The sequence below is a fragment of the Quercus suber genome, unplaced genomic scaffold (genome assembly GCF_002906115.3).
Source record: "Quercus suber isolate HL8 unplaced genomic scaffold, Cork oak 2.0 scaffold_867, whole genome shotgun sequence".
Taxonomy (NCBI): domain Eukaryota; kingdom Viridiplantae; phylum Streptophyta; class Magnoliopsida; order Fagales; family Fagaceae; genus Quercus; species Quercus suber.
In genome coordinates this window covers 125558-187354 of record NW_027070297.1, presented here as the reverse complement: position 1 = coordinate 187354, position 61797 = coordinate 125558, and the positions used below count along the sequence as shown (strand labels likewise).

The 61797-nt window shown below is 34.4% G+C and overlaps 2 protein-coding genes across 3 annotated transcripts; both read left to right on the top strand.

The window, feature by feature from the left end:
* The first annotated feature begins 3496 nt into the window (after positions 1-3496).
* Positions 3497-15052, top strand: LOC111983935 (uncharacterized). Of its 2 annotated transcripts, XM_065767938.1 has the most exons (11): positions 3669-3781; positions 4777-5055; positions 5457-5583; positions 5988-6074; positions 9333-9418; positions 9498-9713; positions 12118-12302; positions 13599-13757; positions 13867-13947; positions 14041-14095; positions 14485-15052. In XM_065767938.1, exons 4-11 carry the CDS (start codon positions 5990-5992, stop codon positions 14692-14694), a joined length of 1077 nt encoding a protein of 358 aa, XP_065624010.1. In that variant the 5' UTR covers positions 3669-3781; positions 4777-5055; positions 5457-5583; positions 5988-5989; the 3' UTR covers positions 14695-15052. The 2 variants fall into 2 exon arrangements, with proteins under 2 accessions (XP_065624009.1, XP_065624010.1); XM_065767937.1 differs by lacking the exon at positions 4777-5055 and having other exon boundaries at positions 3497-3781.
* Positions 15053-41586: 26534 nt separating this feature from the next.
* Positions 41587-44015, top strand: LOC111983113 (uncharacterized). Its single transcript, XM_024014773.2, has 4 exons — positions 41587-41674; positions 42462-42849; positions 43446-43541; positions 43719-44015. The coding sequence occupies exons 2-3, from the start codon at positions 42467-42469 to the stop codon at positions 43519-43521; spliced, it is 459 nt and encodes a 152-aa protein (XP_023870541.1). The 5' UTR covers positions 41587-41674; positions 42462-42466; the 3' UTR covers positions 43522-43541; positions 43719-44015.
* Positions 44016-61797: the final 17782 nt, after the last annotated feature.

Sequence of the window (61797 nt, the reverse complement as noted above, 5' to 3'; positions counted from 1 at the left end):
GGTTTTTTTTTTTTTTTTTTTTTTTTTTTTTTTTTTTTTTTTTTTTTTTTTTTTTTTTTTCTGTTGTTACATATAGCGGCGTTTTTAGAAACGCCGCTATAGGTCATGTCACTAAAGGGTAACTAAGCCGCGTTTGGAAACGCAGCTTCAGGTTATCCTATAGCCGCGTTTTCGAAAAACGCAGCTATAGGTAACGTCACAAAAGGGTTTCTAAGGTCATTGAAGTATTTATTACGTTGGACCTATAGCCGCGTTTTCAGAAAACGCGGCTATAGGTAACGTCACCAAAGGTATGAGTAAGCCGCGTTTTTTATAAAACGCAGCGTTTTTAACAAACGCAGCTCAAAGTCTAGTTGGGAGCCACGTTTTGCAAAAACGCAGCTTAAAGTCTATCCTGGAGCTGCGTTTTATGAAAACGCAGCTAAAAAACGCGGCTTAAAGCCGCGTTTTTTGTAGTGACCTCTCTCTCTCTCTCTCTCTCTCACACACACACACACACACACACACACACATATATATATATATATATTCATACATCCTTGCTTGATTTGATTAGTTTCTCTCACCCACAGCCAAAAACATCAGCAACCCATTACTGATGGCAGTCCGCTGGAGGTTAACCGGATCGGGTTTAGCCCTCAATGCATGCCATCTATAAAAGTTGAAACATAGGCTTTACATCAATTTTTACTAATTCTCATTTTTTTAGTTTTAACCTTTTTTTTCAATAATTGAGATTGAGAGATTTTTTTTATTTTTTTTAAATTTTTAATTTCAACCATTGATTTCTATTGCCCCAAATCTCAGTTCGACTTTACACACACTTGGCTGAAGTGAGAAAATTATTGAAAGTAGGGACATACCGCTACTGAGAGGTGAGAACTCATGAGAACTCTTTTGCAAGTATCCTTCTCTTCATTTGGATCTGGGCTGAGCCGATAATCTAGTCCGTTGGCCCATGGTCTTTGGAAGAAGAATCTGGTTCTTCAGTATCTTCTTCAATTTTCAGTACCACCAAGCCCCACAGGCCCTAGCCATTGCTGCCTCATTCCATTCATCCCTTCACAACAAACTTTAACTCACATCTGGGTGGGTCCCACTAGAGGCTATGTGGACCACAACTCTTCAAGCTTTTCTTAATCTTTCATCAACCACATATTAGTGTGCGCAAATGGCGTCGTCTCACTAATAGCGAGAAGAACAAGAATCCAATATCAAACGTTGTCGTCACTGCATTAAATGGCGCGTGTAGCGATGCCGTAGACCGTAGCAATAGCTGCAATATTGGTGTGCCCTTGATCTGCACGTGTCGATTAACTATTGTAATTGTTTTAGGCACGTGCTCTGATTTGATTGGTTGCAAAGATGGTCAATTGTTTTCAAGATGGTTATTGAGAAATACATTCCGCTTTTTGTATTTTACATCATATTTTGTTTTGTATTCATTTCACATATATTTATCTGACATTTTTTTTTATAAAATAACCAAAATTAAAAATAAGAAAAAAAAAATCAAACACATATCATGCTATGATTGGTAGAATATAAAGAATTTAAATTTTTTAAGCTTTGTTTAGCTGGAGAGATTTTAGAAGGGTGAAAAATAGAGGAGAGAAAAGTAAAAAGAAATTACTTTTGTGAGTATTTGATTGGAGAGAAGAGGCAAGAGAAAACTGGAGAGATATAGGTGTTATTTCTCGTACTCATCAAAATTCTATCTCCCCAATTGAGGGATAAAATAGAAGGAGATGAATAATAGCTTCAGTCAAATGACTGAACTACCCCATTTTCCTCTTACATGATGCTTGCTTCTTCTACCTTTTTTTTTTTAATTTTTTAATTTTTTATTTTTTTGGCTGTGATACATCATACATGCACAACTCTTCTTTCTCTTTTATGGGTACTTTCTTTTGTTTTGCTCTTTTTCATTTATTTATTTATTTATTGGTTTAATTGGAAGTGATTTTTTAAAAAACTTTTTTGGCGTGATTTTTCTTTTTTAATAAATTTGGTTGATTCCTTTTCTTTTCTTTCTTTGGTTGGTTATTTTGTTTGCCATTTGATTTTTTTTTTTTTTTAANTGATATTAGTTTACACATTTTTTAAAATCATACATTTCTAAAATATGTAATGGTTTCTCATTATATATATATATATATATAATTTAGAATTTAATTGGATTTAGATTTTTTGATTTTTGCACCCAACAATTTACTTGTCACAAAAATCAAAAAAATTAGATGGACGAGCAAAATTGGACTCCAATTAAAATCCAATATAGAATCTAATTGGATTTGGGCTCTTCAATTTTTACACTCAATAATTCACTTGGTACAAAAATTAAAATTTTGATAAGACACATGGCACAAAATTGAGATTTCAAATTAAAATCTAATTGGAAATTTAATTAGATTTAGACTCCTTAATTTTTGCATTTAACTAGTGTTGAGGTCCAATAACAATATATATTTTAAATTTATTATGAAAATATCATGACATGACATTCCTCCTATTATTATTATCGTAATAACAAGCTATGATTGGAGTGATGTTCCTATTATTGTCAGTGACATTATTAACATTTATATAATATTTCCACAATTATGAATAAAGTATTTTGTGCATATGCACGGATACAATTAAAAACAATCATAATTACACGGTTCAAATTATACTTTTTTTTAAAAGAAATTTAAATTATACATGTTATTAGCTTACACATTTGTTTTAAATTATACATTTCTAAAATATGTAATGGTTTCTTTATATATATATATATATATATATATATATATTGTGGGTGGGGGGGGAAGTCCAACTTTACGTAGTAGTATATAATTTAAATTTCTTAAAAAAAATATAATTTAAACTGTATAATTATGATTATTTTTGATTGTATCTGTGTATATACAAAAAATACTTTATTCATAATTGTGTAAATATTATATATATATATATATATATTTTTTGATTGAGGTGGAAATTTTATATTAATGTTGATAATGTCACTGTCAATGATAGGAACATCACTCCAATCATAACTTTCTTTTTTTGGGAGACTCCAATCATAACTTGTTATTACGATAATAACAATGTGAGGAATGTTACGTCATGATATTTTCACAACAAATTTTAAATTATATATTGTTATTGGTTATTATAAATAGACAAAAAAATAATTTAAATTATAAATTCAAATTAGAACTAATAATAACTTAACGCATATAATTTGTTGTAAAAATATTATAAAAATGTTATAAATATAACACTTGTCTAACAAATATTGCGAAAGTTTGTTTTTTTTTTTTTTAGAAACAAATATTGTGAAATGCAAACAAAGTACAAACAGTTCCATCTACACAGAAGTCAACGGTTGTGATCTACTAAACTACTGAACTTGTTCACAAAGTTAAAAATCGTACGGACTAAATTAAAGGAGGTACCATAACATAGTACAAGTAGTTGTATTATAGCACAACCTCAAAGCTTAGTGCTCCAAATCCGATTGTCCTTTGTCCCCAAAGCATCTTGAAGTACGAGGCGTGCTTCGAAACAAAATACCTCGTAGGTCTTTTTTTTTGGTTTAGGATTCTCAACGATCTCTTCCTTCTCTGTCTGTCTGTCTGTCTGTCTTCCTCCAAAATTTTCTTTCTTTTTGGAGAGAGAGAAAATGTCTTTAACATGTGTGAAAATGTCAGAAGAAGTGTGGTTAACATGTCTGACTCATGCATTGTCCACAGAGACCGAAGAGATCATGGGCCTTCTGCTTGGTGATATTGAGGTTCGTTCTTTCTTGCCCATTTTTCAAATTTTCAATTTTTTTGGGGTTGTGTATGTGTTTTTGTGTGTGTGTGCTGTGCTCAGAGTTTAAATTGCTTGGTGGGTTTGGAATTTGTGTGACTTGGGTTGTTTTCTGAAATGGGTTTTTGGAATTCTAGTCATGTTTTGGATTCTATGTGGAATAATGTTGAATTGGACTGTTGGGCGTTTGCGGAATTTGTGAATGAGAACTGTACCTTTTGTTGTTTGGCAGGAAAAAACTGCATTAAAAAAAAAAGGATAACTATTTTTGATATTTTTGAGAACATGACTGTAAATGAAGTGGAGAGAGATTTGGGTTACTGGGTTCTTCAAATTCTAGTTCAGTCTTGATTCCAATAAATGCTTGTATGGAGTTTTACGCTCACATGAAAAATGTGGTTTTCAAATTTCGGGGTGTAACTAGAAATTGTATGTGTAGATAAAAATTCAGACTTGGGACTTGCTTAAAGTTAATTTCATAACTCTATTTTATTTGTTCTTTTTTTTTTTTGATGGGATATTTTATATGTTCTTGATTGGCTATGTGAATGATTATTTTTGTCTCACATACTCATTTGGTTATTTTCTAATCTTTATATGGTTAAAATCTTGGCTAACACCTTTAATGAAAGGATGGGAATCTTTGCTCCATTAATATTTATACGAAGAAGTTTCTCCATTGGAGGAAAAAAATCATGTATAAAAGTAGGTGACTGCAGCTTTCATGCTAAATTTTGCTAACCAATCAGGGTATTGGCTTGCTTTTCTATATTTTAGCAATATACATAATGTGCTTGCTCCACTCTGATAGCATTTGGGGTTAGTCGAGTTTGAATCCAATACACTTTTCTATCCCACTGGATTCCCGTGCCTCATTGACAATGGTCTGTTTAAGGACATTCATGATTCATGTTTCGTTCTATCAAGACAATGGGGTAGAATTTCTTATACACTTGCAAATCCGTTCCATTGTAGGGCCTTCTTTAGTGCCATCCTGTCCTGCCAACGACAGTCTTGGCCCTCCACTTTGATCTCGAACTTCTAGATGTCAAGCTCTAGTGATTGTGTGCCTCTGTGTTGGGTTTGTTATTACATGATGTGACCCAAGTTTGGTGAAAATTATAGGTGGAACTTCTTCAGTGATTTGGCCTGAGGATTTAAAGGGATCTCCAAATATATGATTTCTGGATCTTCAAATATCATTGACTTGATCCTCCAGTTCCATCAGCATGTTGATTTCTGCATCTGGCAGAGGTCTATGTTAAAATATGAGATTTTCTCTGTTGAAGAATTTACAACTCTTATTTAATCAATATTTAATGATTCTTAATCATTTTCAGCTTTCTTTAATCAATAATATTGTTTCTGACTATATTACCAAAAAAATGTTTCTGATTATAATTTTGGGCATTTATTTTCCGTAGACAAATGGTGCATGTAATTGTATGATCCACAGTTGATGGATCCGGATCTTTGAATTTTTGAATTGGCAGGATTCAAAGTGTTGTGAGTTAAAGATGCAATACTTTAATATGGGTTTGTTAATTGATGTTTTATTTTTTGTTTCTGTTTCCTACTTTCCTTTCTAGTTTTTCAATTTTTGTCCTTTGTTTTTATGTTTATGATAACTTTAATTCTGATGTTGGGAATTTCAGTACTCTAAGAATGGAAGTGTAACTGCACTAATTTGGGGAGCGTCACCTCAAACAAGATCTGATCGGCGAAAGGACCGTGTGGAGACTAATCCTGAACAGTTGGCTGCTGCATCAGCTAAGGCTGAGATATCCTTAATTCTTCTTTATGTGCTTAATCAATCTGCTTCAAATTATTTGTTTCATAGCGTTCATATATATACCCCTTCTGGTTTTCAAACTTGGTATTGTTGATCAGTAAAACTAGCTGTGGCTTTTTTCCCATGAGTACCATATAATGACATTATCTAATGATATGTAATTTTGAAAAATGTTTTATCCAAAAGGAAAAATGGCTTTGTAATTCATCAGATGAGTTCTGCCTTTATTATCTGGTCAATACCCCCACCCCCCCAAAATAAAATTTTCCTGGTCAATCATGCAAACACGATTTGCTAAAAAATGGAAGAGCCATTTTGGAATATTGGCTCCATGCATGCTAAGGGAATGACCTTCACATTTTATATGACATTGTGCACTTAACCCTAGAGCACAGAATGAGCACATTGACTGGAAGAACAACAAGAGTAATTGGGTGGTATCATTCACATCCTCATATTACAGTTCTTCCTTCTCACGTTGGTAAGTGTTGACTATCTACAACATGTTCTTGATTTTATTTCTTTCAATCTTGTAATCCATTATGTTTGATGTAATTAAGAAGTTTTGATATTTGAGTTTTGTTTTGCTGATTGACATAGATAATTTCTGTTATTGCATTATTTTTAGATGTCCTTTTTAATATGTGGATTGCTGAAACAGAGATGTTAACTAAGGTCCATCTACAATTACCATCAACATCTAAGCAAAAAACAACAAAAAGATGATATTATAACAAAATATCCTAGCATAGGAAAACTTTTGTATATGTTTTCCTATTATGTCCTTTATGCAACACGAGAGTTGTGCTTTCCTCTAAATGAAAAGGAAGTTGATACTTATCCTATAATTACTTTCTACCATAGTATTTCAAATCAGTAGCCAAGCTTTTTAAATTAGCTATTTCTCTCATTCCATCAAAACCTGTGCAACTAACAGACTTCTTAACATAATCAACACACCCACTCAAAATCAAACATCCAACAATTGAATTTTTGATTATGGGTGGAGTTGCAGTTGTTTTAGGTTTAGCTTACTAGCAGTAGAACAGAACAGAGTTAAGGAATATTTTAAGGGTAAAAGGTTTTGGGGACCATGGGAATCATGGAACACTAGATGGAGGAAGGAAACTACTGTATCTTTTGGAGCATTTTCTCACTCTAATAATACAAGGCTGTTACAATATGTAGTTTCTGGCTGACTTACATGAGTACTGATGCCCATTATAGGTTTAATTATATTTCTTAATGTACTTATCTATAATAACAAAAAAGTACATTAAGGAAAAGTTTTGAAACAATGCATCGCATTCTTAGAATAGCAAAAGACATTAAAAATCAAGAATATGATAGGGTGTCAGCAAAGCAGGAAAAGCCCTAAGAAATTAAAGATATGCAGTGTGATAAACTAAGAAAAGGGGAAGGGGGGGGGGGGGGGGGGGGGGGGGGGGTGGGGGGGGAGGAGGGGAGGGAATTGCAAGTAGGGGGAGTTGTTGCGCTTTATATGGGATTGTTGGGACCCAACCAAAAGACATCTTAGGTGGGAGGTGAGGGAAAACAAAATCCTGACTGAGTCCCACATGGCCTAGGTAGAGGGAGTTGTTGTGCTTTATATGGAGGCCTTAAACTCTAATTGGTAAGAGGCCTTTTAAGACCTTGAGGGATGAAACTGTGTGTCACTCCCAAAGAGGAAAATATCTTGCTAGTGATGAGTTAGGGTGTGACAGCAAGCCTCTTTCTCTAGTTAGCGGCCAATGAGAGGTAGTGGTGCAATATCACTTTAGAAACTAGATGCTCCAACATTAGTTGGTTGTCCAAGTTTATAGAGAAGAGTTGTAAATAGTCTTGAAACAAAGGATAATCTGAGCTTTTAACTAGGCTTTGTTTGGCAAATGGCTCTACCAGTTTGGGCAGAAGGTAACCATTAATGGCAACTGGTTATTGCTGTAAAATACGAGGAAGACTGGGATAGTGGACTATGAGGTAGTCAGAAGTACTCATAGATGCAGCCTCTGGCTGAGCATTACGGCAGACTGGGATAGATTTGCGGGTTACATTTAATATGTGGTTGGGGATGGGTTTAGACTAAAGTTCTGGCATGATATATAGTCTGGGATTCAACTGTTGAGGTAGTTGTATCCAAAAATGTATTCTATTGCTCTAGACAAGGATGGTTCTGTTCATTCATATTTGGAGATAGTAAATGCTGATACAATCATGGAAAATTCGTTTTGTATGAGCTTTCAATGATTTGTTGTTTGATGCTTTGTACCCTAATATACCAAGTGGTGAGGGTTAAAACTTAAAAAATGTTTTAGATGGAAGTTGATGAGTAATGGTAAGTTTGATGTTTGATCTTACCATAAGGCCCTAATAGTTTTCAATGGGGTAAACATTCCTTGGAAGAGCGTCTGATGTTGCTCCTAAGAAGGCAACATTCTTAGTTTGGACAGCAAAATGTGGAAAGAATCTTACTGGTGAGAATCTTATTAGGAGAGGTATAATATTAGTGGACTGGTGTTGCATGTGTAAGCAATGTGGAGACCATGGATCACTTGTTATTGCATTGTGTGGCTGCCTCCCATGACCTCTCCCAGACTTTGCAAAAAGAGCGACCTTTGTGCATTGGGTATGACTTTTTAGTATTTCCTATGTTTGAAGTTCATTGGGTAATGCCTAAGAGAGTTGCAGAAGTACTTTTTGGTTAGAAGAATTGGTCTGACAAACATGGTAGCTCCTTTGCTTGGAATATAGTTTCCCTATTCTGACGTAGGCAATATGGAGGGAAAAGAATAATTGCATTGTTAATGGTGTGGAGGTCTTAGTTATTGAGTGAAAATCTTTGTTCGAGTGGTCTTGTATCCTTGGCACTAGCAACATGAATTCGCTTGTAGATTTTTTAGATTCAATACCTTTTAGATTATACTCCCTCGTCCCAACTTTTTTGTCCTATTTGAAAAGTCAAACTTTTTAAGGGAATATCATTTATTGTCTTGTCCACTTTTTAAAAATGTATAAGTTTCCAAAACTACCCTTAAAAAAATTTATCAAAAAATTGAATTAGTAAATTAATAGGGGTATAATAGGAATGTTAGTAAATTAATGACTTTTATTTTTAAAATCAGGACAATATTTTGGGACATCTCAAAATGGAATAGAGGACAAAAAAAGTGGGATGGAGGGAGTAATTCTTTGTCTTTGTAATTCTTTACGAGAGTTTTATGCATACACCATGAGTACATTAAGCTATTCCCTTATCAATTACGGTTATTAAAATAAAAAGGATAATCTGAAAGATTAGAATTCTCAATATCCAATACCCTTGTATTAATGTAGAGCAAATGCACTGGTAGTTCTTTCCCTTGAAACTCTAGCCATCCAATTTTCTTATCACCACTTCCATCTACAACTTTTCAAACAACCATCCTACCTTTCTGCTTTACAATTTATAGAACTACATGTGAACCATCACATCTATACTACATACTTACCCTTCTGTTTTATAACCAATGTAAAAGAATGATGCCTGATTTGCATCTCAGGTCTATGGTTTTCTAATTCACCTTGTTTATGATTATATTAACCTATGCTTTTGAAGAGTTGAATTGTGAAATGATTTTCTACTAATCCATTCATTCTCATGTCTAGATATCAGATGTAGAATTGCTTATCAGTAGACATGCTGCTGTTATTTTTGGTCACTGGAAATTAATTATCATTATGCTTTCTACTACTTTTGCAGATGTGCGGACTCAAGCGATGTATCAACTTCTAGATGCTGGGTTTATTGGACTGATATTTTCCTGTTTTAGTGAAGATGCAAATAAGGTATATTTGATATATATGGTATTCAGGAGGTAGCCCTGTAAACCTGTTTGTTTGTCATACTTATGTGGAGTAATTTTAGGTTGGAAGAATCCAGGTCATTGCTTTTCAGTCCTCAGATGGGAAGCAGAATAATGTGTCAAGACCTATATCTCTTTCTCCTGTAAATAGAAGTTCAGTTATAGATCTTGAATCATCTTTAAGTTCCTCAGAAAATTTATCAGCAAGATCTGGCTCTGGAAGGGCAGAGAGCCCTGAACTAGACACTGGTGATTCAAGAACAGCTGCAGCAAATAAGGTATAAAATATAAGTTTCTTTAAGTGGAACTTAAAATTTGACGTATTTCTTGATCTGGGCAATGGAGCTCTAACCATAGAAATGTTTTTGCAAAAATGTTAGTTATTTAAAATGACGGTGGATTACGTATTTGCTTCATGCTTACATTTTGCGGAAATGGATGAACATTTGAAGAAAAAGGGGTTTCTTGTGCAGAATTTTGTTCCCTGCGTGACTATGTTTCAGTTGTATAGTGCATAGATAATATCATGAGTCTCTCAGACATTGCCATCATTTAATTTTATGTGTAAAACTAGGTTTTATGCCCTTGTTGCAGGTATCTAGCAATTCCTAATACTGAGAGAGACAGAGTAAAAAAAGATTAGAAAAAAAAAAAAAAAAAAAAAATATTTTTTTATAAGTAAGCTTTGGTCCCATGGGGAGGGGGAAGGGGAGATTCGAACTAGTGACCTCCGCTTAATGAGGCGTGGTCCCCAGCCAATTGTGCTGCCCCTTGAGGTTTCTTATCTTAGGACTTCATATATACAACACTGGTGTGGCAATGTTTTAGTACCTTTTTAATGAGTTTGTTTGATTGTATGGTTAACCAATAAAGCTGGGGTACTTTTTTATCTGGGGAAAAGTACACAAAACCCCCTTGTGGTTTATTTGTAAAACATGAAACCCTCCCTGAAGTTTCTAATGTAACATTTAACCACCTTGTGATATTGTTTTATGTGTAAATCGTTAAACATCTGTTAAAATAATGGTGAGTTTATTTTAGACTCTTTGCACTTGTATCGCTAATCTTTTAGCTTTCTTTTGTTTCTTTCTATTTTTCAAATCTCTGTATACTTCCTGTATATGCTTTTCCAATTTTAATAAATTACAATTACTTATCAAAAAAATAAATGGTGAGTTGCTCATGTAAGGACACATGCCCATATTTAGAGTTGCATTTTCATGTAAAGCAATAAAACAAGGGGGTTATACTCAAAAACTAATGGTTTACACATAAAACAATTCCACATGGGAGTTAAGTGTTACACCCAAAACCTCAAGGGGCTTTTGTGTTATTTGAGGAAACCACAAGGGGATTTTGGTGTATTTTTCCCTTTTATATAAGAAAATAAAGAATGCATTCCTAAACAAACAGAGATGCATACCTGAGATAAGTTTTCAAAATTTATCCAGTTACAAGTTCTTCACAAATTTTTAGGAGTATTGGTTATAATCACAGTCTATCTTATCTTCCTTAGATTATTATGTGTAATGAGTCAACCTATTTTGGTAAAATCATTCAGGGGTACTACTATTGCAATGTTGCCTCTTTTGTTGAATTGAACCTGCTTTCAATGAGAGTTACTGTCTCTCTTCCACTTTCTCATCCCTGCTATCTTCCTATCACCTTTAAATAGAATTGTAGTAAATAATCATGAAACTATATAATTTTGCTAGAGATGGCTTTTTATCCAAACTTCTTGTTCTTAGGTGCACATTTGGCTAGGGAATGGAATGACACAAGTACATATTTGAAAAGTGTTCACTTTAAATATTTAGCATATTTGAGATTTTCTAAAAGGATAAATTGCATTAAGAAACCCGGAACTTTATGCTGTTGTACTAAACCCCCTTAACTTTTACTTTTCCCTGCCAATTTGGTGCAATGTCTTTTGACACTACCAAATAGACTCCCTCTGTCAATGCTCCATTCATTTGTCAATGGAGAGATCACATGGCTCTTGTGTGCCTAAGAAAACATAATACCTCACTCACACTTCATATCATCACGAGTCCTAGCTCATTGTGATTTCAATTGATTTTGATTAATGAAGTGAGCGAGGGATTTTAGTTTTTCTTAGGCATGTGAGAGCCATGTGATCACTCCATTAACAAATGAATGGTGCATTGTCAGAGGGAGTCTATTTGGTAGTGCCAAAGTTATCGTACCAACTTGGGAAAAAAAAAGGTCAAGGGGATCTTTGTTCAATTCACCCATCTGAAATGGTGAAGTTTTGCTTTCTTTGTTGCTTTGTTTTACTGATGCTGAAATTGGAGTTAGTGTACTTAGGATGTGTGTGTGTGTGTATGTGTGTTTAATTTTTTTTTTTTTTTTTGTTTGTTGAAGTAATGGAATTTCATTAAAAAAAAGTGCAAAAAAAGCTATTCTAGATCATGGGGAGTATAGCCAATAGCAAAGGAAAAAAAAATTATATGTTAACATTACTATAAATTGTTCAATTCCATGAAATTATACCTTCAGTTATCTCTCTCTCTCTCTCTCTCTCTCTCTCTCTCCCCCCCCCCCCCCCCCCCCCCCCTCCCCCCCTTTTTCTCTTCCTGTGTTTATGGTTTATATGTGAGGGTGATACAGATTTTTCAATTGTCAACATATGCTATGAGTAATCATTTTATAATTGGCTAGGGTGGTGGAAGATCCTCGGAGTTGGGGGTTTTCTTTGCTAATGCAGATGCCAACTATCTAGGAAGAGAGAGGATGGGAGGAACCCACCGTGCTGACAGTTCAGACAACATCATTGTTGATATAGACCCCATGGATATGTCAGAAAGTATGCAAGAAGCAATGCACCGTTCGAATTTGGAAATGAGGTATATATGAGTATGTACTTGATCACTTGGCATCTTTTTTTATTCTTACCTCAAGTACTGGTGTTTACAAACATGATAATGCTGTTCATTTGTTTAAAATGGTAGAGTTCTTTAAATATGCAGAAATTTTACAAGGTCATGTCACATTCAAATTTAAACCTGTTAGATGAGAAATACATTTTTCCCATTCTATATTATGCTATTTTTGTTCGTGGTACCTGTGAATTCAAAATTTTAAAGCTGTCCTTGTCTACTATTTTCACTGTGCGAATGATTGGTGCCCCATATTAACCTGGTTCAGCCTGGAATTTTCTTCCCTGAAAGATTGTGGGGAATCAGGCATCCTGGTGCTTTGTCATATAGTTTAACCTATTGCTGAACTCCAGCTTTCTGCTGATCCACTCCCTTCAAATGTTTATAGAAAAGTAAAAGAGGACTCTGTGGACATAAAATATTTGATTTTACTAACAGCTGCAATGGAGAATGAAACAAGAAACTTTGCTGCAGGAATGTCGTACAAATCTTAGGTAGGGTTGAAATGGAGCAAAACTCCAAAGAGTTAGAGTGAAGATAACTAGATAAGTCATTTTGTTCAGATTTATGAATATAGAGATTACAGGTCAACTCCATTGATTGTACTCACATTCTAGGTCAATATAATTGCTCACAGATGTTCATAACTATGCATGCTGTGGTTAGAAATTGAGAGAGACTAGCTCAATCAAGTAATTATACGATAGATAATACTGGTGATTAAACTTAAATGTATTACTAAACTACCCATTAAGCACATGAAAATACCTGTAGTGCACCATGAATTCTACAAAAATGAAATGGCTGAAATACGCGAGATTTAAAAGTTCTTTGCTGATTTTATGTCCATTTTTCTTGCAATAACCTAGTTACAACTCACTGTGAAGGAATAGAAAGTTTTAACTCATTGTGGTTTTTTTTTTTTTTTAGTGGAAAATTTTGTTTGGGCCTTATAATGTCTTTTATTTATAAATATTCTATATTTATTTTTCCTTCTTTTTATTTTTTTGGAGGGGGGGGGGGGTGTTGAAAGAGAGTGCTCTATGCCAAATTCTAGATTGGTATGGCTTGGGTATCTTCCTCTCTTCATTTGTTTTGGGTTGTTTGTTGTGTGTGTATCAGTGCATGTCAGTGCCTGTGTAGCTTGTATATCTGTCTGTGTTTCATTTCACATTCAATGTTTTTTTTCTAATCAAGTGGCTTATCCTGTCTGGGGATGTCAAAAGGCACCTTAAAACTTGAATTGCTTTTGTTTTCTCTCAGTGGTGCAGAGTATGTCAGGAAAGAAGTTCCTCTTCATGTTTTGCCGTCATCTTCCTTTGTCAAGCTTGAATCCCCTTTAACGTCATTTACAGACTTGCAGCGTGTGCTATATGAAGAGGAGCGGGCAGCATATAACCAAGCCATACTGCAAAATATGAGGTGATAAAGTGATATGCTGCCACTTGTTATCATGACCTGTGCTTCTTATTTTTATAGTGGTTTTACTAATAATTTACTATTTATTCTAAATTTCTTACATTTTTCATAGGGATGGGAAAGTGCATCCGCTTTCTTTCATACATCATACCTCAACTTATCAGGCTTCCTTGTGCAAATTAATTGAGTATTGGTTAGAATCAAATGGCCACCACTTTTTGAGTTGTTTGTGCCTGGATTTTTTTAATTTTACTCACTCTTTTTTTTTCTTTGTAATCATATGCAGTTTAAGTCCAGCCATAAAGGCACTTCAGGACCGCTTAAAAGAGAATGAAAATCGGGTATAGAACAAAACTAACTATGTTTCATACAGCAAGGATGCTTTATTGATCTTGTAGCAAGTTGTCAATTTCAATGGAATTAGGATTAATATGAAAAATGTTTTGATCTCAAGCCATTTTGAAGTTCCAATCTTTATCTTCATGAAGTGCTATTTCAAGTTGTGACCCTTTGTTATCCATTTTAGCAAAGCTTGTCCTCCTGCTTCTTGGACATTTGTTGTAGGGGTTTGTACATAGCACATATATGATGATATGGCAGGTTCCATCCATTTGGTGCTATAGGGTGTAAAGAACCTTGCTAATAGATCATTATTCAGTTGCTCATTACATTAGTAAATTCATTATCAATTTGCAGTTTGTGTATAAACTGACCTGCTTTTGCTCAACAGTTAAAAACGCTGACCAATGAAGCCAAGACTTTGGAGACAGAAGCCCTTAAAGGGGTTGAATCAAGTTCGGGATCTCCTCGTCAAGCTCCTTCTCATGGTCTCCGAGGAAATACTTCATCTGGTCATAGGGATTTGTATAGTCCAACTGAGCCCACGACCACAAGGAGTGTTGCTGGTTCTGGTAGCCGGAGCAGAAAGGGTTATCAATGAAATTCCAGAATACAGCCTCTTCCCAATGTATGTTGTAATGTAGTGTTTAAATTGTAATTCGAACTCCAATGAAGATTTTTGGGGTTTAGTTTCTTGCACAAATGAGTGTGTATGGAATGTGTTGTGAAAGTGGCATGTTAGCTCCAGAGATTTCATTTTTTGTGTTGGATTCTGGAGTCAAAAGACATTTGTAAAAGTAGGATGCAAATTATTACTAAAAGATAAGATAGAGAGAGAGAGAGAGGGAGAGAAGAAAAGTACAATGCAAATTGCATCCTAATTGTTTTTTGCACATATAATACTATAAAGTTCAAAGAAGTTAATCCAAGTATGATGGATATGATATTTCGAACACTAATTTTGTTGACCATATTTGAAGTTAAGCACTTTCTAATTATATCAATCAGATTCATTATCTTTAAATGGGGTAATTGCCGAAATTACAACCGTGGTAACATTACTTACCAAAAAAACGATGGATACATTGAAATGTTGAATCATGAAATGCTTGTATTTAACAAAATCATGATGGGTCTATTTCATTTTCTCATTCAAGCTTATAAATTAATACATTCGAATTCTGACAGAATATATGAACACGTAAACATAATTTGTAGAAGATGACTGAAGGCCTACCTAAAGTTAAAATTTATTTTTATTTCAAAAAAGGTTTTGATTTCAAGCATTATGATGCTGCATCTAGCACAGCACATTACTTCATATCATCAAAGGATTGAATGGTTTTTCGTATTTTCAACCAATCACTTGGCTGAAATCATGGTGTATTAATGTGAAGCAATTTTTGGTAAATACAACGTAGGGATATTATGAATTATTTGTAAATTCTCTAACTGGCCTAGGCCAATGTGTCCATGTCTCTGTCTCATACTCTCAGGATGAATAATACTTAGGATGGTAATATTACAAATCGGAAAATTGTTAAAATTACTACAAATTTTACCAAATTATTTTGTCTATTATAAATTTTATTATGTAGATCCTTCCTTTTATATATATATATATAAAATATAAGTCTTATAGATTGATGTGTCAACCTTTATATTTATAAAAAATAAAACAAAAATTGATGTGTATTTTTTACTTATTTATTATGTTGTTTATATGGTACTAATAACATTTCATTTTCACAACAATTTTTTTTTATTATAAATAAAATATAATAATTTTATTATTTATTTTTTAGAGAAATAAAAGCTATGACTGTAAGAAAGAATTTATACTAGTAACAAAAATTGATGTGTATTTTTTACTTATTTATTATGTTGTTTATATGGTACTAATAACATTTCATTTTCACAACAATTGTTTTTTTTTATTATAAATAAAATATAATAATTTTATTATTTATTTTTTAGAGAAATAAAAGCTATGACTGTAAGAAAGAATTTATACTAGGATTATGATTATTTTCGGTATCATATGATTCTTGGAACAGGAATAAACTAGAACGTGTCATGCACCAGTCCTTGACTGATGATAGGTAAACTCTAGAATTAATCTGTTCTAGATATTTTTATCTATTTTGAAATGGTAACCACTGGAATTGAAGAGGAATAACTTGGTTATTAGAATCTTGAGATGGTTTCCTGGGAAATGCAATTTGAGGAGGAAATTTTGATGCTGACTGGAAAGCTATTTTGAGCTTGAGACATGACATTACTTTACTATTTCTACCCACCTTCTCCACAGCATCACCGAAAAATACAGGCCATCTTCAATTTCTAATTATTAGATTTCGAATTATGGAATTCCATTTGTTTTTAAATTCAACTCCAACCAAACAAAAACAAAAACAAAACCGACTATAAACTCATTTTTTCAAGGGGCATAGAGAAATTGGGTCAATCAATCAAATGGAAGCAATCCCTCATTTCAAATTTTATAAGCCAAAATTAATTTTTGATATCTGAAACGAAAAATTTAGCCTCTTGATTGCAAAATAAATAAACAAATAAAATTGATGCAGTTGGTTGCAAGCACATCTTGCAATAGATCCTATAAAAACAAGGTGTGAATTTCAAACAATGGTGTAGTGTTAGCTATTGGCGCTCTGAAACTAAAGTCAGAACTCAGAAATCAAACTTTCTTTATAAAAATTTCAGAGCAATGACAAGTAATTTTAGGAGTTTCTTATGCAAAGTTGTTCCATTATTTATTTTTTTTATTTTTATTTTTTAAATTTGCTAGTGGTAAATGACAAGTACTGACTTATAACCAACCAGGCATAATTCCAATCTCAGTTTTCAACATTTAGTTTTTATATATAGTTTTTTAAAACCTCACTTTTCTCATATTTTCTTACTTTTTCAAATTTTTTCAAAATATAAGTATACTTTAGGACACTTTAAAAAAAAAGTTTTTAGCAAAAAAAACTAAATAATCTATTCCTAAATAGATACTAAATAGTTTCTAAAGTCTCATGATATCCATGAGATCTTGAGTTCAAAATATCTTACTAGCATCTTAAGACCACTTTAAGAAATTCCTCTATAATAACTCAAAAGTACTACACATGCCTAAATGAATAGTCAAAGAGGTTTGGATACTCTTGTTTATAATAATAATAATAATGATGATAATAATAATAATAATAAAACAAGACATAATTCACAAGGTGTGATTAACCAACAAGACCATAAGTTGGATCAATCCCATGGTGTTCTTTCTTTAGTTAGTCTCAAGACTTTGCTGGACTCAATGGATCCTTTGGCTCTTTCTCGTGCTTTACTCAGGTATTACTCGATTTTCTCATCCAATCTTACAATTTAGCTTGCCCTTTTCCCTGGGGTATTTGTAGTTTGCTCAAAGTTTTTGTCCAATTCAATAGTTTGGCTACCCTTTCCCCTAGGGTTTCTGTATTTTGTAAAACTTTCTCGATGACTCCTATGGTCTAGCCTACCCTATTTCAAGAGTCTATGCAGTTCACTTTCTCTAAGGTTTTTGTATATTGATTGACTTTCTCGACCACTCTTATGATCTAACATGGCCTGGGGCGAGGCTACATCGATCCTTGGATTCCAAGGCCTATCTTGTTCCTTGAATTTTCTCATTTTAAAGAACGTTTTAGACTCTAACTTAAAATTTGTTGTCATAGTAAATGATAAGTAATGCATGACTTGTAATTGTCTCAGGCATCACGAGATGTCGTTAAACTCGATGTTGGTTACCCTTGTCTCCACCGAATTGATACTTGCCAAATCGAATTGTGAAAACAATATGTCGTAATAAATGTGGCTAGAATAACATCTTATGAGTTTTTTTATTTTATTTTTTATTTTTTTTTGAGAATAACATCTTATGAGTTACTAGAGTATATAAGTATAAATGTAAAATATAATGAAATAACTAACATGATTCGTGTATATATATATATATATATACTAACTACTATATTTTAAGAGGCATTTTGGTGGTTCAAAATGCCCTTATTTCCTAAATTTGAACCCTAGCAGAGACAAAATTGGAGGACAATCCGTCAAAGTATCTCTAAACATGACCTACAAAATTGGACTACCTTCCTATTGGTTTTCATATGGAGCTTCAATTGTATTCAAAGATTTGAACGGTTAACTTTCCCATATTCTTTCAATCAATTTTCAATTTTTTATTATTTAACTTTGCTGTTTCCTTACTCCTAATCTCACTTTAATTTTTTTCTTCTAATCCCACGGTTTCATTTTTCCTAATCTCACACTTTTATTTTGAATTACTAAGTTGCCCGTGCGATGCATAGATAATTTTGTGATATTTTATGTAAAACGGTTTTAGAGAATGTTGTACATATATGATATTAAAAAAGTAAATTAAATTAGAGTAAAGAAACATAAACAATTTGAGAAATTAAAAATTAGTTTAGTAATTTCACTGCACATTTGTCACATTCTCAAGGTAATACTAATTTTAAATATTAAAAAAAAAAAATCATGAAATCAAAAAATAGATACAAAAAAGTAACAGGACCATGAAAATCAACTAATTTGTATTGTGTTCATAGATTGCATACTATGAAATGAAAATATCCCCAACTCTCCCTCCATCTTCCACTCATCAATAGTGTGACATTAAGACATGGTATAGGCAGATGCATATACATTTGTCTTATAGATGATTTAAAATCATGAGAGAATATGACTTTACATTGCGCACCAAATATTTTCTCTCTACTTATATATCCAAAACAAAAACTATCCAACCAAATTACCCAAACCAAAATCATATTTAACCCCTAATTTAAAAAGAAAAAAAAAAATTACCCACAGGGGTTTTACTGGCTATAGCCTCGGTCCATCATATAGCAGGCCCAAGGCCCATGCCGAGGAGCGCAAGCTATTTCTGAGGAGAAGGGGGAAGCCTATTCTCTGATCCACGCCGAGGATACCTTGTCCTCGGCCTGACAAGAGTGATTTCAGGGAGTGGCTAACCCCAAAGTAAGCTGTCACTCTCGCATTTAATGCACTCAACTAACTCTGGCCGCATTAATGGAGAGGTAACCCCTTGGCAGGATAACGTTGGTCAGAGTGAGCCACTTGAGTATCGATAAAGCCTCTGATGGGATGGACGACCAGAAAAAAGGCGAATAGACAATCAACAGATGGAAGCAAAAGATAGGAAGATAAAAACTATAAAAGAAGAGCTAGTAAAGCCAGAATGAGGGGAAAAAAGAAAGGCCTCCTCGGCCACAGGCCGAGGAGCATTCCCTCATTTGTAAGAAAACACTTAGCCATTTTTAAGAATAAGTTTGGGCATGGTGATCAACGGCCAGCACCTAAGCCTGTCAGCCCACTCTCTATAAATGTATTGTTTGGGCTTGTTGGGCTGAAAACCCAATACTCATTCAAATTGAGTCCTTAACAATTGGCGCCGTCTGTGGAAGGATTAGGGTGCTGGCCGGTGCACCAGGTAAACGTTCCAAGTTCTAAGTATGTGTTTTAACAGTAGATCTGAATAACAAGGTTCTAAGTTCTCAAGTGTTTGTTTTACGGTAGATTGGAAAAGATAACGTCCAAGTTATAAGTATTTGTTTTACGTAGATTGATAAGATAAGGTTCTAAGTTCTAAGTATTTGTTTTACAGTAGATTGAATAAGATAAGGTTCTAAGTTCTAAGTGTTTTGTTTTACAGTAGATTGAATAAGATAAGGTTCTAAGTTTTAAGTGTTTGTTTTACGGTAGATTGAAAAAGTAACGTTCCAAGTTCTAAGTATTTGTTTACAGCAGATTGAATAAGATAAGAGTTCTAAATTTTAAGTATTTTATTGTAAAAAAACAAAAAAAAAAAACAAAAAAAAAAAACAAAAAGAAAACAAAAGATCTTGATATTATTAATTCAACGTAGAAAAATTACATATTACAATCAGAGGCTCAGATAGGCCTGTGTTACAAGTAATTTACAAGCTAATAGCCACCTGCTATTCCTAGCTACTCCTACAATCAGAGGCCCAGGTGAAGCCGCCCAAGGGAAAACTGGCCGGAGGGAAGTGTCAACTCGTGCTTTATTTGGCACTAAGAGAATGGGAGAGCTTGACACAAGGTGGAGGAGGTGAAGGACAATCATGCCCTCAGGCCCCCAACCACTCCCTCCTCGGCTGGGCAGAGCTGAAACAGAGAGAGGAGCAACGCAGGGGCTCGGGGGACCTCCCATGATGTTCCCTCGATTCTCTCCGTTTCTCTCAAGTGTTGGCCGTTGGAGACGGCAACACTCGAGCACCGCCCATGAGGTGAATTCGTGCGCCTTCGTCGGGGTGGTGTGCTCCGAGGAAAGACGTGAGGTTCTCCAACAACGTCCCTCTGGGATACCTCGAGGGGTACCATCAGGGTTACGCCTAGACTCTGCCGCACCGAAAGCCCAGTGGGGGCTGCGGCCATACCGGTTTTTTTTTAGTCCCGCGACAATTCCGGCGGGGTTGTTAAAAGGGCATGTAAAGTTGCAGGAAAGTATTTTGCTCTGTTTGTGTTGAGAGGTTCATGGGTAGTGGGGAACCGTCCCTTACTTTATATAGGGATGGAAGTTTGGTGAGAGTTAATTCATGCAGAGTTCGAGGAGGGCATTATCAGCGGGGTCAGTAATGAAATCGCCAATTTCCAAGAGACCACGGACGGTTGGACTCGTGTCAATTTACAAGGACAGTAATGAAGGCGCGTTTCGTGCACCGGAGCGTCAAGCGCGGAATACGAACAGACAAAGGGCGCTTCATAAATGAAAAAGATGGGGGCTCGAGTTAGAGATGAGATCATGCCACGTGTAAAAGATCCTAATCTGACGCAAAGAGTAATCATCTCAGTAAAGCGATCTAGGGCAATCCTAATCACAAAAATTGAAGTGGTAGACAGAGCAAGGTATTGCATGGTCTCGGCGGACCCTAAAAACTATGGTGAACTAATACAGCACACCGATTATATCAATACTTACAAAAATTGAAGTGGTAGACAGAGCAAGGTATTGCATGGTCCTCGACCCAAACCTATGGTAAAACTACACACACCATTATATCTGGGTACTGAACAGAACCAAGGTATTGCATGTCCTCGACCCAAACCTATGGTAACTAGAATAGTTACAGGAAAAATTGAAGTGGTAGACAGACCAAGGTATTGTATGGTCCTCGGACCCAAACCTATGGTGAACTACACACACCGATTATATCCAATACTCAGGAAAATTGAAGTGGTAGACAGAACCAAGGTATTTGCATGGTCCTCGGACCCAAACCTATGGTGAAACTACACACACCGATTATATCAATACTTACGAAAAATTGAAGTGTAGACAGAACCAAGGTATTGCATGGTCTCGGACCCAAACCTATGGTAAAATTGCACACATCGATTATATCCAATATTACAAAAAAAAAAAAAAAAAACAAAAAAGAAACAGTGGACAACTGACGTATTGCATGGTCCTCGACCAAACCTATAGAAACTAAATAAGTATTATGCATTACACCGGTAGTATATGGTCTTCGGACTCGAACCCATAAGAAAATAACTGCTCTGAGAAAAGCCAAAGCGTACTCATGTCAGGCGATAATACAACCCTTCGGTTTATTATTTGGATGATAACAGATGGTCCCATGATGCCAAACTCCAGAATGGAATACAAATATTGAGTAGAATACAATAGCAAAACAAACAATAAAAGTATCATTAAATGAAAGCAAATCTTCAAGTATTCGATTCAAAAAGAAAGTACACACGCTCCCCTACAATGCCACTAAGGCAGGAAATGAGATAGTATCAAAGGAAAAATAAACAAAGCTATCCTAGGCCGTATACTAGTTCCTTCAACTCAGTAGGTAAATCAAAAAGCTAGGGCCAAAACTCAACAGCTACATCTCTAAAAGTCCGTCGGAGGACTGGCCACGTCTTGGGGTCTTTCCTGACCCGGTTTACGACTTCCCCAACGCTATCGGGGTTCGACTTCTCAGGATGGTTGATCAATTAACGGAGCATCCTCGGCGGTCTTGTCTTGACTTTCAACCGATGGTAAGGAAGACTCCTCCTCAGGAGCACAGGCGTAACCTCGCGAATGGCAGTAGGGTAATATACCCTATCTTCCCTTCTAGATCAGACGAGGCATCAATCCCTGCTTGGTTGAGGGCTTCATGCCAAGTTTGAGAGCAATAATGCCTGCACACAGCAGGAACTTGAGCCCGAAGGGTGGCTTCAGTCTTAGCCACCCCTTCGGTGAAAGCCTCTTCTTTTGCCTCGTCCACAGAGCGCTCAGCGTCTGTTTTTTGCAAAAATTGCCTCGTCTCTGGCTCTCACAGCCTCGTCCCTGGCATACTCGGCAACACCTTTGTCGTGGATTGCTTTGGTCAAACTCCCTTCATGTAGGAAATGTCCTCTTTGGCCTTCTGTAATTGACTTTCAACCTCTTGCAAGTGGACAGTTTGATCCTCAGCTTGCTTCCTGACCACGGCTAGGTCAGAAACAGCAGTATCCCTGGCCTTTGCCATTTCTGCAGATCCTCGGTCGCCTTTTTCAGGTCGGCCTCAGATCTCTTAAGAGTTTTAGCCGCTTCTAGGAACTTATCGCGCTCTTGCGCCAAGGCGTGACTATGGTCGCCAACCTCTTCGCCCAACCTAAAAGGGCCTGGATAGCCTGCCAGCAAACAAGCAGCTTTATAAAGAGAAAGAAAAGTACTAAGCAACAAAAATTTCTAGTAAAAAGAATGGTTGCCAAAGGACCTACCATGCCTAGATATTTCTTAAGGTCGAAGACAACCTCTACCCCTCATTTTCAACTCAGCCATGTCAATGGGAAGAAGAAGAGATTTCTCTAGGGCCTCGGCTACGAGAGCCCCCTCGTCTCCTTGAGACTCTCGTATTGACGCGTTATCCATTAGGGGCTGGTCATGGAGCATGGCAGCAGGCAGCCATGCTTGGGCCTGGGGCTGCTGGATGACCTTCTTGCCTTTCTTTTGATCACCAAGCTTCAACTGCTTTGGGGGTCTACGAGTCTTACCCTCCTCGGGCGAAGAATGAGATTTGCTCCCATCCATTGGATCCTTACCTTAGAAAGTCTTTCCTTTTCGGATCAGAGACTCAGTAGAAGGGGCAGCTATTATAGGGTGGATGATGACCTGGTTTGCATGATTGGAACCTGGGACTGAGGTGCTGGGGGCTGGGATTGTAACTCCCCTGGTACATCTTTCTTGGAACCACCTTCGAGTAGGTCAAGAAGATTGGTCCGGGGCTGCTCTTTAAACCCATCTCGGCTTGGGTACCAACTCTTAAAGACTGAAGATCGGCTTCGGATAAGTGAGGATCCCCTAGGTCACCGGGAGGATCCTCGGGCTGATCAGCTAAGTCAATACACTATACTCGTCCTCGGAGGAGCTCAATTCAACCACCTCCCTTGCTTTCTTAGGCGGTCCTTTCTCGGCCACCGTTACTTGCTGGGATGAAGAGGGACCTGATAGCGGAATACCTTCAGGTATGTAAGACCCCCAGTAAAAGAGAAACCGCTCTCCACCACGGTAATCTGTGTAAGCCGAGGATCACGAGCTCTAATTACGTGCTGCGGAACAGGGAATGACGTTTGAGCTGGGTCACACCCAAGGATTTTATGAGCAGCTCTGACTTGGTTGTCAGATTCGTTCAAGAAAAGTTCCGACCTGAGAACGGTCTCCAAATCCGCTTTGTTGACCAGGTGGAAGTGACGTGCAAAGGCGTGTGGATCTGTGAAAAGAAAAGTGAAATTATTATGATTAGTCAACCAAGTTGAGTATATACGTATAAAACGCAAGGCACTGAAACCTAAATCATCTTGTACTTCGGACGCCCTACCTGGCTTCCCTCTATGGTTGGGCAATGAAAGCCGTCGTGCCATTCTCCCGACACTATGAGGAATCTTGGTTCAACCCCTTATTGGATTCAGGAAGACACTGGATAAGACGACCCTATCGTCCCTTGTCTTCATATAATACGTCTTACCCCTCAGGTGATGAAGATTATAACACCAATTCACATCATGGTGAGTCAGTCTCAGCCCCATTTTCTCATTCAGGGTATCTACACACCCTAGTATCCTAAACACATTCACAGCACACTGAGTGGGGGACAGGCGGAAATGCCTGAGGTAATTGAGGGTCACCGGCCTCATAGGGATTCTCGTCCCTCCTTCTAGAAAAGCAACTATTGGAATTACGACCTCACCCTCTCTCCTCTTAAGGTACCACTCTCCTTCTTCGCAGTATTTCAAGTTCACATTACCGGGTATTCCATAGTCAACAATGAATTTGTTCATCATTTCCTCGGACTCAACCAACTCCTTAAACTTACCCATTCCCTAAGATAACTAAAAGCTCTAAAAAAGAAAAGAAAAGTGAAATCAAGGAAATTTGGGGTCACTAGAAAAAGAAAACTTACAGAGATATGACGATACTCTTCAGCTAATGTGCCAGTCGAACCAAGTTCAAACTATATGCATCAATAATTATAATCGCGAAAATGATGAACCAGGCAAGTCAAACAAGTATTTATACTCTCCCTTAATTTTCCCAAATGAAACCGCTTTCTCATAAAGGCAGGAGATCATGCCGTTTAAAGTGGGAAACGTGGTGCCGTAAAAAATTTAATGTGGGCACCCATTAATTCTCGAAACGCTAAAAACGCGCATCGGCAGTCAAGAAGCCGCCAGCATCAGTATAAACTAAAGTGAGGCCATTCGTCCAGTGGATCCGCATGTATCAAAAGCCTCCTCCCCGTTCGAGGGAACGTGCAGCAGAGTTTTGAGGGGCTNAAATTACCCACAGGGGTTTTACTGGCTTGATGGTGGTAAGAGGCCAGTATGAAAGAGGTAGCGGTCCCTTAGATTCATTTTTCTCTCTCTTACAAATGCTTTGTCAGTCTTAGGCCAATTTTTTTTTTAAATTTTTTTTGGAGAAACTCAGGCCTTTTATTCTAGTAATAGTGAAATAATGCGCTTCATTTAATAGTCCACAACATTTTCATGTCTCTCTATCTCTCCATAGGGCCTTATTTGGTTAGTTATTACTATAAATCCTTATTTATTTATTTATGCTTTTGTTTTTAAATAATACTAAAATAGTGAGTCTGCTAAAAGATATGAAAAAGAGATAAATGTGTGGTGTAAACTCAAGCAATTAATACAAGATTAATAAGATAACAATAAAAATAAATTAATATAAATTTTTGGGTAACTATAAAAAAACTTAATAAAAAGAGGTAAAAAAAATTTTAAATGCAAAATTAAAGTGCATACACATTAAATTTAGACTCTAGCACATATTTAAATGCCAAAACAAATGTCCTCCCTCTCCTCCCTCACTATATTCTCTATGAGGCATAAGCCGGGTTAATTTTCTTAATACTCCATCATTTTTATGTTTTTTTGCTCACATGTTTGTTTTTGTGTCTTTATTTTACACAATTTTATAGTTCTGAAAAGATTTTCCTGAGCTTTCTATCTATAAATTGAACCATTAACAAGGAGCTAATTTGTTCGAAACTCAATTGACTACTTTTATAGATAGGGTGGAGCGTCCTTGACTCAACATTATGATTATAGCACATAGGGCTTCGGTAATAGACAGTGTTTTGCTAACTTGAAGTGCCTCGCTATGTGAATCTAGTTTTGCTAATGCTCGGCTAGGTCTTGAACCTTCGCGCTAACCGTTTGCTTTCTCAGTAGCAAAGGTGCTTCTCTTTGCCCCTCAAGTTGAAGGACAAGAAAATATTTTTTGGTTTTATTGCTCCCGCTTCTTCACATCTGATCTCATCAAGCCAACTTTGCTTTGGGAGGTTGAACAACGATTGAAGCAGACCATGTTCAAGAAAAAGTAGCGTGCTTGAAAGAAAGGGTGGGCACTCTCTCATGAACTCTCTTTAAGTTTCAAATACTCTTCTACAGTATAATTGGTGTATATTTTTAATGATCATTTTGTATATAGAAATACAAAGAAAGGATAGCTGATGTAATATAGAAATATAAATAATTTTTAATTTAAAAAAAAAGACATATGAACACGCCCATAGTATGTATATATACAAATGCGGGCGCGCACACACATATTTATAAAAAAAATAAAATTATTATATATCTTATTAGAATTAACATCTTTTGAGGGTTTTTATTATTTTCTTTTTCTTTTTTTTTAAGAAAGAAACACTCGCACACAAGGAAGAGAAATATCGAATGAGGTTTTTTTTTTTTTTTTTTTTTTTTTTTTTTTTTTTTTGAGAAAAAGATAAGCAAAATTTTATTAAAAAAATTAAAGCAAATCCAATTGGAATACAACATCCAACTCAGAGGGTAGTTCTTCCACCTAAATATCAGTGTGTGCAGATAAAACTGCTCTTCTAGCTAAACTATGAGCTAACTTATTCTCATCCCTACGAACATGCTGAAACGTACAGTGCCTCAGATTACACCCAAGACTCTTAGCTTCTTCAATAATGTGACCAAACAAAGTTTTACACTGACCCAAGCACTGAGCTAAAGAGGAAGAGCTTGGCAAGGTGAGATTTTCCACTTCAACGAGCATCCGATAAGCACTCCGAACGCTATATTCACCGTTTGAAGTTAAAGGCCAAATCAAGATGTCCTTAACCCACCCTTCACTAACAAGAATCCTTCCCACCAATTCGGCTTCCCAAGGCAGAAAACACCTCTCCAATTTCCTCAGATCCCAAATCCTTGTGTTAGGATAGAATAAATCACAAACCTGAATCACCAGAGAATCTGCTCTAGGAGAAACAATCTTGCCGCAAGCTGGATTGGGTAGCCATTGGTGTTTCCAAGCATCAATTAATTCCCCATTCCCCACCCTCCAAATTGCCTGTTGATAAATTACTGAAATCTCCATTTGGGAAATACTTATGTGAGAGACCGCGCCCCCGGCCCGTTTTTATGAATTGTTGGGCCAAACCCACGTGAATGGATGGAGTCGTGTGTTGCCTCTCAAAATGGAGGTTCGACTAGTTATATTTTTCCCTTTAGATTGAGGGTTTTACAATGGAGTCGCCACTTATTTAATTGTTGGAAAAATAAGAAAACCATAGTTGAAAAATTCCTCATTTTATTAATTTGAAATTTGAATTTACATTGATCATAGGAAAATTACATGGCTTTGGTTCTAGATACAATTTGATCTAAGTTCGGAGGCTATGTTACAAGATGGGAAGGTGTTAGGCACCCACCTTGCCCGGTGAAACCGGTCTTCTAGATATGTTGGCCAACAATCATATCATATCATCCAATATGTCAATCAATTTACATGTTGAATTTAATGTGTGTGCTGCATGTGATAAACCCTAATTCAATTTATTAAACATTGCATTTGGATTAAAAAATAAAATTCTAGTGAATGTGTGTGGATGGTGATAACCTAAATTCAAGGATTTGAAAGAATTATGAAACAAACATGTTTTTCTTATTTTTGATGTAAATTTAAGATCAAAACTAGTGATATGCATGAACATGTGATGAACAACCAGGAATATGTGAAGAACACATAAAAACATTCAAACATATTCAAGAGGATTCAAATAATTACTATCATACTTTAATCTTAAATTCTCATCATGGTAACACAAAAAACAAGTTAGGAAAATGGATTATACCTTCATGCAAGATTCATACGGTAGAGGAGGAGACTCTTGGTGAAGGTCCTAAGGGTGGAGGAAAAAAGAAGAATAGGAGAGGGAGAGTGAGTCTCACTCAATACCTTGAGTCTCAGGAAGACCAAGATATGACAAGACTACTCTACTTCACTAGAACTCAAGAGAGGAGAAGAGGGGATTTTTTTGGTGCTTTGGAATGAAGGAGGGGGAGGGTTTATATAGTAGTAGTGGAGGGAATATGAATGGAAGCCATTTAATGAGGGTTGACAAGGATTATGAACCTATACCTCATTTTAGCCTTGGGGAAAATCTGGTGCATTAAATGGAGAGATTGGTGGGAGTGGGGAGCAAGCCAAATTCGTTTTCCCGTAACTGCTGTAACAGCTTGTAGAGCCAACTTCAAAAATCATATCTGACCCAATTCTGATCGGAATTGTCTCGTTCTTATGCTCAAATTGAAGCCCCGGATGTCTAGTTTCTGGAAAAATTAACCTCATTCACAGATTCAAAGTATTCTGAGAGATATTGATGAAATGGTGAGCAGAGGTCATTTGTTAGAAAATGGTTTCAGACAATTAACATTAATAGGTCCCAAATTAGCTCCCAATTAACATTAAATGGCTCAAATCACTCCCATTTCAGAATTAATTGGTTCAAATTTACTCTAATTAAAAGATAATTACACAAATTACTCATTGAATAATTAATGTTTAACTATCTAATTAATTAGGTGTATGCAACCTCACCATAAAATGTAGTCCTAACCAATCAAATTATGACACATCATTGATCTCAAATTGATCACTCCTATAACCAATTGAAATCAATTGTTCATAATCATATATAGTCGGACTCAATTTGTGATAGTACATCTTAGCCATTAAAAATTGATTTGATGATAACTTTCAATCTGGTGGTCCGATTAGGGCTTATGACCAGTCGATTTGATCGTTACAACATCAAGATCATTTTGGTGAAATGAATCCAAGGATCTAATGGCTAGAATCAAGATGCATATTTCCAAGGCAAAATTACCCTTTTACCCTCCATGCGTGGTTAAATACAGGTTGCAAAATGGGGTGTCAACAGAATGCCCCTTATTGGTAGAGCTTGCAAAGCGAATGTCAATGTATGAAACAGACACCCAACTTTGCAATTAGTGTTTAACCGTGGTGAATGTATGATGCATGTAGATAAAAGTGTAGATGGTCATGTTATGGATCAAAATGTGGACCGAATCTCAAGGGAGATTGCCTACGTACCTCTTGGTGAGAGGATCAGGTCCAAACGTAGTTCATGCATGCAATTTTTTTTTTTTTTTTTGGTGTAAAAAAAATGAGTACAAGACATGCTTACCAGTGGTTAGAGGATTTTGGATTTGAAGTTTGGACATGCTTCTCAGAGGTCCGTGGATTGAAGTTTGGACGTGCTTCCCAGAGGTCCGATGGAATTGGATTTTGGACGTGCTTCCCAGGGGTCCGATGATATTGGATTTGGACGTGCTTCTCAGAGGTCCAATGGTTTGAATTTAGACGTGCTTCCCAGAGGTCTGATGGATTGATTTGGACGTGCTTCCCAGAGGTCCATTGAAATTGAATTTGACGTGCTCCCAGAGGTCCGTGGATTGAAGTTTAGACGTGCTTCCCAGAGTCCGATGGAATTGAATTTGGACGTGCTTCCCAGTGGTCCGATGGATTGAAGTTTGGACGTGCTTCCCAGAGGTCCGATGGAATTGAATTTTGGACGTGCTTCCCAAAGTTCCGATGGATTGAATTTGGACGTGATTCCCAGAGGTCCGATGGAATTGAATTTTGGACGTGCTTCCCAAAGGTCCGATGGATTGAAGTTTGGACGTGCTTCCCAGAGGTCCGTGGATTTGAATTTGGACGTGCTTCCCAGAGGTTCGATGGTTTGAAGTTTGGACGTGCTTCCCAGACGTCCGATGGATTGAAGTTTGGATGTGCTTCCTAGAGGTCCGATGGAATTGAATTTTGGACATGCTTCCAGAGGTCCGATGGATTGAAGTTTGGACGTGCTTCCTAGAGGTCCGATGGTTTGAATTTTGGACGTGCTTCCCAGAGGTCCGTGGATTCGAAAGGCATTATGCATACCGATGCTTGTGGGCTTTTACCCTAATACCTGCAAAATAAATATTTTTAATTAGTAACGAAGTTATTTATTGAAAAGACTTTGCATACCTGGCGAATACCCCTAGTTTGGGACATATTCCATGCTTCGATGAATGCTGAGGGTAGACAGTCGACTTGATGTTGCACCATTGGAGAATGTGGAAGAGGGTCGTAGCTTTTTGTTCCTGAAGAAGAATTTAATAAATTTTTTTTTTTTTGAAATCTTGCTTTTTTGACTGAAATTTCTTTTTTTTTTGGGAAAAATTTGGAATCTTTTTTTTTTTTTTTGAAGGAATTGAAATTTTGATTGGTGAATTTTTTTTTATGGTAACCTAAGAAGTACGAGCCCAATGCCCCTAGTCCTAAGGCTTTTTGAAAATTCTCTCTTTCTTTTTTTTTTTTTTTTTTTTTTTTTTTTTTTTTTTTTTTTTTGAGATTTGAAGACTTTTTTCATTATCAAAAAGTGATATGATGATTTTTTTTTTTTTGAAAAACCTATCCTTTGAATGAATTAATTTGGCTGGAAGTTGATGCAAATTGCTGGATAAGTCATTTCCTTAATTAATTGTGGGGTCCGTGGGCCTGATAGCCTCGGTCCATCATATAGCAGGCCCAAGGCCCATGCCGAGGAGCGCAAGCTATTTCTGAGGAGAAGGGGGGAAGCCTATTCTCTTGAACCCACGCCGAGGATACCTTGTCCTCGGCCTGACAAGAGTGATTTCAGGGAGTGGCTAACCCCAAAGTAAGCTGTCACTCTCGCATTTAATGCACTCAACTAACTCTCCTGGCCGCATTAATGGAGAGGTAACCCCTTGGCAGGATAACGTTGGTCAGAGTGAGCCACTTGAGTATCGATAAAGCCTCTGATGGGATGGACGACCAGAAAAAAGGCGAATAGACAATCAACAGATGGAAGCAAAAGATAGGAAGATAAAAATTATAAAAGAAGAGCTAGTAAAGCCAGAATGAGGGGAAAAAAAGAAAGGCCTCCTCGGCCACAGGCCGAGGAGCATTCCCTCATTTGTAAGAAAACACTTAGCCATTTTTAAGAATAAGTTTGGGCATGGTGATCAACGGCCAGCACCTAAGCCTGTCAGCCCACTCTCTATAAATGTATTGTTTGGGCTTGTTGGGCTGAAAACCCAATACTCAATTCAAATTGAGTCCTTACAGTAATATTATTAAGAAGTAAAACTATTATGTAAAGGAAATAGTGTTAATTATGAAAGTTGAAAATTTTATTCATTATCATTATACATACAATATTCTTCTTGGTACAAAAGATAACAAGCACTCAAACAATCCTTTAGGTGAAAATGTAACACGTCACTCAAAACCCGAAGTTTCAAAATTTAAATTTGGGTTCTGAACATCAAACAAGCAAATTACAATACTAAACACACATAAGTTAATTGATTATTTTATATTAAACAAATTTGGGTATATATTTGCGGGGACAGAAAAACTGGCCCCCATAAAGTTCTTCATAGATTCACACTATAATTATTCAAACAACCAACATAAAAGTAAACAATAAGGGATAAACACTCCACAATGGGAAACTCAAGCAATTGATTTCTTTGACCTCAAATATTACAAATTTAATCTAAATGTTACAATAGATCATTCTTATGTTCCCGCGGTGTTACCCTTACTCACTCTCTCTGACTGATTTTTCTTCTAAATTTTCCCTTTCCCCTTTTTCTCAATCCCCTACCCCTTGCCTCTCCTCCCCCTTTTATAGCTTCAACCCTTGCTCTTATCACTACAACTGTCCTAATGCCTACCAGAGTCTTAGGGATATTTTCCTTAACTTTATCGATTTCCTACCCACCCTTATCCTGAAACTCTGACTTTTGGGGGTTGTTTGTACTGTTCAAGTTGTCTTACATGTATTTAATGCGGCAAAGATTAGGTAAGAACCCCATCATTAATGGGAAGGCAAAGATCTTCAACCTTCTTGCATGTTCCAGAAGTTTCCTGCGATCTTGGGCATTGTCTGGAAGCTACATGTGCATCATTCGTGCACCTCGCCTCAAGTAAGGTTTGTCCCTTCTCTTCCTCCATGGGAATCGTTTTCGCATGGGATTCTCCTTTATTGGGCGTGAAGGATTGTTCAACTTCCTCTTTCTCACAGCCAGTTGTCTTCTTGGACTTCCCTCAAACATACAGGCTCGGCCCAGTTCGCTCCTGTGGCCCAATCTATTATTGGGCTTAAGGCCTGAATGGGGATTCTTCTACTCCCTACAATATTCTTTTAAATATATATGCTAAATTATTTTTTTTAAAATAGTCCAGTTAACGGGTGCTCTTAGGTATTTGTTAATAGATCAATTTAAACTAGTTTTAATATCACTTCTAGGGAAAAATGCTCATACACCCCCTGAGCTTTGAACTAGTGGCCAAAACACCCCCTGAACTTTTTTATTCGCCAACTTACTTCCTAAACTATACACATCTGCCAAATTACTACCTTAGTTAGTTTCACATTAAAACACTATCGGAATAAGAGCGTGTGAGAATCATGTGACCTTTAAAAATTAACTAAATTACTGTTTACACGATAGAAATTTTTGTCATATAAAGGAGAGACTGAATAATAGAGAAGAGAGAAAGAGAGAGGCAGTAGATCCATCAGAGGAAAATTTTGGATCTTAGTTCCAACATAGATCGGACAACAAATACCTTACCATACCTAAAAAAAAAGCTAGCAAGAAAGACTTGCCGAATTTTTTGCAGTTTCTTTTTTCGAATTGCTGGCATGGGGATTTTTCTAGGCAAGTTGTGTTGTTTCTGTTAAATATTGGCATTGATACACTATGTTGAATATGCTAGTATGGATGCAGAAGTGAAAACATAAAGTATAGAACACAATAACATACGAGAGTTATGTGGTTCAGCCTAACAGCCTACATCCATGGAGGAAACCCTAAATGGCTACATTAATAATATATTATAGTGTAGTACAAATCCTATGTTAGAATGAATCATAACATATGTATATATAGTAGACTAAACCCTAAACTAATAGACTTCTAGTACAAGTAGGAGATTTGGCTTGCACACAAAGTAGAATTAGCCTTAGGCCTATGCTAATAAGCTAATATTCTTTAACACCCCTTCTCAAATTCAAAGTGGAAGCTTGATAAAATCTTGAGATTTGATAAGGTTGAGAAGATTTCTTGAATGAAGTTTGGCTCTGTGACGGTAGTTTGAGGAAGGCAATGGTCTTGCAGTGTTGATATGACTTCTGACGGTGGCATGACTATACTGGAGAGTTTTGATGACAGCAGTAGGAAGCCAAAGAAGATGAACGAAGCAAAAAAACACCGAGGAAGACAAATATTGCTCTTAAATATATTGCAAGCACAGAAAACCATGGCCACAAGAAGGTGGCTCTAATACCATGTTAAATATTAGCATTGATACACCATGTTGAATATGTTAATATGGATGCGGAAGCAAAAACATAAAGTATATAACACAATAACACACGAGAGTTACGTGGTTCAGCCTAACGGCCTACATCCACGGAGGAAACCCTAAAGAGTTACATCAATAATATATTATAGTGTAGTACAAATCCTGTGTTATAATGAATAATAACATATGTATATATAATAGACTAAATCCTAAACTAATAGACTTCTAGTACAAGTAGGAGACTTGGCTTGCATACAAAGTAGAATTAGGCTTGGGTCTATGCTAATGAGCTAATATATTTCTAACAATTTCACGGCTAGGCCTCTCTTTGTAAACTTTTTTCTCTCTATAAACTCTTTTTTGTCTTTAAAAGAAGTTGTTAGATCTAGCTAAGAATTTATAAATGAAATCCATATATATTATCTTGTAAATTGTTTTGTTCTTCTACGTTCATGAGCAAATGAGTTAGTGAGACAAACTAATCAATTAAACAAAACCAAATTTGTGAAAGATAATCCAGCCAAAACCTCTCCATAGCTTTCATCTCTTCCAAGTGTAAACTAGCAATGAAAACACAGATGGGCCACCCAATTCACTCTCCTCTGTGCTGGCCCACTCCATTGTTGAGATTTCCTTGAGAAGACCCTGCCAAAAACCACATAGAAATTGAAGATGATGACAAACCCTTCCTCATCTCTGTCCATTAATTCAATCCCACTCAAGGAAGAAAATGATATTTTCTTATGCTGCTACTACCTCTCTCTCTCTTTCTCACACTCTCTCTCTCCTCTGCAGTCAGTCTCTTCTTTCTATGATTTAGTTTTTAAAGGTCACATGCTTCTCATGTGCTCTTATTCCGTTGGTGTTTTAACGTGAAACTAATTGAAGTATTAATTTGGCAGGTGTGTATAGTTTAGGGAGTAAATTGGTCAATAAAAATGTTCAAGGGGTGTTTTGGCCACTAGTTCAAGTTCAAGGGGTATATTGGCATTTTTCCCCCACTTTTATGAAAAATATAAAAAACTGTCAAAAAATTAATTACGCTTTTATTTTTTCATAAATAGTTTTTAAAAATATTTTATAAATCAATGTCTTAGGATATCCTAATTAATAGAAATAATTATTAAAGTTTTTTTTTATTAAATTAAATTATAAGGTTGGGGTCAAATTCTATGTAATTGGTAATATATCTTCCAAATTGTCCACACTAACAATAAAAATAAAGGGTGAATATACATTTGCTTAAAATAGTTTCCTAATAACTGTTTTAGCATGAATCGATCCAGAACAGGGTTGGACCTAAGAGGGGGCCTAGGCCCCCCTAGCCAAATATATATATATATATATATATTATCAAATATATTTTGACTTTTTAAGGATTGGGCTTCTCTTTTCAAAAAATTTAGCCCCCACCGGCCTTCCCTAACAATCTGTGAGAGACCGCACCCCTGGCTCGTTTTTATGAATGTTGGGCCAAACCCACGTGAATGGGTGGAGTCGTATTATTGCCTCTCAAAATGGAGTTCGACTAGTTATATTTTCCCCTTTAGATTAAGGGTTTTACAATAGAGTCGCCACTTATTTAATTATTGGAAAAATAAGAAAACCATAATTAAAAAAAAATTTCTCATTTTATTAATTTGAAATTGAATTTACATTGAACATAGAAAATTACATGGCTTTGGTCCTAGATACAATCTAAGATAAAGTACATGACTTTGTTTCCTAGTTACAATCTAGAAATTGAAAATTACAAGGATAAGCATTTGGTCTACTAACCCTTGATCTAAGTTCGGAGGCTATGTTACAAGGTGGGAAGGTGTTAGGCACCCACCTTACCCGATGAAACCGGTCTTCTAGACTATGGTGGCCAATAATCATATCATATCATATCATCCAATATGTCAATCAATTTACATGTTGAATTTAATGTGTGTGCATGTGATAAACCCTAATTCAATTTATTAAACATTGCATTTGGGTTGAAAAATAAAATTCTAGTGAATGTGTGTGGATGGTGATAACCTAGATTCAAGGATTTGAAAGAATTATGAAACAAACATGTTTTTCATATTTTTGATGTAAATTTAAGATCAAAACTAGTGATATGCATGAACATGTGATGAACAACCAGAATATGTGAAGACACATAAAAACATTCAAACATATTCAAGAGGATTAAATAATCACTATCATCTTTAATCTAAATTCTCATCATGGAACACAATAAAAAAGTTAGGAAAAGGAATATACCTTCATGCAAGATTCCATAGGTGGAGGAGGAGACTCTGGTGGAGGTTCTAAGGGTGGAAAAAGAAGAACTAGGAGAGGGAGAGTGAGTCTCACTCAATACCTTGAGTCTCAGGAAGACCAAGATATGACAAGACTACTCTACTTCACTAGAACTCAAGAGAGGAGAAGAGAGGGGATTTTTTTGGTGCTTTGGAATGAAGGAGGGGGAGTTTTATAGTAGTAGTGGAGGGAATATGAATGGAAGGCCATTTAATGAGGGTTGACAAGAATTATGAACCTAGACCTCATTTTAGCCTTGGGGAAAATCTGGTGCATTAAATGGAGAGATTGGTGAGAGTGGGAGCAAGCCAAAATTCAGTTTTCCCGTAGCTGCTGTAACAGCTTGTAAAGCCAACTTCGAAAAATCATATCTGACCCAATTCTGATCGGAATTGTCTCGTTCTTATGCTCAAATTAAGCCCCGGATGTCTAGTTCCTGGGAAAATTAACCTCATTCACAGATTCAAAGTATTCTGAGAGATATTGATGAAATGGTGAGCAGAGATCATTTGTTAGAAAATGGTTTCAGCACAATTAACATTAATAGGTCCCAAATTAGCTCCCAATTAACATTAAATGGCTCAAATCACTCCCATTTCAGAATTAATTGGTTCCAAATTTACTCTAATTAAAAGATAATTACACAAATTACTTATTGAATAATTAATGTTTAACTATCTAATTAATTAGGTGTATGCAACCTCACCATAAAATGTAGTCCTAACCAATCAAATTATGACACATCATTGATCTCAAATTGATCACTCCTATAACCAATTGAAATCAATTGTTCATAATCATATATAGTCGGACTCAATTTGTGATAGTACATCTTAGCCATTAAAAATTGATTTGATGATAACTTTCAATCTGGTGGTTCGATTAGGGCTTATGACCAGTCGATTTGATCATTACAACATCAAGATCATTTTGGTGAAATGAATCCAAGGATCTAATGGCTAGAATCAAGATGCATATTTCCAAGGCAAAATTACCCTTTTACCCTCCATGCGTGGTTAAATACAGGTTGCAAAATGGGGTGTCAACAACTTAGCACTAAAAACTTTGTATAATAAAGTTTCTTTGTGATGGAGAAGACGCCAAACCAGTTTTGCAAGCATAGCATTGTTAAACTTCTGGAAATCCTAAAAGCCCATACCTCTAATAGATTAGAAGAATAGAGAGAACTCCATTTAATCCAATGAATTTTCTTTGAGTCACCATTACCCCACAAAAACTTTTGAATCATAGCTTCAATATCCTTGCACAAGCCAACCGATAGCTTGAAAACACTCATAGAGTAATCTGGGATAGATTGGACCACCGCTTTAATCATGATCCCCTTTCCAGCTTGGGATAGGAGCTTTTTCTTCCAGCCTTGCATCCTAGCCCAAATATTTCTCACAATGTTGAATGGATGGAACATTTAGGGCTACCTTTATATCCTCCTGAGTCTACTCATCTGTATTTTTGCTAAAGAAAAGGGTTGTTTTCTCCTTATTTATCATTTGCCCCGAAGCATCTTCATAATAAGCAAGCAACTCCTGAATTCTGTTACACTCTTCCAAGGTAGATCTGCACAAGATTAAACAATCATCTGCAAAAAACATGTGAGTTAGTTTGAGCCCATTTCTATAGATTGAAAACCTTTGGATATCTCCTTCTACAACAGCATTGCGCAAAAGAGCATTTAATCCTTCTGTACAAAAAAGGAATAAATAAGGAGACAAATGATCCCCTTGTCGCAGACCTCTAGAGGAAGAAATCATACCATTAGGCTCACCATTCACTAGAATAGAGTACGACACCGTGGTGATGCACTCCATAATTAAAGCCACCCATGATTCCTGAAAACCCAATTTGAGGAGAATCCGTTCAAGAAAAACCCACTCCACCCTATCATAAGCTTTGCTTATATCCAACTTTATAGCCATGAAACCCTTCTTTCCTGTGCAATTAGTCTTCATATGGTGCAAAGACTCAAAAGCTATTAAGAGGTTATCAATAATCAATCTATCAGAGATATAACGTTAAAGTATTTCTTTGGGGATGATTTTGACATATATCATTTATGGGTTCGATTAACGGATTTCCTTAAATTATTTATCATTTAATCATTTTATGAAAGTTTTTATACTATTTTTATGAAAAATATAAATTTTTTTTCCTTTCCAATAAAAAGTTTTTAAAAATATTTTCTAAAAAAATATCCTTAAAACATTCACTAACAAAATTGATCATTTATTTATTTATTTAAAAATCATTCATATAGCTCATTTAAAATGCGTATAACATTATTTTCTTTAAAAGCAAAAAACATGCACACACACGCATGCACGCACACAAAGGTTAGGTGAGAGTGACAAATTTGGGAGAATAAGTTGGTCGTGGTCATGCATGGAAGCGATTACCGAGGCGAATCAGATCAGCCCGCTTCTCTTTGCTCTTCTTTACAGTTTGCCTCTGCCCTCCTTTACCCTTCTCCAAGAGAATGGAGGCCAGATCTTTCTCATTTGTTCTTTAGACACAGTGTGAGAGAGAGAGAGAGAGAGAGAGAGAGAGAGAGAGAGAGAGATAAAAAAGGGTTTGTAGAGAGAGAAAAATTGGAATAGCAGCCGCAGCAGTAGTGGGAGAGGAGCAAAGAAAAGAAAAAGAAAAAAAGATGGTCAAAATGAAACCTCGAAGACTTGCTATTCCATCATAAGCTTCAACTATCTTTATTGAAACTCACCATTTGGCCTCTCTTTTTCTTTTTTGTCTTATTTTTCACCTTTTTAAATTATTCTCCTATATTATCAATTCCTTGCACGTACCAAGGAAAAAAAAATTAAAGCATTTCACATAAATTCTATGTTATGTGAAATAAAAAGTGTGACTCAGCAAGTAAGAAATATATATATATATAAAGAAAAAAAGAAAAAGAAAAAGCAACTCAGCTGCAACATTCGGCTCAATCCTTGGTAGTCTTTGGGGCCGGAAAAAAAAAAAAAAAAATAGAGACCATAAGGTCATAAGGGTACACAAAAGAATCTTGCTTTGCTTGTAGCTATATTGATCTAGCAATTATATAAGATGTGTGTTTCCATTTCTTTGATAGTTAAGCATGTCACCATATTTTGATGCGTGCTTATTATATATCCCACAACACCAAAAGTTCCTTATGATCATATGTAACCTTTGGGCTCTAGTTCTAATTTGAGAGATAGTGAAAGAATACAATCTATAATTTTAGGAACGTCTACATCGACATTGAGTTTCTAAATTTCATATTTCTTTTGCATTTCCACGTGTTGGCAAATAAAAAAAACAAAAAAAAAAAAACATATTAGAATAATTTGCTGACATTTGAATGGACAGATGCATGATTGAGGAGCATGAATGGTCGTGTTAATGATTAAAACTCTAACTTTGTTTTCTTTTCGTGCGTAAAAATTAGGGGTTCCTTTAATTCCAATTGATGGACTTGGAGTACGAATAAGGGAATATTCATAATTGTAAAGCAACAAGTATTTTTCCAACATATTGACTGTCAATATGGTGATTCCCAAAGAACAGGTGAAAGGGACTTGACCCCTCGTGGTTATATTGGGATAAGTTGTGGCCATGCTCATGGTTTTTATGCATAGAATATTCATTACAAGGTAAAATTTGTGATTAAGATACCACATTGTCCAATAACTTGTAGCGAAGTGACATTCTTCATTTTTATTTCTTTTTAGGTGGTGGGTCTAATGTGTTATATTTTGCCTGTGGAGACTGCACTTAGAATTTCCACTTAGTGACTTAGTGAATGAGGGTCCCAAATGCCATGGTCAAATGGCCTTTCTAGGGTTGATGGTTTACTTGACTGGGTATATTTTTGATGATGTTTGTTGGGCTAATAGGCTGCAGGACTACTACTGTTTCTTTTTGTGGGTCTTGATTTGTTGGGTTACCTCTTAAAATAGAAAAGATTGAATTAATTGACTTGTCTAGTTTTCCATCGCCTCAACTTAGTTCAACTCATTTCGACCTGATTGAGCAATACAATCGAATGGTAATAGATCTCTTAACATTGGTTTTGGTGGCAAGAGTTAGGCCCAGGAAAATTTATTAGAATTAATACTGTTAGAATGTTATTACTTAATTTGTATAGAAAAATTAATAGTATTAGTGATGATTAGTTTTTTACCAATGACACATTGATTTGTAAGGCTTGTATAATAATATATATATATATATATATTTTTGGTATACTTAGCATATTTGTTGGGTTACCTCTTAAAATAGAAAAGATTGAATTAATTGACTTGTCTAGTTTTCCATCGCCTCAACTTAGTTCAACTCATTTCGACCTGATTGAGCAATACAATCGAATGGTAATAGATCTCTTAACATTGGTTTTGGTGGCAAGAGTTAGGCCCAGGAAAATTTATTAGAATTAATACTGTTAGAATGTTATTACTTAATTTGTATAGAAAAATTAATAGTATTAGTGATGATTACTTTTTTACCAATGACACATTGATTTGTAAGGCTTGTATAATAATATATATATATATTTTTTTGGTATACTTAGTATCACTCATATACAGTTATTCACCTATGAGTAAAACAAAAAGTCATAGAATACTTAGTGGGATCCCAATTAGGTGAAAAGAGGGAGTACACATCTATCGTAGAAACATTTTATGATTACCTAAAAACACATTTATTTATTTAGTTTTTTAATATATAAAATATATATAATTTTAATCTATGGTTTTTTGGTGTAAACGGAATTAAATTCCAAAATTTTTATATAATAATAAGGAATTTTACTAATTGTGTTAACTCAACCCCATTGCAGTTGTTATATTTATTGAATATTTTATAATTACCCTAGAAAAACACTACAAATAGAGAAGGAAGCTAAGTACACATTAATTATTGTATAGAAAAATTAATAGTATTAATTAAGTTTGTCAAGATTACTTTTTTACTTATGACACATCAATTTGTAAGACTTGTGTATAATAAAATTTTTAGTATATTTACTTATTTAGTATCACTCATATTCAATTATTCAACTATGAGTAAAACAAAATAATATATAATATTTAGTGAGACCCATTATTAGGTGAAAAGAGGAAGTACACATCTTTTGTAGGAGCATTTTATAATTACCAAAAAAACAATTTATTTATTTAATTACGGTAGAATTTCAACTTATGGTTTTTTTTGGTATAGGCTGGATTCGAATTTCAAGTCTCTTATACAATGATGAAACTTTTTACTAATTGAACTAATTAGACCCACTACATTTATTATATTTCCAGAATATTTTATAATTAACCTAAAAAAACACTACAAATAGAGAAAGATGTACAAATTAAGTATTGTAGAAACATGTTATAATTACCAAAGAAAAAAATCATTTATTGTATACGAGAAAAATCACTGCAAATAGAACTATTTATAGTAGGAATTAATAGTCTATACAAGTAAGTAATATAATGTGCTCTAACAAACATGACTTAAGTAACTTCTCAAAACTTCTTAGCAAGAAGAAATTGCAATATCCCAAAGCCACCCTAGCCTTCCACCGTCTAAAGAGGAACGAAAAAAGAAAAAGAGAAAGAAAAAAGAAATATAAAACGAGGAATTTCTTCCAAGGGAGAAAATCATGTAAAGAAGAGCAATTAATAATAATGAAAAATTCCACTTGAAAGTGTCTACATGCATGCAGTACCCCCTCACGTTTAGATCGAAACCCCTTAAAAGAAGAAGCTGTAGCCAAAGTATTTATTCAGAATTCAAAATATCCTTTGGAATCGTAGCTGGACTTTGTTCCTTTATCTCTCTTTTTTCTCCTTTAGATTTTCTTGATTCCATTTATCAAGGTTGCCAGTTGAGAACACGAAAAAGTACGTACACGGCCCTCCACTTATTCCCTTTATCCACTAAGCTCCTATATAAATACCCTCATTTCACATATTTCCTTCACCAACCTCTGCAACCCACTTCTTCATCATCACTTTCTATAATATTCAAGTTATCACATTTTCTTGAGGTTCGATCTTAATTTCATATCTTTAGCTTAATTAGCTCCTTCTTCCTTATATAGCAATGCATTTTAATCTTTCTTCTCACTTTGAAAGCTCCTTCAAATGAAGTTATTGTTGGCCTTACTTCTCAATCTTGGCTTCTTCTTAAGCATTATTTTTCCTTTGTTGGAAGTGCAATTCTAGTAACACAAAGTGATTAATTTCTTTTAATATAATTGTACATTTAGTAAAGCTACTACGTGTGGGAGAACTATCATAGAGGCTGAATCGGCATGCCACTTTTTTAATGCAATCTTTTTTTTTTCTTTATATTATAACTTTTATATATACACACACATAAACATCTAGTCATATCATAACTTTTTATATACACACATAAACATCTAGTCATATCATAACCACAAAAAATGTAGTCATTTTACACACATAAACATGTAGTCATTTTACATGCCAAAAAAAGGGTTATTTGATAATTCCTTATTTATGTCACCAACTTTATCAAAATATGTTATCATGCCCAATAAGTTAGTCAATACTTTGGGGTTCATTTTTTAAGGAATTCTTTTTTGTAATTATCCGATGTGTATGAGATGAAAAATTATACAAACCTTGAAATTAAATAGGTATTTCATAAGAGTTCTATACATTTACATTAACCACAAAAAATAAAAAAATAAAAAATAAAAACTAGCTAAAGAGCAACTAATTTAGATCAAGTCTTAATATATAAATAGAAAACTAATGTGTAATTGAATTATTCAAAGCCACTGAATTCATTGAGTGATCAAGCAGGAAATATGAGCAGGCCAGGAGATTGGAACTGCAGGTCATGCCAGCACCTCAACTTCCAGAGGCGCGACTCGTGCCAACGTTGCGGGGATCCCAAGTCAAGTGATAGAGGTGGTGACTTTGGGAGCTTTGGTGGGAGAGGAGGGTCCTCCTTTGGGTTCAGTACTGGTTCTGATGTTAGGCCTGGTGATTGGTACTGCACTGCTAGCGCTTGTGGAGCACACAACTTTGCTAGCCGCTCAAGCTGCTTCAAGTGTGGAGCATTCAAGGATGACTCGTCTTCCGGTGGCTATGACTCTGATTTCTCTCGCTCACGAGGCTTTGGGAGTGGCGGCGGTGGCAGCAGTGGTGCTAGACCTGGATGGAAATCTGGTGACTGGATTTGCAGCAGGTGATTTTGAATACTTCATACATATAACATCCATATTTTCATATATGATATACATATTTTTATTGATTTTCACATTTAAAAATATGTGAGAATCAATACTCTTATTTGTTCTTTACCTTAAAAAATAAATAATAAAAAACTATATATAAATTAAAAAAAAAAAAGTTTTGAAAAAAAAAAGAAAAAGAAGGATGATAATAAACTTACCTTAAAAAATAAATAATAAAAAACTATATATAAATTTAAAAAAAAAAAGTTTTGAAAAAAAAAAGAAAAAAAGGATGATAATAAACAAGTTCTTAGTGAAACTATTGAAGTAGCACGTTAATTTTCCATGTCAAAATGGTTGGCTATAAATGTACAACTTTGTTTTTGGTTAGGCCGCTCTTCTTTGGCGTTATGTGAATAATATCAAGACATTAATAGTAAAAGACATTACTTTTAGGTACTGAATATTCCAATATCTTTGACTGCTTTAATTTACATGTTAGCTTGATACTTTAGTGTTTGAGTGGCCAAAAGTAATTGCATGCTTAACCATCTAGCACGACTAATTGTAATCTTTTTGTGGGGGTTCTTTTTCTTTTTTTGGACAGGTCTGGATGCAACGAGCACAATTTTGCGAGCAGAATGGAATGTTTCAGATGCAATGCCCCAAGGGACTCGTTCTAGACATGTTATTCCAATTTTGGGTGAGTAAAAACCTACATTGTCATGTCTAATTATAGATTGTAGGTTGTTGATGTAGAAAGTTATAAAATTACATTAAAAATTTTGGGTAGGTAATTGACATTTGTGACTAATTACACACTATATACATCAATCTCATGCAATTATGCTAATAGTGACATTTATTGCTTTATTTGCAGGCAATGCAGTCAAGCAAGAGAGAGCATATCATAGACTATCATTACTTTTGGTTCATTATTTCTTTGGATTGCATGGGTTCTTATGGTCAACATGGTATTAGTCCCATGTTCGCATGCAGCTATATCCCTCAGCATTTTGCTAAGCTTCCCATAAAAAAAGTATAACAATGTAGTTTGAGTGTTTTGAACTTTCTAGCTATTATATATCTTTTGTGTAAGAGTTTATATTTATTGTATGGTGCATGGTTTTTTATTTTATAATGGAATTGATTTCGACCTCTTTTTCATGACTAGAAATGATGTGCATGGACTTCAAAAGGATTCTCTCTCTTTCTCTAGACTGACTGATAATGTGATGGGACTAGCTAATCTATCTTTAATTGAAGACTGCTTTAATGAAGTGGTCCAAGAAATGTTTTGGCAGAACTTTAAGCATTCTTGTTTCTTGAGCATCAACCAAAGTAAAATATATCCAATGGGCAATTGAAAACATGCCACCGAGCTTAAGGTTTAACACAATATTCCTCTCAAGTTAAGTCATCAAGAGATTCAAAAAAAATATATGTATAAAGTTCACTTTAATTTTTTCTATAAAAAAAAAAAGTTCACTTTAATTTAAGGTGGGGAGCTTGGGAAATAGTGATTGATTCCACTAAGCATAAACAGTCTAAAAGAGCGTAATTATTCTCTGGTTACAGACAGAATGCATTATTACTTTAAAAGTACATGGAGCGAGATCAAGTTTTTTAAAGTTGAAAAAACTGCCTTTGTCTTTTTACATTTTTAACTCTTTGTTTCAATTGTGAAGTTAAAATGTGATATCGACCCGTCCGGAATTTCTTTTAGCATCACTCATGCACATCGTGGCGTTAAAAGTTAAAACATCTCTGGACACTTAGTCTTAATGATAGCTTAACAGTATAGGGATGTAGGAAATTAAAGAACATAACGAAAGAAGTTAGTCACAATCTAATCATATCAAACACAAGGGTAATGCTTTTTAAATCAAATTATGTCTCCTTCGGGGTGAGCCAAGGGTGAGAGGTGGAGTTACTTCTTCAATCTCGATCGTATTTCTATAAGAGAGATTGATTGTGAGAAAATTTTCTTCCATCTAATTAGAGCACTTAATTGACTCAGTGTACACAGCAAATACACTTTACACAGTTAATGTTTTAGTATTTTTGTTTTATTTTTCAATTTATAATGTAATAAGGTCAATAAGGTAGTGTTTTTATCAAATCTATCTAATGGTAGTCTTGCCACGTTACATAATACCCATTTTTTCTTTTAAAAAAAAGTCATTCAATAATAAGGTCACACATGACAATACTTTTGCCACATTCGCTAACAAATCACGTTGTATAGAATAGTAACTCTATTGTAGATATCATACCTCCAAAAACATAGTATGGACCATTAAAAAACCATGAAAAATAAATATAGTTTTAAAAGGTTGATGAATATAAGGTAAGTTGCAATTAGGTGAGCCAAAGGGGGAAGGGGGAATGGCCCTGTCAAGTGTCAAAGATAGAAGCTGATGTTTGAATTATATTTTTCTCTAGTTTGTTTCCATTTCTAATAGTTTTATTTTATGTATTTCTTGTCGATAGTAGGGATATATTTAGGATCGAAAAAACCCACACAAGGTAGGATCAAGACTAATTCAAGGTATTTTTCCCTCCATAATGATGAGGTTTCAAAATTTATGAGATTGATATGAAAAAGAAAGAGGATATATCATACAAAAATATAAAATACATTACATTATACATAATAATTTAAATACATATTAAATAAAAACATATGTACACATGGTTGGAGGCGGCATGAGGTGAGGCAAGCAAACGCATCCACGCCCGGTAACCTCTTTGAAGTAAGAAAAATCCATGCAAGATAAAGTGAGTCAAGTGGGACAGGGAATTTTTTCTATTCCTAGTTGATATATTTATTTTTATATTGTAGATAATGGAAAATTTTCTCTTTATACGTCAAAAATTCATTAAAAATACAAAGAATACCTTCCTCCTTGAAAATATATTTTTAAGGTTCAAAATTTATATGAGGAAAACAAAGGCAGGCATAAAAAGGAAGGAAAAAACAGTAATAATATGAGCTCAATTTTTTTATGTAATAATTTATGGTATTGATCGGTACTAAAACATATTGTTATCTTGATCAAACTAAAACAATCTATAGTATAAAATTGACCTCCTTGACTACATGGGGTTTCATGTTGACTGTGGAGGCTTACAATTGGGATTGTTGGAGATAGGGCTGGCTGTAAGCACTTAGGCCTAGGCTTAAGACCTCACTTATCTAAAAAATTTATAAAGGGTCCCAAAGCTCCCATTACATAAAATTATAAAAACAAAGGCCTCCAAAATATCATTTAAAAGCTTACGAGCATATCTAGAAAGCATTTCACCTTGGATTCCCTTCATTGACCTCATGTGTATATTTAGAAAGTATACCTGATCTGGATTCAAAAGCAACTAAATATTCACAACTGTCTCCCCCAGCACTCCATGCCATATATGCTTTAAGCAAGATTCTTGTCTTCCTTTTAGACAAGCTTTATGTTCAAAATTACTTGATGCTAGTCAAACAGTGTCCCATTCTAGCGAGGAAACCAGTTACATGGCATGTCAATCGGGGCCCTGGATATTCTCATAGTTGCGTGCAGTAAGGCAATAGTCCTCTTTTTAGAATATTATCCTATGAAAAGCATAACCAACAAATATAAAAAATTATCGAACGACTATGAATTATATAATCACCAAGACAGACACTTTTTTTCATTAAAAGGACATATTTTAGTATGGCTGATTTTCAAGACAAAGCTAGGCATATTTTAATGTTTGATTATTTACATATTTTGAAATAGGGATTGAGTTCAAATTATATGCTTGACTTAAATTTTGACAATATTACACCACTTGATATTATAGATGTGCATTTTGAAAAATATATCATCAGATCACGTTTTTTTTCTTGCAAAATTTCAAGATGATAAATAGATTATAAAATGTTTTTTTTTTTTTAAATTATGCATTAAACATGAGTTTATAAATAGAAAAATAAATAATATTTGATAGGTACAAAATTTGACTTGAGCATATTAAGAAAAATGAGATATTATGATCTGACGGTGGGATTTTAATACAATTTATAAATAAATAAAAAAAGTTTTTTTTGGGGGGGGGGGAGTTTCAATTTGAGAGTTTAAAGGATAAATTAATAATTCTTTTAATCTTGGGGGATGTTTAGCAATGATATTAAGGTCTTAATTAGCAGAAATGATTATGGTGGTTGTGCACAATTTTTCACAAAATTGTTCAACCTATCCTATCCCACTTTTCCACTAACTAGAGAACAAAGTACATACAGATTTTCTTATGTGTCAAAAACTCAACGTTTTATTTTATTTGTAATTTTTATAATTCGTTAATTGGGGGATGTAAAGTTTAAAACCTCTAGAAAACATAGTGTTTAACTTAATTTATTAGCCAAGTAGTTGCTTAGGTTAATTATTCAGATCGAGGTTAAACATTCATCACAAAAATCATGCACAACGGAAATCTAAATAACACAAGATGTGATGATCCAAGAAAACCAATGAAATAAACTAGTTTCAAAGTAAAAAATTTGGGAGAAACTATCCCAAGAAAACAATCTATTATATAAAATTGAGATTTACAATAAAGAATACCAATTTGTAGTTAATCTAACACAATTACCAAATTGAGCTCTAAACCCCTTAGACTTCTTTGATGTGGACTTTCTCTAAAATGAACCTCCAGTTCATGTGTTGATCTTCAGTATGCCTGATAGCTGAAGCTTGTTGCAACTTTTACTCCACCGATACTAGCAATATGCGTGTGATCTCCGATAGGTGCTTGAAAGAGTTAGTAGGTACAATAACCTCACAGATCTCACAAGAGTAGCTCTACAAGACTTGGAAAACGTGTATTAGGGTTTCCCTTATATACCAAGTATTATTGGACTCAAACCCTAAACGTTTCGCAGGCTATTGGGCCTTATTTAAAATTTTGCAGATTCATAGCTTCGATCAAGATCGATCAAATCTCTCTCTCAATTGGTCGAGCTTGACAGTTTTCCAATTCTTCTTTCTGCAGCTTGTACATTCTTGAAGCTTGACTTCTATCAACTTGAGCTATGTCTAAAACACTTCATAGACTATATAATCTATTCCTAGATAATTTTTTGTTCTTGGTTTACCAATATACAAAATATTTAGATATTTTGAATAGGGAGAAAATATTTTTACTATTCTTAAAAACTCAAAGTTTGGCAGCATCTGTCTTTGACTATTCTTAAAGTTTACTTGTAATGCACCCAATCAAAAATTGGTGTTGGAAAGGAAAAGAGTTGAATATTTTAAAATTCATTCTAAATTTGCCATAACTTAGTGTGTGAATCACTGACCCTAAGTGTATCCAAGGGTTTGTCTGGATACCGTTTATTGCTGAAAACTGAAAATTGAAAACACTATAGCGAAATAATTTTTAAATGTATGAATAGTGCCGTAAGACCAAATTTTAAAAGTTTTTTTTGCTGAATTCCGCACTTATGGGTCCCATGAACAGTGCATGAGACCCACCATTTTTCAACAAAAAGCAAAAACGCACATACAATGTGCATTCCAAACGCACACCAAAACTTATTGAACATATCTAGAAATAGACGTTAACTTATCGAGTACTTCAAGTACACTCTCAGACATGTGTCAACAAACACCTCCAATATTAGAAAACAGCATTTTCATAAAATGGAAATGCAATTGCAAGTCAACCTTTCTACATGTATGATGGCTTCTATCTTGATATATAAATTAGGGATGCATGTGCTATTATTATTATTTGAGAAACCATGTCTTATTAATTTACTTTGATAAAATTACAATGTGTTCAACATTCCAAAATAAGTGTTTTTTTTTTTGGGGGGTGGGGGGGGGGTGAGGGGATGGGGATTGGATAATTTTCTCATATTTTCAATTTGAGTTATTAATTGTTACTAGTTGTAGATTCACACAATGCGTGAGAATAGTTAATTATAATATAATTATGGAATAATAAAATTTGTTAAAATAAATTTGTTCTCCCTAAAAATTAAACAATTTCTAAAATTATTTTTTCTTTCTATCTATACCAATATAGTATTCTATTATTTTGGGTGTGTTTGATGGATATTGTTCATTTATGAAGTGGTCTACGTTATACTTTTTAAGTATTATTCTAATTCCTCGTTCTTAAAGGAGATTATCATGATAATAAAAAATCATAACAAAATTGCATTTAATATTACTCAAATGATAGGCACACTCAAATGCATAATCAATATTGTGTTTTGATATAAATTCAATTCTCACTTACAAAATAACTAAGTATTAACTTAAACAAAAATCAAACCTGTAGGGACTGGGTTTGAGGACTTTTACTACTGGATGAGTTAACTCAGGCCCAACTAGCCCAATACAATAAATTTATAGAGAATGAGTTTAAGAACTAGGCCTTAGTGAGGGTTACAACAACTAGACACGGTTATAAGTTGATTTGAATAACAAGGACGCAGACTAAAGTATGAAATTCTGTCCTCGGCCCTCACCTGAGGAGCTTGTAGTTCTTATTATTTCTTTAGTGCTCTGTTATTAAAGTTTCAAAGATGACACAAATGGCTACTGCGTCTTCTGCTTCTAAATTCTTGATCCTCCCTTTCATGAAGGATTTCTTACATTATATATCCCTTTTCAGTTGATCTTGGCCCTACATTTGTTGATCATACAGATCACTACTTGAGTGCTTGTCCCATCAGCTGCCTTACCAAACATTCTGTGAGTTGCAATGACCAAGGCAGCGCTGTTTAGGGGTCATTTCTTCATTAATGCGGCTAGAACGTTAGTTGTGGGCATTTAATGCGAAGGTGACAGTTTCTCCTTGAATTGTTCCTCCACCATGCTCCCATGGCTAACTCATTGCACTTGTTCTTTTTCTTGGGATGCTCTGGGAGGCTGCCTTTGATGGCGTGCCTCTTTTTCCTTCTATGATCTCGGTTTGCTGAGAACAGGATTGTCTCGGCAATGTCTCCTGGTAATTTGGACCTTCTTTATTCATCCTTGGACATTTCTTTCTCCTCAGCGTGGGCCTTGGGCTTGATATAAAATGGGCTGGGGTTGCCAAATTCTTTGACCCCACAAAACCAATTAAAGCATAAGAGGAAAAGAGACTACTTGTAACATGGAACTCAAAATACAACAACAAAACGTAATAATCCAAAATAGAGTTTTAAAAAAATAATGATTCATCAACCTAAAGTGAAGTTGCAAGAAAAAATATAAAATCAAGAGAGAGAGAGAGAGAGAATAATAATATTTTCAAGATAGAATGTATGCGAAGAAGGGGTGAGTGTTAGGATTGCATTTGTGTTTTAGGACCCCAAATACTTGGCTCTTGCAAGTTAGTTGCAGGTGTGGATAGTTGATTTTAGATATGTGTGTGATTAGAGGCAGTAGGAGTTAGTTGGTTATGAAGTTGTTAGGATATGTAACCTCCAGTACTAGAGTACATGAGCAAACTATATAAGGGAAGTTGTAATCTGTATGACACTATGCAAGTAATAAAATGTTTTTAGCTTCCTTCTCTCTTATCTCCCTTATTCTCTCTTTCTCTGTTTGTTTATATCTGTATTTCTCTTAAGGAGGATTGACTCCCTCGAAGTAGTCATACATATCCACCTTTTTTTTTCTTCTGAGAATAAAACTTTTATTTATAGAAACAAGATACAAGCTAAGCATCCTCCTTAATTACATGCAAAACAATGAAATAGGACCAAAGAAGTCAAAAAAATCTATTTGAAAGTGACTAACGACTGAGAACATGAGCTGTCTTGTTTAAGGATGGCAATGGGGCGGGGTAGGGCTGAAGGATGGGGTTTTCTTCCCCGCCCCGCATTGTTTTGTCTTGCCTTATCCCCGCCTTACCCCACATGACGAGGAAAACTTTCTCACCCCATCCCCACCCCTTAGGGCCTTGCGAAGCCCCAACCCACCCCGTTAAACTCTACTTTTTGTTAATTTGCCGTACAACTAGTACAATTTTTTAATGAAACCTATTTCATTAATAAAAATATACTTGAAATTAAAACTAAATTTATTCCATCAAATCAAATCAATTTTTAGAAAAAATTGAATAATATAGACAAAGGAGAAGGATTTGCTCTAGGGTTTCTTGAATATTCACTCCAATCATGTTTCCAGGCTGAGTTTATGATTGTGTCTATGGGTTTTTTTTTTTTTTTTTTTTTTTTTTTTTTTTTAAGTTAAGTATCCGGTTTTTTTTTGAGTGAAAAGAGTTTGAAATTTTAAATTTTAAATTTATCAAAAAAAATTTATTTTTTAAATGATGTTCTGGCATGGAAAATTGTGAGAGCTTTAAAAGTTTCGGTTTTATATATATAATGATGACGACGAAATTTGTATTTCATCGCCATACATTACCTTTCGGTGACAAAAAAATGTTGTCACTAAATTTCATCACTAAAGATATAGTATTTTGTTGTATTAACTTCACCTTGATTATATTATCCCCTAAACTTTGGAAATGTATGATTTACCGTCCCCCAATTTGAAAATGTTGCTACAATGTCTCCTATGTCATTTGTATTGGTGTTAAGTTTAACAAAAAATACTTACACATGTAGGACACATGACTTCTGGACCCACTGAATGAGCTTATGCCGTTTGTATTGATGTTAAGTTTAACAAAAAATACTTACACAGGTAGGCTACATGACTTCTGGACCCACTGAACGAGCTAGAGTCTTCAACTTAAAATAAAAAGAAGAAAATACCTCTCTTAGAAGAAGAATAAAATAATAATAATAATAAATTAAAAAAAAAAAAAAAAAAAAAAAAAAACTAAAGCCCCTAAACTTTCTTAGGAACTAAACACCAACTTTAGATAATTGCACTCAATGAAGCCCCAAGAACCAACTTCCCTCACCATTAAATACAAATTCTATAAATCTGCAATCAACCCAAACCTACCCTTAAAACACTCCTAAAAAATTCCTTAACATCAAAAACATTGAATAAATCAATCTCAGTCAATTCGAACCAGCAAAAGCTTGATTCGTTACTTATACACAATGTTAAGAGCTGTCTGATTAAAGAGTGGATTATTGGGAAAATTGTGATGCTGTTGTGGGAAAATTTGACTCAACTTTTGTAGGAAACTAAGTATTTAGCTAGTTTAGTTCCATAATTCTTCTTTTAACTAGGTTCCTAGAAAGGCTAACAAGACTAGGGATGGCAATTTTTCCTTGCCTCGCTAAATCCGCCCCTCCCAGCTTCACCCCGTATGGATTTTCCCCACACTGAAATGTGGTGGGGTGGGGTGGGGTAAGATTTTAGCCCCATACCACGGGGCGGGGTAGGGATGGGTTTAAACTTTTAAGACCCGACCCCGCCCCGCCCCGCCCCCCGCGTTGTTAAGGGTTATAATTGTAAATTTTTCATACCCTAAAACCCTACTATTTAAACNTAGACCCACCCCGCCCCGCCCCGCCCGCCCGCGTTGTTAAGGGTTATAATTGTAAATTTTTCATACCCTAAAACCCTACTATTTAAACAAACATATCAATATTATCTTATTTTATTCTACTCAATTGGTTTTCTGCCTTTATTTTGTTATGTGTTATACTATAAGATTTTTTTTTTTTTTAATGATTGTCTTGTTAAACACTTAGGTCCACTCCCATTTGAGACAATCTCTTCCCGGCAACGGTATGCGATCAAAACCCTGCTCTATAAAAAAGCAAAAATTCTAATTTTATATACAAAAATTTTGATTTTCTATTTTCTGATCTGTTGATAGAGAGGTTTTTGTGTGTTTTTGTTGTTGGAATTTTGGATTTTAAGTTTCAATCTTGGAATTCAATCTCAAAGTAAGCAAAAATAGAAATACATATTTAATCTAATTCTCTCTCTCATATACCTACCCCTGATTTTGTTGTTTCTTTGGGTTTTAGTTATAATATACATACATATAAGTTTATGTTAAGAAAATATTTTATGTAATTGACTAATCTTTTGACAAAAAGCAATTTACTTGTAATTGGATAGATCTAGGATTGGTTTAGTAATTCAAGAAACATGGTATTCAAGTCTAGTATTAAAGCCATGAAGATTGGGCCAAGAAACAAGTGAAGAAAAGTTGTTTACTAAAGCTAGACAGATAGCTCAACAGCTGCGGACAGATATCTCGACAACTTCTCCACAGATAGCTATCTATTGAGGTTTAATGAGGCTCGACAAATACTATCTATCGAGGTATCTACCGAGAATTACAGAAATCAGTTTTTTAGATCTGATTTTCAGCCCATGATTATGTATTTGTATATGGTTTTTTTTCCCACAATCCTAGACATATATAAGGCTTATTTTAGAAGCCGTCACATAAGAGAATATAAGGAGAATACATGCAAAAAGTAACCAATGCCTTATTCTCTCTGAAAGAAGCTACTGCGTCTTTGCACCCTAGGGTTTTGTAACCAAGTGCTTCTTGATCTTCATTATTGATGAAGTGAAGAACTTTGTAGCCAACATCTTCTTCAAGTTAGTGTGTTAGTCACGTACTGGGAGCAGCGTATTATTGGTTAGTCACATACTGAGATCCGTGCAAAAGGGTGGCGTTCACATATTGAAGAGTTTAGAGGTTCTGAAGCGGTAGAAGACTTCTGTTATAAGTTCATCTTCGGGGATTGTAAAGTCTAGGGACAAAATTTTGTACTAGATTTAAAACTTCACTTTACTATAGTGGATTGCTTTTTGGGAAGGTTTCCCCCTAGGTTTTTTTTACTATGAAACTAGTTTGTTTCATTGGTTTTCTTGGGTCATCATATATTGTCTTATTTAATTTTCCATTGTGCATGATTTTGACATGATATTGATATTTGTTTGTTTTAACAAGTTTTATTCATAATAAATCTAATTAACAACTTAGGTTTAAAACTTGTTAATTCTATCAACTAGGGTCTAAATTTCCTATCAGTTTAGATCTTTCAATTTCTTTTTTGTATGTTAAATGGATCTTAATATGCTTTTTATGTCGTTTTGGTTTTCAAAATTTGTAAAATTAAACTCAACTGATAAAATTTTGTATTGGGTTTTTGTTTTCAAATGGTTTATTACATTCTATTTGCAACTAAACTGTGTATTGTGATTTTATGGGAATGTTTTAGTTTTAGAATTTTTTATATATTCATTAGGTTTTGTAGAGATAGTTGACATTGGAGAGAGGGATGGACTCACTAAGAAGCTGGAATTACCTACCGTAGATGGATGGGATATCAATAAAAATCTTGAGGTGAATGGGATGTATGATCCACGATGGTTAATAAATAGACTTTAACAGGCACATGAATCAGTAATGAAATTGGTTTGTCCAGTTCACAATGATCTGTTACTGTGATGATTCCCTTGAAGCTTCAATATTCATGGTGTGCAAATGATGAATATTGGATTTGTGTAATGAAATGGTAGTGAAGTGATTTGTGTTGTTGCCTTCATTTTCTTTATGTCTTAGTAGTATACACACACATTACACTTCAATCCTCAGGTGCCTAATTTTTTATAGTAACATTGTTAATAATTATTCTCATTTCTTTCCTTTTACAAGTTCACATTTCTCTCTCGAAGACTATTAGTTTGGCTACTGATTTTGTGGCTACTGTATTGGATATGTCACTTGATGATCTTATTAAATAGAGGTTCCCATGAGAGGGTTAGATAAGTAACAGTTGTTTCTAAATGTGTAGCTTTTCAAAAAGCCACACATTGAGTTATTCCTTTGTTTAAAGTTCCACTATAAAGGCTGGGTTTGGCATGTTGGATTGTATTCTCAAAATTGTAATTGAGCATCTATTTGGGCATTGAGGAAAAAAAAAAAAAACAGTGAAGCACAATCAGTTGTTGTTAGTGTACCTTTAAAAAACAACTTGTTTAGTTTCTCATAATTTTTGCTATGGATTACTTTGTAAATGATATTTTCCTTGGGGCTTTTCTAAATAATGACCTCCAATATTTTCTTGAAAATAATATTTACCATGAGTTTTAAATAAATATGGTAACAATCACTATAATGGAATAATGTGATATTCTCATCAGTTTCTCTATAGATAATCATAATGGACATGTAAAATGAATAATTACCATGAGTTTTGGTAATAAATAATATGGATGTTGTGATGTAAGATAGATAGTGAACATGAGTTTATAATATGAAATAAATAAATGTCATGGGTCTAATAATCATAACTTTTCCATGGGCTTTTATAAGATGATTGCCATGGGTTTTGACAGTAGATAATTCATAAATTCCATGAGCTTGTAATATTATAGTAATGGGTTTAAGAATCTAAAGTATTATTCATTATTGGACTTTAAGTGAAATAATTATGATACAGTATTTTGCCAAGTATTGATAACATTGGGCTTTCGATAAAATAGTGCCAAGTAGTTAGCTTGGGCTTTTAATAGTGCCAACGTAAGTTGGGTTTTTGATATTACCAATAAGAATTGGGTTTTGATATTGCCAATGAGAATTGGACTTTAAATATTGCCAGCGAGAACTGGGCTTTGATATTGCCAATGAGAATTGGAATTTGATGTTGCCAATGAGAATTGGGCTTTAAATATTGCCAGCAAGAATTGGGTTTTGATATTGCTAATGAGAATTGGACTTTGATATTGCCAATGAGAATTGAGTTTTAAATATACCAGCGAGAACTGAGCTTTAATATTGCCAATGAGAATTGGCTTTGATGTTGTTAATGTGAATTGAGTTTTGGATAAATAAATTGCCATGGGTTTAAACCATGGGCTTTGATTATATGGATTTGAATTCCATTGATAAAATTTTTTTGCCATGGATTTGAACCATGAGCTTTTCAAATATTGCCAAGCATAAGTATTCTTAGGTTTTAAATAAAATAGGATGTGTGTATTGGGTTCATAGGGCCGGTTTTTGGCTTAGCTAAACAATGATAATAAAATTGGATAAAATATGAGTTTTTGGGATTTTGTGATAATTTATATCATAACCCAATTTAAACAATGAGATATTAAACATAATAATAAAGCAAAAAATATTTGGAAAACCCAATAACTTATTAGTGGTATTTGAAAATTAATAGTTGGTACTCAAATAAAATTGGGTGTAAAAAAAAAAANCAACTAAAAGTTTAAGAATAGCATTACATGCAAAACCCAAAAAAGCCCAACATTGAAAAGGATGAAATCAATAATTAAAAGTCTCTAAAAAACATTACCACTATCATGCAATATCCAATACAACCACTTTTAATAAGCACTATGAGAAGCAAATATACAACAAAATACCTAATCTACAAAAATCTGTAAGACCAAATCAAACACAAAGTCAATAATTTATCTAAAATTTTTTAATCTAGCCAAAGAATTAGACAAAGACATAACACATCCTCAGAAGCATAGACAATTGAAAGAGAAATCATCACTTCAGAATTAAGTTCAATCCTAAACAATGAAAAGAATATAAGACCTAAGATTAAGATTTAAAACCCATTTTCTTTTTCCCTTAGTCCCAATATCAACAAATCTATATTAATCATTAAACCATTAACGAATGCAAAGTTAATCAAAATTAAATAACCAGATAAAATATTTTAACATAAAAAACAAAAGGAAGATATCATACTTGAAGGTCAGATGTCGTTTCCAAACTTTTCAAGGGCTTCATACTCCTCCATCTTCACCTCTACCTCTACCTCTACTTTTTCCACCAGTTCTACACCTTCTAAAACACCAAAATAACCTAACCTCCTAAAATGAAGTCGTTTAATGCAATCATTTTTAAATTAAGTCATTAAAATAGTAGCAAATGACTAACAACAAGATCATTTTGAAAACCAATTCTAAATAGTTAAAGGCTTCCAAAATTTGAGACTTTCAAGTTTCTTCTAGATTATATAACTATAAGTTAGGCTGATTATACTCTTTTGGTAGTATTGCCTGGTAGATCTACTATTCAAACATTACAATGGTTCCAAATCAACCCTTCAATATTCTATCATCAAAGTGGAATTCGGCCGGTAGCTTTGAAAAGAATTTGATTTGCAAAGGAGGCCACCTACCATTATTCGGGTCTCTTTCAAAGACAAAAATCAGTCAAGAGAATTTATGAATATAAGTCTAGAGGATAATTCAGTGATATAACAATAGGGGAAGTGGCAGCATAAATAACATCTAAATGAATCTTATAGGGAGTAACAATTAGCATAGTTGCTCCTTTTGGAATTTGGATCAAACATATCTTTGCAGCTCTCCAAACCATTTTAAATCACAATCATTTCATTGAAAAAATTATAACACTATAAGAAGAAACTTAAGTTGTTATACTCACACAACCAATGGTATTGATCCACTCATTGAAATAGGATCCAAATACCATAGACAAATAAAAAAGAAACAAATATAGCTCAAAATATCAATGGAATAACAAATTTGTGAAAAATAAAAATTATGCAATTAACCAAAAAAAAAAAAACAAACACCAAATTACCCAACAAAGCAGGATGCTTATTCACAAATCTATTGGATTGAATAATCTGTAGAAAAGATAAGCAAAGGAAATCAAATAGAATACCATAGGGCATAGACATATCATAGTAGAAAGAACATAAAGAAAACGGTTATTAGAAGAAAAAAAAAAAATAATAACAGCAAAGCCATAGTTCACTGCTTTGTTAAATCTCTACCTAAAAAATATCAACCAAAACCTATAAAGTAATCCACAATTGGCAAATTAACAAATCAAAACTCACTCTTTTTTTGGATAGGTAATCAAAGATTTATTGCGTAAAAAAGGATATCATGTTCACAACAATGAACACTCTAAACATTAACAAAGCAAAACCCACAGTTCGCCAATGTATCTAAAAAACCCTTCACAACTGTTGAGGGGAAAATTTTGATGTTCCCAAATAGAACATGGGGTAGCCAAGCCGAAACTCAACAATGGGCCCTTGAAATAAAGCCCAAAGGCTTTTGGTGTTGTGTAAGTCCACCCAAGCAAGAGATAGAAGCTGCACCCTAACAAGAAAACAACAATAAAGCACAATAAACATGTTACTGTTGTTAGTTTGTTATATTATTAGTCATTTTACAGCATCATAGTTTAAATCAGTCGTCTAGTGGTACTGTATTATCTCCAGCAGTAAGGTAATTCCAGGTTAATAAGTGTGTTTACATGGTAAAAATCATATATTTTCCTTATTATTATTAAGTCAACCTAAGGGAAAACTTCCATAGTATCCAAAACATTATGGTCTTTATCATAATAATAAAAAACAAGGATTAAATGCTCCATAGTTACAAATAAAAGAGGAAAAATAGGATGGAATAAATGGAGAAAAAGATCCCTAGCTCAGTGTAGCAAGTATTAAACTAAGATTTTGGTAGTGTGTGTGCATAAGGCATGAATGAGGTAATGCGGGCTGTTTTGAGTGAGTGGAATAGGATTAACATTGAGTTAAGGCTTTGTGGAGTGGTGGGTTGTTTATGACTAGTTGAGAGACATTTATGGCTATGATTGTGTGAAAGAGGGAAAAGAGTATCTGAGATTAGATGAGTGGGATAAAGATAATGAGTAGTGATGTGCATGAAATATATACAATAAAATACTCACATATCTACATATTTAGCTTTACTTTTATGTTATTTTGTGACTGTATTAATATTTTTGTGTTGCAGGTAACATTTTTCCTCTTTTATTTGTAACTATGGAGCATTTAATCCTTGTTTTTTATTATTATGATAAAGACCATAATGTTTTGGATACTATGGAAGTTTTCCCTTAGGTTGACTTAATAATAATAAGGAAAATATATGATTTTTACCATGTAAACACACTTATTAACCTGGAATTACCTTACTGCTGGAGATAATACAGTACCACTAGACGACTGATTTAAACTATGATGCTGTAAAATGACTAATAATATAACAAACTAACAACAGTAACATGTTTATTGTGCTTTATTGTTGTTTTCTTGTTAGGGTGCAGCTTCTATCTCTTGCTTGGGTGGACTTACACAACACCAAAAGCCTTTGGGCTTTATTTCAAGGGCCCATTGTTGAGTTTCGGCTTGGCTACCCCATGTTCTATTTGGGAACATCAAAATTTTCCCCTCAACAGTTGTGAAGGGTTTTTTAGATACATTGGCGAACTGTGGGTTTTGCTTTGTTAATGTTTAGAGTGTTCATTGTTGTGAACATGATATCCTTTTTTACGCAATAAATCTTTGATTACCTATCCAAAAAAAGAGTGAGTTTTGATTTGTTAATTTGCCAATTGTGGATTACTTTATAGGTTTTGGTTGATATTTTTTAGGTAGAGATTTAACAAAGCAGTGAACTATGGCTTTGCTGTTATTATTTTTTTTTTTTCTTCTAATAACCGTTTTCTTTATGTTCTTTCTACTATGATATGTCTATGCCCTATGGTATTCTATTTGATTTCCTTTGCTTATCTTTTCTACAGATTATTCAATCCAATAGATTTGTGAATAAGCATCCTGCTTTGTTGGGTAATTTGGTGTTTGTTTTTTTTTTTTTGGTTAATTGCATAATTTTTATTTTTCACAAATTTGTTATTCCATTGATATTTTGAGCTATATTTGTTTCTTTTTTATTTGTCTATGGTATTTGGATCCTATTTCAATGAGTGGATCAATACCATTGGTTGTGTGAGTATAACAACTTAAGTTTCTTCTTATAGTGTTATAATTTTTTCAATGAAATGATTGTGATTTAAAATGGTTTGGAGAGCTGCAAAGATATGTTTGATCCAAATTCCAAAAGGAGCAACTATGCTAATTGTTACTCCCTATAAGATTCATTTAGATGTTATTTATGCTGCCACTTCCCCTATTGTTATATCACTGAATTATCCTCTAGACTTATATTCATAAATTCTCTTGACTGATTTTTGTCTTTGAAAGAGACCCGAATAATGGTAGGTGGCCTCCTTTGCAAATCAAATTCTTTTCAAAGCTACCGGCCGAATTCCACTTTGATGATAGAATATTGAAGGGTTGATTTGGAACCATTGTAATGTTTGAATAGTAGATCTACCAGGCAATACTACCAAAAGAGTATAATCAGCCTAACTTATAGTTATATAATCTAGAAGAAACTTGAAAGTCTCAAATTTTGGAAGCCTTTAACTATTTAGAATTGGTTTTCAAAATGATCTTGTTGTTAGTCATTTGCTACTATTTTAATGACTTAATTTAAAAATGATTGCATTAAACGACTTCATTTTAGGAGGTTAGGTTATTTTGGTGTTTTAGAAGGTGTAGAACTGGTGGAAAAAGTAGAGGTAGAGGTAGAGGTGAAGATGGAGGAGTATGAAGCCCTTGAAAAGTTTGGAAACGACATCTGACCTTCAAGTATGATATCTTCCTTTTGTTTTTTATGTTAAAATATTTTATCTGGTTATTTAATTTTGATTAACTTTGCATTCGTTAATGGTTTAATGATTAATATAGATTTGTTGATATTGGGACTAAGGGAAAAAGAAAATGGGTTTTAAATCTTAATCTTAGGTCTTATATTCTTTTCATTGTTTAGGATTGAACTTAATTCTGAAGTGATGATTTCTCTTTCAATTGTCTATGCTTCTGAGGATGTGTTATGTCTTTGTCTAATTCTTTGGCTAGATTAAAAAATTTTAGATAAATTATTGACTTTGTGTTTGATTTGGTCTTACAGATTTTTGTAGATTAGGTATTTTGTTGTATATTTGCTTCTCATAGTGCTTATTAAAAGTGGTTGTATTGGATATTGCATGATAGTGGTAATGTTTTTTAGAGACTTTTAATTATTGATTTCATCCTTTTCAATGTTGGGCTTTTTTGGGTTTTGCATGTAATGCTATTCTTAAACTTTTAGTTGATAATCTATTTGAGTGATGAGGGGGGAAAATCAAACATCTTGATTTGAATTATATGGAGTAGCAAGTATGGTTAAGCTATAAATAGGTAAATCATTCCAAATTTTTGCAGTATTCCCTGTTATAATGTTTTGAAGATAAAATGTTAAAGATAGTTTTTTTTTTTTTTTTAAATTATTATGCAGAGGGTTGTAATTTACCGTTGGAGTTTTTTAATCACATTTATGATGAGTATTTTTGCTATATGTTATATATATTAAGCAAGTTTAAGGGTGATATTGTCAAATTTACATCTTGAGAACTTTGAAATCTTTGTGAACATGTAATTTTTTTGTTTGTCTAATCTTGGCTTTTGAGTAAAATTTGATGGCTGAAATTGCACCATATTTGTCACAAATAAAAGGATATATGTTACAACTAACAATGGCAAAATTGTTGATTGATGTGCATCATTAAAATGTTGAATTTTGGTTAAAATGTTGATATCAATCTAATATTTAGCATCTTTCACAATTTTAAGTGAATGCATGTAAATTTGTTTAAATGTTAATTTTTATGTCTTGCAGAGTTTTGAGGAGTACATAAATTTGATTCTAGATGATGCTGGAAAAGTCAACATCAAGAGGAAGAGATGGGTTCATTTTCCTTTACTTTTAATCTCCCAAATGTGGGTTCATTTTCCTTTACTTTTAATCTCCCAAATGTGCATGCTTTGAACGTGGTACATCTATTTTGTTATGGGTCGCTTACATCGAAAGAAATGTAAAGGGTAGATTCTTCTTAAGAGATGCAACACAATAGCCACCTCTTTATCTCAATAGTGGAAAGTGATGATTTTAGCAATTGTGTAAATTGGCATTATGCTGCCTTTTTAATCCCATTAAGGTCTAGCATCTTTGTTTACTGGCAATGTTAGAATTTAGATACATCTTGGACATCAAGAATGATTAATATAATTTATGAAAGATATTTGATTGAATAAGTATGGAGTTAACTATATTTGCATAATTAATTGTATCAGAATGTACTTATATCAGTTATATATTTTTTAAATATGATCTCAAGCT

What these genes read in the sequence shown, in the direction of transcription:
- LOC111983935 (XM_065767937.1), top strand. Translation starts at nt 3,671, where the DNA reads ATGTCTTTAACATGTGTGAAAATGTCAGAAGAAGTGTGGTTAACATGT. An exon ending in TTAGTGAAGATGCAAATAAG is followed by an intron (nt 9,419 to 9,497) that starts GTATATTTGATA and finishes GAGTAATTTTAG; the next exon opens with GTTGGAAGAATCCAGGTCAT. An exon ending in GAACAGCTGCAGCAAATAAG is followed by an intron (nt 9,714 to 12,117) that starts GTATAAAATATA and finishes ATAATTGGCTAG; the next exon opens with GGTGGTGGAAGATCCTCGGA.
- LOC111983113 (XM_024014773.2), top strand. Translation starts at nt 42,467, where the DNA reads ATGAGCAGGCCAGGAGATTGGAACTGCAGGTCATGCCAGCACCTCAAC. An exon ending in GGTGACTGGATTTGCAGCAG is followed by an intron (nt 42,850 to 43,445) that starts GTGATTTTGAAT and finishes TTTTTTGGACAG; the next exon opens with GTCTGGATGCAACGAGCACA.